Here is a 64,393-nt window from a genome sequence, read left to right on the forward strand (position 1 = left end):
GACGCTCTGTCACCGACATGCTGCAGCTGCTCGTTGGGGGTGGTTTAATTATGCTGATGGGAGTGCTCTCTCCCGTCGGCATACGGAAGACCTTACAGCGGTGCAGCTGCAGTGGTACAGCTGTAAGGTCTCTAGTGTAGACATAGCCAAAGAAATAGTGGATCTAATTTTAACATGAAGATTCTTGATATTCTTTAACTTGTCTGTCTCAAGGTGGATCCTTGAATGGCTTCCTTTAAGTAACTGAATTTAAATATCATCTTTGTTTCAAAAGACTCAGTTAAGATCACTCACCTTTGCTCATTAATTAACTATTTAGGTTATCCGTGAGATACCAAACAAGACTCACCTACCATTAAATGAAATGCCTTTCTGCATCTATGAACTATTTTAGTTATTTGTGATAAAGAAGGACTTATTACTCATTTTGGAAATAATATACTTTGGTCTTAATTTATCTAGGGAGGAGCAGCTCTAACAAAGGTGGGCTCACTGTCAAAAGGTGTAATCTCTGTTAAAAGGTCTCCACAGAGAGATTTACGAAAGAGGTTGTAACCAAAGTAACCATTGTTTGTTGTTTTTATTTTCTTTTTGTTCTTTAACAAGAAAATAGTTAATTATTGAGATCCTTTTGCTTGTTCATAATTGTGGTGTCCCCTAAGACATAGTATGTGACTAAAACAGAGTACTTTACCTCCCTAAATGGACATTGAGAGGTAATTATTAAGATTTGGCCAACCATTTTTTGTCTCTTTAGATTATAATTTTTTTAGGAATAAAATTACTTGGCTCAACAATTTAAACCACCTCTTTCTACCCCACAAACTCTACTGACGTTAGGTGTAGCATGAGACTCTTTCAAAATATGTAAACATTTTCAAATCTTTTTCTGTGGGGATGTGTTAACACTGTAGAAATGAACATTATCCCAAGATAAATTATTGATTTGATATGGTGCCACTGAATATCTCTGGATGTATTCTTAAGAAGATAGAAAAAACATTCTCAGAATTCCTATGTGTAAAGAAGGAAGCTGAATGACATTGAAGAAGTTGAAATTCTTTTTTCATTTGGGGTGTGTGATTCTTCTTCGCTACGTCTTTATCATTGCTGTCAATCTGCGACTTTGGCAACTAAACATAATCGAGGTGTAAACAATGTCTGAGAGAAGGTTCTTGGATTTTAAACTGGTCAAAAGTATTCTGAGTTCTCCAAAAGCAAAAGGGATCCTAACTCTAAGGCCTGGTCTACACTAGACTTTTTTTCGAATTGTTGGCGCTCTGGACAGCAGTCCGAGCTGGATTCTCTGGCCAGCCACACAACAGCAGAGGAGTCCGGCAATCCCAGACTAGAAAGAGGTCCCCAGCATGGACTGACCGGGAAGTCCAGTGATCCTGACAGCCAGGATCTCTTCATCACCCTCAGAGGAAACATTTATTTTTAAGAAACAGGGATTTATATAAAAAAAGAAATACTATATAAACATTTTTTAATATGAAACTAAACAACAAGCAGGTCTACACAACACAAGCAAAGAGCAAGTCCTCTCTGGGATATTCAAAAGCTCTCAGAGGAGCAGCTGAAAAGCCCTCAGCAGAGGTTTGCCTCAGGGTGATGTCGTTGTGGAAGTGCTGCATCTAATTAGTGGAATTAGTGTACTGTTACTATTGTGCATAGAGACTTTTTTTTTAAGAATGACCCCCTCTAACAGAGTTTTACTTTTTTTAAGAATAACCTCCTCTTAACACACTACTTTTTTTTTGCATGATGACCCGCTAAACAACAGAGTTTGTTTTGCATTTGCAATGACCTGACCAACAGCCACTTGTGGCAGGCCTCAGGAAAAAAAGAAGGGCATCTCTCCACTCACTGGAGATGCCGGAGATGCGCCTTTCTTTTCTGCTTTTTTGCATTGCCTCCAGCAGAGCAGCAGGAGAGCACAGCTAAAAGCTAACTCTGTACTGTAAGGTACTAGGACTTTTTGCAAGAGGATGCAGTGCATCTTTCTCTCTTGTCGCTCTCAGCAATGGCGCGCCCCATGAGAGCGCATTTCAATCTCGTCGGACTAGTTCTCCTGAGACTTGACTCTTTCTTCCCTTGGTCTTCTTCTTCACTGAAACTCTAGACTGTGTTGTACTGTTTGTGACATGTGTGTGTTTTAAAATCCACATACTTTTTTTTCACATCACAGAGAAAAAGACAAGGGACGACATGTTTCCAGGAACTGATGGCCAGCCAGGAGCGGAGGCAGAGAGAGCAGGGAGGATAGGTGGCGGCAGGAGACCCAGCAGGCGACTCAAACGCTGCTTGGTCTATGGATGTTCTGCAAGACCGCAGTCAGGAGGAGAGAGCCCCCTGCGCATGCATCTGCAACCGCCAACGCCAAGAAGTCCTGTCCCCTCACCCAAAGTGACAAGGACGAGAGGGGGTAGGGGAGGTGAACTGAACTGCATTTCTTTACAGCATCAACCAGTCCCAACTCCAAGTTCAACCCCCCCTGTGTATTACATTATTAAAGCGGTTTGGTGTTTACTGACTGTTCCGTCCGTTTCTCTGTGTCAGAAGACTTTCTGTTGTTTGTGTGGGGGGGGTAATTGTGTCACTGCATAGCCCCCAGTGCCATGCTACAGACTTGGCTGCAGGGTCAAATGCAGGGCACACACAGACTGCAGTCACTAGGCACCAGGGGAGTGTGTGGTGTATGGTGCCCCTGCTTCTTTCCTTGAGTTGTGGTGTGCAGGCAGGCAGTGTCCTGGTGCCTGACATCCCGTAAAGGCAGGCTTCCATTCATGCATTTGGACCGTAGTCACGATCCTCGTGCCCTTCCTGCAAACCCACCCATCAGTGCACACCTTTAATCAGCACAGAATGCTTCCATGTTTCAAACGAATAAACAGAAATGCAAAAGTCAAATAAAAGATTTATTATAAAAAACAAAAATAGTTTTTTAGTTTACGAAACTTGGTTTATGATCAGGCTCTCTTAAAAATCAGGTGGACAGTCACAGGTTACCTGCTGCTGTGAAAAAAACTCGCTCAAAGCCTCCTCCTGATGCTATCGCCTCGCTGGGGGATATTCTCTCTCAACGTGTGTCTGGCTGATGATAAGAAGCAGCCAGGCGATGCAACCTCATTCTGCACTTGCTCAGCGGTAGTTGAAGAGTTCCTTTTCAGTGTCAAGCGGCGCCTGTATGATGATTCATGGGCATTCACTGTAGGCATCTGCACATCCCCAACCTGTATTTTTGTGGTCCGGGAAGAGTGCCTGCTGGCTGGAGTCTAAAGACACAGAGTTCCTGAACACACGCAGCATGAAACCTTGCCGCCCACCCCCCGTTGATGTCGCTGGCCTGGTGGGCTGGTGCCAGGATAGGATGTGAGTCCATCGCCATCTATGATGGCCTGGACATTTCCGACAGTCACTACCTTTGAGAGCAGTTTCAGCTGTCTGGCGTGGCAAGTTTCAGAGGGCTATGGCCACTCGCTCTGCACAGTCAGGGGCTGCTCGCTTGTGTGTGTCCTGGCGGCAGGGGGGGGGGACACAAGTCACACAGTTCAAGGAAAGTGCCCCACGATCCTGAGTTTCGCAGCCACTCTGTGTCCATCCCCAGACCTGCAGCACATGCGGTCCCACCCAGTCTGTGCTGTTTGTTCCCGGGCCCAGAATCGCGTTCCACATGAACTTCCACCCATTGCCACCATCCACACCGAGAGTTTGACATGGCCAATAAGTGCAGCGATATCGCAGCGCGCCCATGCTCGCAGTGCTGTGGCCACGCTCGCTGTACCGACCAGAGAAGCGCGAACGACTTCCCATTTTTCCCAGCATGCATTGGGGGAAATCCATTCAAATGGGCAGCAGCGGGGGAGGGAACTGTGGGATAGGTTTCCCACAGTGCACCCCAAAAAGTAAGCTGGCCTGTGAATGGATGTGAGACTAAGTTATTTGTTGTGGTATTAGTATGACACAAATTCTAATACTAGAAATTCTCTAGATTTTGGCAACCACAATTCCATGGTCAGACCCATGGTGAGTCTCACAAGTTTCTCTCTACCTGAACCTTCACTACAGAACTGGAAATTTCCCTTTTTATTGGCCCATATGGTCATTTGGTGGCTTAAGTGTCCTGGAAGATATGTTAATATGCAATTAACAAACATTCTGCTACTCTCCAGCTAGTGTTAGTCACTAGCGGGAGAAGCTCTAGTCACTAGCGGGAGAAGCTCTAGTCTCCAAGTACCCACCTCAAGGCTCTGCATCTCTTATGTGGTGATAACCAGGAGGTTGATTCTCAAACTGGGTTTAGACAAGTTCATGGGCTGCTAAAAAGATTGCTGTTTTTCTTTCCTGTTCAGAAACAAAACAAAATGCTGACTTAAATTGTGGAACACTATCAAAATTTAGATACTGTAAACCGTGCTCCCTCTTGCATATGCTGGAGAGATTGTGGCTTGCCTAGCCCATTTCTGGGTGGGTTTTTATATTGGCAAGTATTGGACCAGAGTTTATAAAGCAATTAAGTTAATTGTAGACCGTAGTGTCCTGATGGTTTTGAAACTGATTTTTCCAAAGCACTTGCCAATAGCCTTAATAAAGAAACTAAAATTGGAAATAAACATCTTGTTGTTGATAGGCAGATTAGTGACTGTATAACACTGGAAAGAAGCCCTTCACCACATCAGACTGGGAAAACACAGAAGAAGAATTGCTGAGTTAGAAAAACTCAGGACTTGTCCACACAGGAACTTAGTATGCAGCAACCCAGGGTGTGCACTAAAAGTTCCTCAGTACATTTTGATGTACTGCTGTGTAAAGCACCAGTTGGTCAAAGCACACTATAGAACTGCTAGTGTGAGGTAGCAGGGTTCACATGGCAACTTAGTGCTCTAGCCTGCAACACACTGTAGATTATCGTGCATGGCAAACTGAGGTAACTGGCCATGTAGACAAGCCACAAGAGTTTCCCCGGGAGGGTAGAGCATGTAGGAATGCATTAATTGCCTTGTTTTACTTTCCATCCTGACTCTATCCTTACTGTATTCTGCTCAAGCAAACTTCTTCCACTTGATCATGGCTGAAAAGCAGTCTCTTGCAGATTGAAACCCAGGTTAAGGCGGGGAAGAGATTTCATGGTGCTATGTGTTCATTGCTCTATTAGAAATGGAGCTGGTCAGCCTGCATGAGGAGGATGAAATATCTATATAGCACTACAAAAGCTTGCATGGTGCTTTCTAGAAATAAAGTCACTATTCATGTCCCAAAGATCTTACAATGAACAGAGGAAATGACAACAGACAACGAAGAACAAATGAAGGAACGGGGGAAGTACCAACAAACAAGGTATGGAATGTTTTGAATGAGTGAACACATTTTTACACTGGAGAACAAGGCAAGGCAAAAGAGGAGAAATGGATAGCACTGAAGTGGAGGTCAGAAAATTGAAAGAAATGTGTTTTTTTTAAATGAAAGATTTGAAGGTTGAAGGCCTGATTCTCTGTTCTGCCCTGTCCCCCTTTAGACTTCTCGAGTGGCATTAAGGGAGCAGAAACCAGCATAAGGGGGTTGCCTGGCTTGAGTAGACCTGCTAAAATATCTCTGTGCTGGTACCTCCACAAGCCAAGTGTGTGTTGCGGATGTGGAGTGGGGCATACTGGGGACACGACTGGAGCATGTTGTTCTCAGGCTATTTACAGAGAGCAAACAGACTGTCAGTCAGGCCACTGAAATTGCAGTAAGCGTGTAAGTGAGAGATCAGCGCCTTTGCAATGAAAGGGGGTTATATAGTTGTATTCATTCTGGACAAATCTCTTCCAGTATTATCTCTCTTAGATAAGTTATTACTGTCCTCTGGGTTAGCTACAACGAGTCAGGAAAAAGATCTTGGAGTCATCGTGGATAGTTCTCTGAAGATGTCCATGCAGTGTGCAGAGGCGGTCAAAAAAGCAAACAGGATGTTAGGAATCATTAAAAAGGGGATAGAGAATAAGACTGAGAATATATTATTGCCCTTATATAAATCCATGGTACGCCCACATCTTGAATACTCTGTGTACAGATGTGGTCTCCTCACCTCAAAAAAAATATTCTAGCACTAGAAAAGGTTCAGAAAAGGGCAACTAAAATGATTAGGGATTTGGAGAGGGTCCCATATGAGGAAAAATTAAAGAGGCTAGGTCTCTTCAGCTTGGAAAAGAGGAGACTAAGGGGGGATATGATAGAGGTATATAAAATCATGAGTGATGTTGAGAAAGTGGATAAGGAAAAGTTATTTACTTATTCCCATAATACAAGAACTAGGGGTCACCAAATGAAATTAATAGGTAGCAGGTTTAAAACAAATAAAAGAAAGTTCTTCTTCACGCAGCGCACAGTCAACTTGTGGAACTCCTTACCTGAGGAGGTTGTGAAGGCTAGGACTATAACAGTGTTTAAAAGAGAACTGGATAAATTCATGGTGGTGAAGTCCATAAATGGCTATTAGCCAGGATGGGTAAAGAATGGTGTCCCTAGCCTCTGTTCGTCAGAGGATGGAGATGGATGGCAGGAGAGAGATCACTTGATCATTGCCTGTTAGGTTCACTCCCTCTGGGACACCTGGCATTAGCCACTGTCGGTAGACAGATACTGGGCTAGATGGACCTTTGGTCTGACCCGGTACGGCTGTTCTTATGTTCTTATGGGTTTCCCAATGTACTTTTGTCTTCTTTCTGCCGATCTTTTGGACTGTAACCTACTTAAAGGATTTTTAAATGTTTGTAAACTGTTGAAACTTCACAAATAAAAAGTAATAACAAAAGTGAGGCAAGTTTTGTTTCAAAATAAAGTAGACCCATCTTGAAATTAGTCTAAAAAAATTCAAACAGTTATTCCCATCTTATTTTTTCACTTGTTAAGAGCTGACAACATGTTTGGCACTACACAAGATACATAATATAAAAAATCTCTCCCCTGAAGAATTTACAATCTGTCGTAGGATCAAAATTTAAGACAATACTGTGGGGAGTGGAGAGCCAAAGATAATGGTCTCTGAATAAGAACCTATACACTGTGTTTATGCTAAGCACAAGTATTTGTCCCATAAAAAAATCAGATTTATGTAGGAATGCTGATTGGACCTTATATAGTGTTGCGTAAAAGGCTCTAACAGCAATTAATAAAAGGTAATGTAAAATTGAAGATTTAAAAAAATCCCTAACAAAATGAGGTAGCTCTCAATAATAAGTAAGTGTTTCTGTTATTTAAAAATAGGGAGCTTTATTTAAAAATGAATAACTGATTGTCTATGGGGACAAATGACACTTGGTGGAATTGAAGTACATCACCAGTTGCCAGGCAACTACTGTAAACAGCTTGAGGGTGGGCCTTTGAGATCCAAAGAAACTGAGATTTAGCATGCAAGGAATAGCTGATTGTGCCTGTTCGTACAAGACCAAGACTGTAGGAGCCATTCTGTAAGGTAAATACAAAGTCTTTCCTGCCTTTCTAGGTGATGATTTTTGTTTTTTGCTAGCTTCAGTAGAGTTCATATATGATATCAGTGGAAACGGACAGCATATGAGTCAAACAGCAAGTGCTGACTGATAGGAAAAATAAATCAGGTGGGTTATGGGATCAGGGAATTGTTTATGCACTGAGTGTTTCATCTCAATGTTTCTGGTTCAAATCCCGCTGAGAGTAGTAGTGAACAAAAGTTGTTGTTACCACTGGGTGGATGAAGTCAACTGTATGAAATGAATTTGGAAGCCAGAGATCCTATTGGACAACTGTCTGTTACAAAGCCAACTTTCTAAATGGAAGTATAGGCAGAAAGTCTGACGGAGTGGGGATACTTAGTGGTCCCTTCTGGTTTGGGAGAGGCATCCTGATGAGGTGGGAAAGCTTCCATGACTCCCACCTGTTCTGTGGACAAAGGGAGCCCTTCATTTTCCAAGGCTATCAATCCAGCAACTTTTACAAGCAGGAACAACTCCCTATAAAAGGTCTAAAAAAGTCAAAAGATATGTCTGTGTGACTCTTACAGCATGGAAGAGCAGTGTTGATTGAGGGGTGGGGCAGGAGGAAGGGCAATAAAATATGGTAGGACTGAATGAATAATGTAGATGGAACTAGTCTTTTTTACTCCTAGATGGGCGCTCCTCTCTGTCAGGGCAGGATGATGTGGGAGTAGTATGAATTTCATCTGCCTGTGCTCTGCCTGTGATGTGAAATGGCTGTATCAGAGAGTAAAGAGAACAAGTTAATGGGAAAGAGTGGATCTTTGCGTATTTTCTTTTTCTCTCACTTATTCTTTGTTCCATTCTCCATTCCTTTTCTTCTTTGTCCTTCCTTTATCATTCACAGAAGTGTAGGCTCCATTTCAACAAAGCACTTAAGCACATGCTTAAATCCCTTTTCAGTGGAGTTTAAGCATGTATTTAATTGCTTTGCTGAACCTGGCTAAGGAATTAATTGTACCAGCTCTATCAGCACTGTTGCTGACCTGCTGTCCTGTTCCCATGCCAATTCAGCTTCACACCAACTGGTGCTAGGGAAGTGCATCTTCTAGAAATGCAAACTCAATGCATCTTCAATGTTAAAAGATGATTCAACTGGCAATAGGGGAAGTTGCTATGGTGGAGCTCCCCTATCCTGCATGATGGAATGGGATAAACTGGGGTGGCCTTCTTCTTTGTTACATTAATTATTTTGATGGACTCCAGCAATGCCTTGGAGAACTATGAGATGCTGATGTATTAACATAGCTCTTCAAACTGATCTTTATGTTTTAAAGAGTTTTGTCAGCAGCAGCACTGAGGCATTTCACTGGTGCTGGCAGGATGAAAAGATCAGCCTTTTACAACAGCAATAATCCATTCCCTCTTGATGCTGAACTGAGGGTCACAGTCTCTGAGGACAGCGATGACCCAGCTGGGCGCTTGGTGTTGCGCAGCGGCTCTACTGCGAGCTCTCAGACTACAAAGGCCTCCATGCCCTTGCAAGACTTTTGCCTTTCCAAGCAGCACTATAGGCTCTACCAGAAAAAATACTTCTTGAATATAGCCACAGATCTGAAGTTCTCCAAGGAAGTTGTGAAGCACAGAGGACTGCAAAGCCTGCCCTATAAAGAGTGTGATTTCAAGGATCTCTACAGTACTTCTGACATCATCCAAAAGCCAAAAAGGAAAGAACCCACGGCTAAGAAAGTAAGGCAACAACCTTTCAAGCTTTGCCCTCTGAAGCAACCACCTTGCCATACAAAATTGGATTTTTCCCCATCTAAGGACACCAGGATTAAAGTCCCCATGGAAAAGAGACTGCAGAGCGCCAAACTGGACAGCTCACTCAGAGAGTCATCTCTGCCGCCTATTACTCCTTCTCTTCCTCGTGAGTCTCCTGCCTCACAGACATTCCTGACAGAATCCTATGAAATATTATCATCCTCCATGACCAGAAGACAGGCAAAGAGAGTACCCACAGATAACATCCAAGAATCAAAGAGCGAGGCCCGGGGATGGGAGCAAATGCTATTGGAGAAGCTGAATAGGTCCACAGCTCAGTGGATTGTGAATCAGCAGACTGCCTGGGGTGGTTGGATTCAGAATGTCCATGGCTTCAAGAAACAAAAGTTTGACTGGAACAGAATCAGGGATGAACTCTCTTCTGAAAGCGAGTTGAGATTGTTGGATTCAATTCAAGCAGAAGAAGATGCCATGGAAGTCAGTCCCCAGAGCCATGTGGAGAAGAAACCAGAGACACTGCTTCCAGTTTATTACAGGTGAGAAGGACTCATTCAACAGGTGTAATAGTGCAGTACATGCAATTCCCTCTTTTGGCTTAGAACTGAGTGGCAAACACATTCCCAGTTCTGTAGAAAAATGTCAACATTTTGGAAGATGCTTTGAAAATCCAAAACCAAGAAATTCTTTGAGGAACTGGGAGTGCATTTTGTTTTGTTTCAGAAACACTGAAACAGGAATGTATTCGTGTTTCCAAAACACAATATGTTCTCCAAGGCTCTCAGGGCTTCCCAGCTTCTCAGATGCCTGCCTGGTGGGCTGTCCAGGAGCCAGGAATTCCTGAAAGCCCTGGGATTTCTGTCTGTCTGGCAGCCATCAGCCAGGCTGCTGCAGAGCAGGAATCCTAAAATCCCGGGCTGCCCCACTGTCATCCAGTTAACCTGCCCAGGAACCAGAGAGGCAGGCTAGCTGGGAGGAAACAAGCAGATTTCTGTGAAAGTTTAATCAAAATTGACACATTCCCACAAAATGTTTTGATTTAAATAAATCAGCATTTTTTGACAGAAAAATGTTCCATTGGAAAATTCCCAGCTAGCTCTACTTAGGCTTTTCAAGGTGAGCTAATAACCACATCTTTCATTGTCAGGCTAACATTACCCTTCCCTTTCTCCCATCTCCTTATATTATTATTTATATTTCCATAGCTCCTAGAAGCCCCAGTCATGCACCAGGACCCCGTTGTGCTAGGTACTGCACAAACACAAAACATAAAGACAAGCCCTGTCCCAAAGAGCTTATAATTTAAATATAAAACAAGAGACAACAGATATAGACAGGTGGGGGAGGGAGGAGGGAGACTGTGAGGAATCAATAAGACAATATTGGCCAGCATGATAGGCAGTGATCTCAGCACACCAACAGCCTAACTGTGGGTAAGTTTTTTTGTATGCATCGTGGCAAAGGAAAGTTTTGAGGAGGGTCTTGACAGATGTCAATGAGAGAGTTTTGCAGATATTTATGGGGATCTTCTCCCAGATTTGAGGGGCAGCATGGGAAAAAGCATGAAGGTGTTTGTTTGAAAATTTAATCAGTGGGCAGTGGAGGCTGGCTTCACAGGCCAATCGGAAGCAAGCCTCAACAGCTCAATAGCAAATAAGAGATGATAGAAAGGGTGGGACTGACTGTGAAGGGCTTTGAAAGTGAAGACAAGTAGCTTATGTTTGATTCAGTAGAGAAGGGGGAGCCAGTGTAGGGATGCAAAGAGAGGGGTGACGTGGTCAAAGTGACAGGCTAGGAAAATGATCTTTGCAGCAACATTCTGAATGGATATGAGCAGGGGAAGTTTTTCATTTGTCCAGGCCAGAGAAGAGCATGTTGCAATAACTGAGATGCAAGACTTCTCATTTAATAGTGACTGCCAGCATAGTATTTTTCCTTATGTTGGGAGATGGAAGGGTAAAACATGGCTTCTTATGATGCCATTATAAGTGCTACTCCATAGATCCTCAGTCAAGGAATGGGGTCCCACATGAATCATATAAGCCGGTTATTGCTCTGACACATATAGTTCTAGCAGGTTTGGGTGGCTTACTGAGGACCAGGTCTGTTACAGATGCTCAGCTAGCCTCCCCTGAGAGGTGCTTTCAGCCTGGCTGGCAGTTCCATGCAGAGGTACTCTGCAGAGGGAAATGAGTTCACTGATTCTACTCACTCAGATGATGGTAAAGTGCTGTGATGGCAGATAGCCAGTGGAGTGACGCAGATGATCTTGAAGTTGCTCCAGGGAACAGAAATGTTTAAAGCGATACTTGTAGTCTTTGAGACAGGTTGGCCTTTCATCTGGTGTAGTGATAGTGCACACTCACAAGAAGCCATCCTGACCAGCAGTTTATGGTGGTCATTTTCCACCCCAACATGCACAGATATCCTGATAAGGATTTAATTTAAAATCTGTCTTAAAGAGATCTCTTCGTTCCCCCCAGAGTGGCTAGCATGGCCTTATATCTGTGTATTTGATATGATGCCTATCACCTATCTGAGCATCTCCCAAAATTGTGAAGTGCGCACAGAAGATAAATGTATCCCCATCTCTCCTCCCAAGACATCAGGGATTTTTTTTTCTTTGTGAGACGGCAAGGAAGAGAGTGCTGAATGAAGCAAAGGGGAGTGAGCTGTGGCAAAAATAAAGTGTTTGTGTAATGAAGCAGCATATCAAGATGAGATAGGTAGTGACCAAGGTAATGTAAGCATTCCTGGAATGCCAGGTTGAGAGCTTTTTGAATATTTTTAGAACAGCAGACAATGGATATTAAATGCAATTTTTGATAAATACAGCAAAAGTGCACTCCTGCCCATACTGCCCCCTTTCCCCCTAATTGCTCCCTCTATAAGCCAGTGCTAGGCTAACAGCATGTTTCTTTTCTGTCAGGGTACCTGCTTACTGCCCGAGGGTGCTTTGGACAGATGACCCAGTTGGTACCAACAGTACAGCTCATATAATAGGAAAGAAGTGTCTTAGACCAGCATCTTCTTTGAAGAACCGGGAACGGCTGAACTCCCGTGTTGGGAAATACTCCTACTCCACTAAGAATGCCTTTGAGCAGGAGCTCTACTTTGGTAATGTGAACCAAAACTCCTACCAATTCCTATGCATGTTTTTATGTGGTGGATGGATGATCTGGCCAGGCCCGAGTACACAGGAAGCAACCTGGAACCAGGAGGATTAGTGACTTTGAATCAAGTGTTATGAACTAAAAAATATGGGCAACTGTAGTAAAAGCTGTAGGAGTTTCTTGATTTAACCACATTAACACTTTTAATCCCAAAGGACTAGTGCCTCATAATGAAGTGCACTCTATGTGGGCCACAGTTTGAGCCCATCTGGAAAACTTGTTAGCGTAGAATGCGGCAGCTTGCTTGTTTGCTGCTGCACGCAGAGAGCTCTCTGCACCATGAGGGGTCCTTGACTCTGGAACTCACTCGCTTCATTGGTCCTACAGATGACTTTTTTAGGATACACTGAAAGGTCTGTCTATTTTTCTGGGCTTTTGGGGATGGGAAAAGGTGGAGGACAGAAAGTATTAAGAATCGGGATAATCTTATATTCCTTAATATTCTATCATTTGGCAATTGAGGCAGATTTGAATGGACAAGTTGTTTGTTTGGATGTTTGTTGTTCCTTGTGTGTATTTTAAATAATCGAACAAGTGCCTAGAGCTTGAGGTAGGAAGTTGTTAGAGGGGCACCATCAATATAACCAGACTTCTGTCCAAAATCTCCCTATTATGGTTACAAGTAATACTGAAGATCACTATAATAAAAAGAAGCAGCATATCAATTGAAGAAAATGTTTTCTCTCTTCAATTTGTTCATGGTGTGTATTTGGCAGCATTTTGTGAATAGTCCGATCCAGTGTTTTCTATGGATGTTTAGTCAGTTTCCCCTGCAGCTTGTGTGGGTCTTTCACACAGCAACGGTGGGGAGAAAAGCATTTTAAAGAAACAAGAAAAAATGTGATTGTAAAGCTAAAGAAATTGGTGAGGGCGGGGCACTGGGGCAGTCCCTGAAACTATTTTTAACTTGTTTTTTGGGGGTTGATGGTGAGTCTTCCATTAAATAATTTTGCCATGTTCATGCTGGTATTGCTAACATATGAGCCCTTGCTCTTATCTGTTTAGACCCTGTGAAGTTGTTATCTGCCCCATCATCCACAGGATAAGAGAATTCAGTGGAAAAAGACCTTCAACCATATTTAAAGGAGAGAAAATAGTGGGTAGCTAGCCTACTAGTTGTGTGATGCTGGAGAGTGATCTAGCTTCAGGAGTGTCCCCGGTTAATTGACCTCTGGACTAGCTTTGTTGCAAAGTTGATATGCTGGTCAAAGTTGTAAAATTCATTGCTGAAATGGACCCAACAGCTCCAAAGCCACAGCTACATTGTAACTGATTCCTACAACTCTCCCTAAGCTACATTGTGAGGGCCCTCCCAGCAGCAACAATAGCTGTTCCAGAGCATTCTCAGAAGTACTGGGAGAAAAAATGGATTTATCCCTCTCTTGATATGTGTTTCTGATCTACAAAGCCCGACAGTGTATATAGATAGTGAAGTTCTCCGATTTAGTTATTTGTGCCTGTGTACATTTAGGGACAGTCAAGATTGTCCATCAGGTAGCTGAGAGGAGAAAGGATCACTTCATCCTGGAGAATCACGATGAGTACTACAAACACCTCCAGCAGCACTTTCCGAGACCTCCAGAGCACTGGAATTTCAAGCCACAGAAAGGGGCAGGTAAGAGACCTGAGCCAGCCTGGGGGACACTGAATAGAGAACTGCTTCTTAACAAGTAGACCATGACTCTCAAAGGAGATAGTTTAGGGGAAATCACTCCCGTTTCTTGTCTCTGGCTTCCCATTGAAGTAGACTTGCATGGTTACTTGCAACTGAGTCCTCCTAAGCAGTACCATGTAAAGCAATGTGGTGACTTTTGTGGTATAGCCTTTGAAGTGCCAGATGAGCTAGTGCCAAGGATTCTAGGGTACATTTGAGCAGTATTAGTTGAGAGGAGCTGAATGTGGGATCAAGTGAAAGAGGATGAGTACCAGGGGCGGCTCCGCGGGGGGCGCTCTGCCGGCGCCGCAAGGGCGGCAGGCAGGCTGCCTTTCGCGGCTTGCCTGCGGAGGGTCCACTGGTCCCGCGGCTTCAGTGGACCTCCCGCAGGCAAACCACCGAAGGCAGCCTGCCTGCCGTGCTTGGGGCGGCAAAATCCCTAAAGCCGCCCCTGATGAGTACTCATGCTGTAGGTTAGACTTCTCAACTCCATTTGATTTTTTGAGGTACCTCCACAGGTCAAATATAGATTCCTGAGGTGACAGTCTTTTGCGCAGAGAATTTGGCTTTCTGTAGCCAGAGTCTGTTGAAGTGTAGGGTTCCTTTCAGCAAGAGTTTTTTACTCATCCATTATTTTACAGCAAGACCCCTGTCCCTGTATCAAGTCCTGTAATAATATATTATCGTGTAATTGAAAATTGTATGCATACCCACAAAGGAGCAGTATTAAGGTTACATAGACACTTCCTAACTTTTGAGTGCTTAAGTTTGCAACCTTAATAATGTTCTTTTAATGTAATAATAAAAAGCATGGAGGAGGAACCCACAATAAATTATATTATGTGCAACTGTAATGATCCCCCACAAGAGTCATCAGCAGACTTTGGACCTTAGGACCTTAGGACCTTTAGATTCACAGCTCAGATCTCTACAATTGAAGCTAAAGGAATAACTTCTTAGCTGGAAGCAGCAGTAGACTGTTATCCTCCATGAAATAGCCACTTGAGGAGGATATTTAAGCACCTGAAAGAATGGGTTATATATGCAGGAGTAGCTCCCTGTTACAGCCAGCATACCCAAATACATAGATCTAGCAGATTCTTTCAGAGAGGCAGTGCAACTAAGTGGATGTGACTTGGATCTGGATATTAGAGACCTGGGTTCCGTTCCTTCCCTGCTCTGTGACCTTTTGCAATCTTTCACATTCCCTCCATAAAATGAAAAGGCACTGATACAGACTTCAAGTATCAGAGGGGTAGCCGTGTTAGTCTGGTTCTGTAGAAGCAGCAAAGAATCCTGTGGCACCTTATAGACTAACAGACGTTTTGCAGCATGAGCTTTCGTGGGTGAATACCCACTTCTTCGGATGCAAGCTCATGCTGCGAAACGTCTGTTAGTCTATAAGGTGCCACAGGATTCTTTGCTGCTAATACAGACTTCTCTCTTACAGTAGAGGTATGAGGCCATACTCAATAAAATTTGAAGTTTGAAAAATTAACATCAGTGAGCAGAAGAGGTGGATCTAGAACTTATGGTTTTCTGGACAGTTCAGTGTATCCTCTCCTGTGCCAAAGAATATTTCAAGGGGGACAAGTAGTAAGAAAAGAAGAAGGAGGGTCCAGGTTTTTTTTCTGTCTTATTTGGAGGGAGATAGTGTTTTGAGACCCCTCCAGAATGATGCAGAAGGCTCATTGGAGCCTGGAAGCATGTGTAGTGCAATTGGAATGTTCATAAAATTAAGGACAAGTCTTGAACAAGTTCTACTAAACATATGCAACTGGCAATTTTCAGGGGCTTGTAACTTGGCCAAATATGGACAAGCTTTCATGGGGCAGAGGAAACACCTCTCTAATCACAAGTATCCCTTGCATTGCTTTGACCTGTGCTGTACCTGTTCTATGAGTGTATGGAGGCTTCAGTCTTCCGAGCTATTGAACAAACCCTAAATTCACATTTTTTTCTTAGAAAAATGCCTTATCTACGTTTTTGGAAAACACACTGTTTGAGATATAACTCTTCATTCTACTCAAAGGGGGCAGCTTCCAAGTCTTCATCCATCCTTAAATTCCCCGTGTTAAAGTATCCAGTGTCCTGCCTTTATATCTCTCCATCCACTTAGATTTTTATCTCATCACCCTACAGATTTACTGAAGTAAACACAAGATCTCTTTCTTTCTCCCCCTCCCCCCTATTCTGTAAGGGATTTTTTTTGTTTTTAAAATATTTAATGTCAGTGAGGCTAGTGAGAGAAGGCTAGGTACAAAAAGTGGATCGTACAATTTGTTTCAAAAGCACTGAGGTTTGTGGTCTTTCTTAGCTGATTGTTTTAGGCAAGGGATAAAGTGGACTGGTGCTAATCTGTTTCTAATAATGTTGTCTGAGCAGCTTGGAGGCCTATGAGGGGAGCCTTCCGTTGGATTGCTCTGCCTACCCTTGCTGATGACTTTGCACAAAGGGGCCAGGAGTCATCTCCTGCAAAGGCCAGGAGAGGGAGAAATGAGCACAAGGAACCTAAAGAAGTCCTGTCTCAGCATGTACATATCCTCAGAACTATGCTGGAGCAGTGGAAGAATGCCTGGAAGCTGAGTGAGTAGATGTGCTTATTGAAATTCCAGTCTTTCTAGTGTATAGTGGCTGAAGGTAGCCATTAGTCTGCTTGGTGGGTCACGCAAGAGTAACTGGCAGTGTCTGATCACCTTTCTTAAACTCTTTCCTATTCATAGGTCTTTAACAATAAATAATATCTTTGATTTCAAGAGGTCATGTAGTCCAGTCCCCGCAGTGTAGGATTGTTCTCTCCTGTATATTCTCCAATGCTTTGTCCAGTTCAAAATGAATCCAGAGATAAGGCTTCCACCAATTCCCTTGGGAGACTTTTTCACAGTTGGTAGATCTGTTAAAGATTCCAGTTCTTTGTTTTCAGAACACATTTTCTTCTGTCTCCTTCCTTTCTCTTGCTCAGCTCCCCGGTGGCAGAATGCAACTGTTGAAGGCTTAATGAGGGCCCTTACAGATATACATGAAGTCATTCGGGTCACAGCTCTAATAACCTGTGCCACTGCAGTGTTGGAGCGACCCAGACTAGACAGTGACAGTCAGGAGTCAGGTGAGAGAAGCCTAATTTGACATTATTGACTTACACTATTAATGTGAGGAATCAGATTGTTGTTATGAAATATAGTTTATGAATGAAAACAAGGGGAATGGCCTGACCCTTGAAGTTACTGAATATTATTGGAACCTGTGTTATATGACATCACTGGCAGACAATAAGAATGCTCCATTTGGGCCTAGTCTTTTAAAGCCATTTCATAAATGACATATTTTAAGTACCCTAAATTCAAAGGGCTTGATTACTCTTATTTTCAAATATATGTAAATTCTGAACATGTCCCCTCGGCTCCAGATGTGATATCTTGCATGTATTGAAATATGAGAGGCGCCATGGTCTCGTGGTTAATGCACATGGGTGGGAGTGAGGAGATACGATTGGCCTCCCCAGGTTTGCCACAGACTTCTTGATGTGTCCTTGGGCAAGTTACATGCCCTCTCTTTGCCTGTGTGTCTATCTGTAAAATGGGGATGATCAACTTTGCTACCGTTCCGTGGGTTGTGAAGCTTAATTCATTATTGGTGTGAAATGCTTTCAGATCCTCGGGGGAGAGATGGGGGGGTGTTTGAGAAAGGCAGAGTATTGTTACTGCAGTATATTTGTAAATCGAACATTTAGTCAAACATTCCATATGGCAAATACATAGAAAATATGTTGCTGTTTCTGTATGGGTAATAGAGGGAGAGAAAGAGAAGCTGCTGTCTTATTCAGAGCTCATTATTTCCTGAGTTGTAGGACTACATGGCATTGGAAAGGCCCCAGTTATTCAGGATGTACCTGTGGAACTACAGCCTTTGCTTAGAAAGACTCTGAGGGATGAGAATGCCCATGTGAGAATGGCGGCTGCCGTGTGCCACTACACCATAGGGATGTGTAACGATGAGGCACAAATGATCATGAAGGAAGCTCTGGTACATGGTAAGTGGTTTTACTGCTGCTTCCCTCTATTGTTTACTTTTCTCCTGCACCTTCATCAACTTAAAAATCTCTGCTTTGCAGCTACACACTTCAGTCTGAGAAGGCTAGATGCAGCTCCCTATGGAACCAGCCAGAGCCATTCAGTTTATTAGCAGAGTGAGTTACCAGAAAGTGAGGAAAGGGGGCCTGTCCCAGTTTGGAGTGCACTGCCTCTGAACATTACATGCCCTGCCAGCCCCAGGAGCCTGGTACTGGAATTGATAACCTTTGTAAGATGGTGTAATGTGCTAAACCACCAGTGCTTCCATGCACCCATTTCATGTCATTCTGATTCAAGACAGAAGGGAGGTGATCTGGTTGATCCTTGAAAGACATTCAGTTCCTCCTGGGCTGGGGCTTTGCAGCTGTTCCGCTGCGCACAGCAATACTACATTACATTTTAGGCAGGAAGTGAAGAATACTATGTCCAGCTGATACCCTGCAGAGATACTTTGGAAAGAAGTTTGTGGCCCCAACAAGTAACTGCAGATATTTCGGGTGACTTTCCTCTGAAGAGAAACAGGTGTCTGGTATTTGTTAGTTTTGCTCTAGGAAAAGAGGAAACTCCTTTTAAATTAGTTATCTCAGGAGTCTGGGTGCATCACACACATCACATTTCAAAGGTGACGTGGTTAATGCTCTATTATTTCTAAGAGGCTTAGTTGAAGCAGTGGCACTCGCTTGGTGCCATTTTCTGGACTAATGTTTTATTAATAATTCTGTTGACCCAAGCAGGAGTCACAGTTTGGAGCCTTGAGGGTGTTCCAGTTGGGAGTAGAAATTGATGATGGATTCTGGTGGTGTTATCTTGTTATTTACTAGTAATGTACAAAGTCCTGCTTCTCCAAACACATGAGGAACCACAGGCACCGGCTTCCTCCGGGCCTCAAGGGTGCTCAACCCCCAACTTTGCCTCAGGCCCTGCCCCCAGCCCATCCCACCTCTTCCTGGCCCCACCCTGCCCCAGGTCCCTTTTCCCACCCAGTTCTGCCCCCTCCCCCAAGCATGCCCCATCCCCGCTCCTCCCAGGGTCATACATTGTGCTTGTCCATGAGGTCTCTTTGTCTCTCCCAGTTTGTCTTGCTTCAGTTCATCTTGAGTCTCTATGTGGTGTGCATGTGTGCACACACACAATTTCACCAATCAAAGCCTAGTCCTGGCATTTTAAGACCCTTAGGTTACATGATTGAGCTTCTCCTTAGTGTTTCCATTTGCCTGTGTTTTGGATGCTACTGCTATTGTTTCAGTTACCAGGTTACAATGGCTTCTTTACATTTATTCTGAATGGAAGGCGGCAGCAATGCCTGACCCATAACAAGGTTTAGCCCAATCCATAGCAGCTCTTTGCATTTACCTAGTATCTTTAATCATAAGATCTCCCAGTGCTTTACAAACATTAATGAACTACAGTCTACAATACCCCTCTGAGGTTGGTAAGTATCAGTCCCATTTTATTTAAGAGTAAACAGAGGCACATAACTTAATCATCGAGTACAAGGGCCCAGAACAAGTTACTGGCAGAGTCAGCAATAGAAATGGGAAATCCTGGCTACCAATTTCCTAGTGCAGTCATTAAACACTCCTTCCTGGTGCTGAGCAGAGCAGTTAGGCATCTCCCCCGCTAAACATTAATGTTGCTTACCCCCTGACATTGATGGAAAACTTATTGTATGGGCCTAACATGTAGACCTACTACTGGATTTATCATATGCAACAGAATTTAGCAACAAGGATTCATTCAAGGTTGGTCCTAGTTAACTTTAGGTATCATGACATCACTGCTAGAAGGCTAGACTCACACTGTGTGGCATAACTCCCTCCTTCCCTCCCTTCTACTGTGAGTTTTCACATCAGAAACAGGGTCACAAAGGATCCCATACAATTCCCCCACACCACAACTTCTTGTAACCCCAATAACACTTCCTGCCACCTAATAAAAGGCCTCATTTTACTGTACCCCATGGGCATATCTCCCTTGGGAGGACATCAGAGTTGCTTAGTCAGCCTCATGGGGTCACTGTTGAGTGGCATAAGATATTTCCACCCTCATCACGACTTGCTTACCAACTATGCAGGACCTGGGCGGTGAGAGCCTGGGGCTTTGCCCAAACTTGGGGTATTGTACAACGCAGTATGGGACATTAGTGCTGAAGGGAGCGGGGGGTTTGAACTCTCAGTGCTTTGAGATGTACTAAAGAAAGTGCTATGGGAAGAGCATTGACGTCAAATATCCTGCACAGTACAGTAACTTCCTTTCTCTTTCCCCTTGTTGGTAGGTAATTCTGCAGACAGCTGGGCAGCAGCACAGTGCCTGGCATTGGAGGGCATTGCCACTTTCTCTGTAGTAAAAAAGATCCTTTCCCAGATGTTTGATAAGAACGACGGCACCACAGAGGAGCAAGCGTGTCTTCTATTAACTCAGCTTAGCGAACGCTCGGTAGGTACCATTGCTGGGGAGGAGAGAAGGACCACAGAAAGAGAGGAAGGATCTGTGTGGCTGGGATCAGCCTTGCCTTCTGGCTCTGTCTCTCTGGGTGAAATTCACCCCATGCAGAGGTCTAGCACAACTTAACTCCTTATCCTGAACCTCTGCACAGGGGTGACTTTCACACTCTACAAGAAATGATTGGGCAGAGTCTGTTTTGTTATGGTTTATTTCTTACTTTATTCAAAGCTCTATCTCAGGTCTTCTCAGGGTATGTCTACGCTGCATGCTCCTTTCAGTGGTGTGTAGAATACATACAATGCATGCCCTCCCCAAGCGTGGGTATAAATAGCAGTGTAGATGGTGAGGCACTGTTTAGGCGAGTAAAGACGTGCCTGAACCCTGTAACTAAGTTCCTAGGTATGTACCCTACAGGGCTCTCTACTTGCCCAAGCAGTGCCTCCACTGGCGACATTGCTATTTTTAGCAGTGTAGTGTCCTGCTGCCTCCCCACTTCTGGAGTCTTTCTCCACCCAGGGAGCTGTCAGAGTGACAGCTTTCCCTGCCACAGTGAAAGACTTTGGCAGCAGGGAAAGGCTCTGGCCAAGGGGAGGCAGTGGGGAGAGGCTCTGGCAGCTCCTCGGTGCTGAGCCTTTCCTTGCTACCTGCCCACTGCTGGAGCCTTTCACTGACACGTGTAGCTACATACCGCAGTTTGGATGCAGCCTGCTTTTCACTGCGGCGTGCAGTTACACATACCTTTACACACCGCTGCAAGAGGTGTGCAGTGTAGAACATAGCCTCAGTCATTTGAGAGCAGGTGCAACTTGTCTCTTGGTTCTGCATTTAATGTAATTTATTATTGGATAGGAAAATATAGTAAAAAAATAAAATAAAAGTAAATTAAATTGAAAAACCAATTTTGCTATTTATCCATCTGTCACTCCCCACAGCAAGAGTTTCTACTGCTTTCATTTCCCAGGCCCTAAAAGATACAAAGGTTCATCATTTCCTTCCCCCAACTGTCTGTGAGCCATGGCCACGATGCTTCCTTTACAATAAAAGAGATTCTAGCAGAGTTCTAACCGTCTTTCATCACCCTCACTTTGGTCTTTCTGAAGAAGCCAAAATCCTTTTCTCATTTGTCATGATGGTTTTATTGGGGTTTTTTATAAGGTGATTTTTCTATACAGTGTATCATAAAACCCTTCCCTCTCTAGCCAACCAAGAGTCAGTCAGTAGTCTTAGGCCTGGTCTACACTACGGGGTTAGGTTGAATTTAGTCACGTTAGGTCGATTTAAAAATGAATGCGTCCACACAACCAACCCCATTCCGTCGACCTAAAGGGCTCTTAAAATTGACTTCTGTACTCCTCCCCGGCGAGGGGAGTAACGCTAAAATTGACTTTGCTGGGTCGAATTTGGGATAGTGCGGATGCAAATCGATGGTATTGGCCTCTGGGAGCTATCCCAGAGTGCTCCATTGTGACTGCTCTGGACAGCACTTTGAACTCTGATGCACTAGCCAGGTACACAGGAAAAGCCCCGGGAACTTTTGAATTTCATTTCCTGTTTGTTCAGCATGGCGAACTCAGCAGCACAGGTGACCATGCAGTCCCCCCAGAATCGTAGAGCGTGGAATGTTTCTACACTCCCACGATCATCTCCGTCCCTGAGGTTATCGCTGATTAGAAGTAAAAAAAATGCACTCGCGATTACATGTTTTCCAAGCTCATGCAGCCCTCCCGCACTGATAGAGCACAGCTTAGTTACTTTATTTCAAAGGGGGGGAGGGTGGTTGGCTTACAGGGAATTAAAATCAACAAAGAGGGCGGGTTTGCATCAAGGAGAAACACACACAACTGTCACACCGAAGCCTGGCCAGTCATGAAACTGGTTTTCAAAGCCTCTCTGATGTGCAGCATGCCTTGCTGTGCTCTTCTAATCACCCTGGTGTCTGGTGCGAAACGATTGTCTGCCATTGCTTTCACAGAGGGAGGAGTGACTGACGACATGTACCCAAAACCACCCGCGACAATGTTTTTGCCTCATCGGGCATTGAGAGCTTAACCCAGAATTCCAATGGGTGGCAGAGACTGTGGGAACTGTGGGATAGCTACCCACAGTGCACTGCTCTGTAAGTCGATGCTAGCTACAGGAGTAAGGATGCACTCCGCCGACTTAATGTGCTTAGTGTGGACATACGCAATCGACTGTATAAAATCGATTTCTAAAAATCGACTTCTATAAAATTGACCTAATTTCATAGTGTAGACATACCCTTAGGCAAAATAGCATAGAGCAACATTTCTATAAAATACTGTGGACAGCCCTTGATCTTTCTGGGTGAGCCTGAGCCCTCTCCACGAGCTCCTCCTTTGTGATTTAGATGCTATGCCAGTTCATACTGTGCTTGTTTTACCCTGCACTGTTTGTAAACAACTTACCCCTCTTCCAGAGCTTGGTTTACTCCCTACTGGCAGCCAAACTGAACAGCTGTCAGTGGAAAGATCGGATTTTGGCTTGCAGAGCACTCTCTCGTATCCGTGGGTATGTAAGCCAGGTAAGTCTTGCCTCAAGCTTTCTAGACATAAGTGACTTTCAAAGTCTGTTAGCATATTGCAGCTGTTCAAAGTAGTTCCTCTCTTTCCCACCAATAAAATGTGCCTCCTACTAGCAACCTGGCTAAGCCTTTCCCAAGTTGTCCCTTCAAAAGCTGGAGAGGCTGCCTCCTATATCTGTGTAACACTGTCAATTTCTGTAGCAAATGCCTGTCTCCAAAGAGGCCCCAGACACTGGTGTTGCACATCTTGTGCTGTGGAGATCAAGAACTCAGCCCTGGTCTACACTATGAGTTTAGGTCGAATTTAGCAGCGTTAGGTTGATTTAACCCTGCACCCGTCCACACGACCAAGCCTCTTTTGTCGACTTAAAGGGCTCTTAAAATTGATTTCTGTACTTGTCCCCAGCAAGAGGGTTAGCACTAAAATCGATCTCGCTGGGTTGAATTTGGGGTAGTGTGGACACAATTTGATGGTATTGGCTTCCGGGAGCTATCCCAGAGTGCTCCATTATGACCACTCTGGACAGCACTCTCAACTCAGATGCACTGGCAAGGTAGACAGGAAAAGCCCCGGGAACTTTTGAATTTCATTTCCTGTTTGGCCAGCATGGCGAGCTGATTAACACAGGTGACCATGCAGAGCTCATCAGCACAGGTGACCATGGAGTCCCAGAACTGCAAAAGAGCTCCAACATGGACCGAACGGGAGGTACTGGATCTGATCACTGTATGAAGAGAAGAATCTGTGGAGGCAGAACTCCATTCCAAAAGATGAAATGCCAATATATTTGCCAAAATCTCCAAGGGCATGATGGACAGACGCTACAGGGACACACAGCAGTGCCGCGTGAAAGTTAAGGAGCTGAGGCAAGCCTACCAAAAAACAAAGGATGCAAACGGTCGCTCCGGGTCAGAGCCCCATACATGCCAGTTCTATGATGAGCTGCATGCAATTCTACCGGGGGCCCCTACCACTACCCCACCACTGGAGTCTCATGCAATAGGGATGAGGATATTGTGGAAGAGGAGGAGGAGGAGGAGGAGGTTGAGGATAGCGCACAGCAGGAAAGCGGAGAATCCCTTCTCCCCAGCAGCCAGGAACTGTTTATCACCCTGGAGCCAATATTCTCCCAACTCTCCCAAGACGGGCTCCTGGACGGTGAAGCCGGAGAAGGCACCTCTGGTGAGTGTACCTTTGTAAATATAATACAGGGTTTAAAAACAAGCGTGTTTAATGATTAATTTACCATGCCAAGCCAGTAGCAACTAGTCTGGAATCACTGCAGAACAAAACATTGCAGCGAATGGTGCATTCAAGCAACATCCCCGCTGTTAGCCATGCGGTGGGCGGGGAGGGTGAAGCGATCATCTCAGAGAATTGGGTTGGGGGGGGTGGGGTTGGATTGTGCTGCACATTCACCCTAAAACCGCAGTCCCTCCTTTTAAATGGCCAACCCAAAGGTCTTTGCTTGGTATGGGAAAGGAGGGCGCTGCTGTTTGAAACCGTTCCCACATGTTATGAAAGTTGAAGAAGCCGAAACCCTTTGCCTTACCATGGCTGCCTGCAAGCTGAATTCTGTTGCCCAGCTGAGCATATGTGATGTCTCACACCAAACCGGCAGGCACTCAATATAAGAGGCAAAATGTGACCTTGTACCAAAAGCACATGTGCTATGTAAAGTGAATCGCTTGATTCAGTGTGAAATAGTCTTCCCTTTGTTTTCTAAAATGTATCTTTTTGAATATTACTCTCCCTTTTTTTCCTCCCGCAGCTGCAAATGTTTCTGCGCTTCCCCTGTCATCTCCGTCCCAGAGGCTAGAGCAGATTAGAAGGCGAAAAAAATGCACTCTCGACGACGTGTTCTGAGAGCTCATGCAGGCCTCCCACATTGAAAGAGCTCTGCAGAATGCATGGAGGCAAACAATGGCAGAGTCCAGGAAAGCGTTAAATGAACATGATGAGAAGAGGGAGGAGAACACTGGGAGGCAGGATGCAATGCTGAGGCTAATGGGGGAGCAAACTGACATGCTCAGGCGTCTGGTGGAGCTGCAGGAAAGGCAGCAGGAGCACAGACCACCGCTGCAGCCCCTCTATAACCGCCTGCCCTCCTCCCCAAGTTCCACATCCTCCTCACCCAGACACCCAAGAATGCAGGGGGAGGCTACGGGCACCCAGCCACTCCATCACAGAGGATTGCCCAAGCAACAGAAGGCTGGCCTTCAATAAGTTTTGAACTGTAGTGTGGCCTTGGCGCTCCCTTCTCCCCTCATCCCCCACCCCACCCGGTACTTCCCTCCTCACCCACCCCTCCCAGGCTACCTTGCGAGTTTTCCCCCTATTTGTGTGATGAATTAATAAAGAATGCATGATTTGGAAACAGTAATGACTTCATTGCCTCTGAAACTGGTGATCGAAGGAGGGAGGTCAGTTGGCTTACAGGGAAGTAGAGTCAATCAAGGAGGCGGGTTTTCATCAAGGAGAAACAAAGAGAACTGTCACATCGTAGCCTGGCCAGTCATGAAACTGGTTTTCAAAGCTTCTCTGATGTGCAGGGCGCCCAGCTGTGCCTTCTAATCGCCCTGGTGTCTGCCTGCGCATAATCGGCCGCCAGACGATTTGCCTCAACCTTCCACCCCACCATAAACGTCTCCCCCTTGCTCTCACAGATATGGTGGAGCACACAGCAAGCAGTAATAATGATGGGAATATTGGTTTAGCTGAGGTCTAACCAAGTCAGTAAACTGCGCCAGCGCGCTTTTAAAGGTCCAAATGCACATTCTACCACCGTTCTGCACTTGCTCAGCCTATAGTTGAACTGCTCCTTACTACTGTCCAGGGTACCTGTGTATGGTTTCATAAGCCATGGCATTACGGGGTAGGCTGGGTCCCCAAGGATAACTATAGGCATTTCAACATCCCCAATGGTAATTTTCTGGTCTGGGAAGTAAGTTCCTTCCTGCATCTGTTCAAACAGACCAGAGTTCCTGAAGATGCGAGCATCATGCACCTTTCCTGGCCATCCCACCTTGATGTTAGTGAAACGTCCCTTGTGATCCACCAGTGCTTGCAGCACCATTGAAAAGTACCCCTTGAGGTTTATGTACTGACTGCCAAGATGATCCAGTCCCAAGATAGGGATATGCATTCCGTCTGTCGCCCCACCACCCATTGCAGCAAAGTCATCCACTATGACCTGCACATTTCCCAGAGTCACTGCCCTTGACAGCAGCAGCTCAGTGATTGTGTTGGCTACTTGGATCACAAAAGCTTCCACAGTAGATTTACCAACTCCAAATTGATTCCCAGCTGACCGGTAGCTGTCTGGCATTGCAAGCTTCCAGAGAGCTATCACCACTCGCTTCTCAACTGTGGGGGCTGCTCTCATCTTGGTATTCTTGCACTTCAGGACAGGGGAAAGCAAGTCACAAAGTTCCATGAAAGTGCCCTTATGCACGCAAAAGTTTTGCAGCCACTGGGAATCATCCCAGACCTGCAACACTATGTGGTTCCACCTGTCTGTGCTCGTTTCCCAGGCCCAGAATTGGCGTTCCATGGCATGAACCTGCCCCATTATCACCATGATGTCCAAACTGACAGGGCCCGTGTTTTGAGAGAAGTCTGTGTCCATGTCCTCACTATCATGATTGTGCGCTCGTTGCCTCGTCACCTGCTGATGCAGGTTCTGCACATACTACAGGATAATGCACAAGGTGTTTACAATGCTCACAGTAGCAACGGTGAGCTGAGTGGGCTCCATGCTTGCCATGGTATGGCGTCTGCAGGAGAGCAGAGTTTCAGCGGAAGCGGTGGAGGATGACAGTTAGCACCATGCACATTTCCCGAGGAAGAACATGTGTATCTGGGAGCCCATAACAGACAACATGGAGAAATTTGCTATTGAGGCAAGAGCAGGAGAGCAGAGTTGCAGCGGAAGCGGTGGAGGACAACTGTTAGCACTGCACACATTTCTCAAGGAAGAACACACATACCTGGGAGCACATGACAGACAACATGGAGAAATTCGCTATTGAGACAATAGCAGCAGAGTGTATGATGGTGTATGATGACGGTTAGCAGTCCTACTGCACCGTCTGCTGCCAAAAGCACCCAGGACACAACAGCGGTGGTGTCGGTGAACTGAGCTGAGCGGGCTGCACACTTGCTGTAGTATGGTGTCTGAGGAGAAAAAAGGCGCAAAACGATTGTCTGCCATTGCTTTCACAGAGGGAGGGGCGACTGATGACATATACCCAAAACCACCCGCAACAATGTTTTTGCCCCATCAGACATTGGAAGCTTAACCCAGAATTCCAATGGGCGGCAGAGACTGCGGGAACTGTGGGATAGCTACCCACAGTGCACCACTCCGTAAGTCAGTGCTAGCCACGGTAGTGAGAATGCACTCCGCCGACTTAATGTGCTTAGGGTGGACATATGCAATCGACTATATAAAATCAATTTCTAAAAATCAACGTCTATAATAGCGACCTAATTTCATAGTGTAGACATACCCTCAGAGCAGCAAGGTAAGGGCTCAGCTCTGCCTTTAGAACTAAGCCTAGAGAACTAACTTGTTATGTATTTCAACCAATCAGATCAGCTTCTGTCTCTGAGGATCTATAACTTAAATTATATGCAAAAACTAGTATTAGGGTCAAGAAATCAAGGATTTGCAAGACAAAAAATTCTAAATTCTCAGAGTTAACATTAGTGCTTAAATCCGCCTTCTCATGCACGTGGACAGTCTCCAGATTTGGGCCATTCCTATTTCTGGGGCTTCTCACACACAGGTGGCTGCTGTGAGATGTGGGGTTGGGGAAAGGGATCCCCTTCCCCAGTCTGCAGAACAACTCTACAGACATTCTGTGCAGTAGATTCTGACCCTCTCATGCAGATCTGCCAAGGTGGAATGGAAGGACCCATGTAGCAGTGGGTCTTCCAACTCTACCCCTTCACTGGGCTTCCCATGCCCCATCCCCTCCTACACATGGCTACACAGTGTGCTGGAATGCAGGGGGCTGCCCGCAGAGTAGTTGCGCCTCCAACCTCTTTCTCCCCCCTTCCTTCCCACGCATCCAGTCCTCTCTTGCACAGCAGTGCTACACTACAGCCTGGGAGCCCTCCACACTCATGGAGGAAAGGCTGGATTTGCCTCTAATCAGGAGGGTCCAGTGGATGACCTATCCTGATTAAGCCCCTTCCTGATTATCCAAATACACATTGATACCTTCTTTTAGAACTCCTGCCAACACCACACACACAAAGGACAGTGTCTATGAAGCTCCAGTTAGTCCTCACTAACCTGGAAGAGGGGATCTCCATATTGGCCTAGAAAGCCTGAGAAAGGCATGTTAATGGAAATAGCTGAACCCAACTAACTTAATATTTTTTCCTTATCAATATTTTCCCCAGGCCCATCTTCCTCATTGTGTTTCACTAAAAACACATTGTTGGGTACAGTTGATTCCATAGAAGATTTAGAATGGGTGATATACAAATATGAACATCAAATAAGATTAGATTAAAATAATTCCTTTGTCCAAATATATTTGGAAGAAAAAGGAAAGTTTAATTCTTCCTGGTGGTTTGAAGGGGCTGGTTCTGGAAGGGGCTGAGCACCCTCCACTCCTACTGAAGTCAGTCAAGCAGAGGTGCTCAGCTGCTCTCAAGAGGTGCCCAATATCTTGCATGATTGGGTCCTAATGGAACTGGCTTGCTGTGACCAGAGTGTATTTCTGATATAGAAGAAATGGATCCTTTCTTTTGACCTTCCACAACCAAGGAGTTGTCCTGTAATGACACCTTCTGGGCAAGTTAAAGATACACATTTCTCAGAGGGGTAGCCATGTTAGTCTGGATCTGTAAAAGCGGCAAAGAATCCTGTGGCACCTTATAGACTAACAGACGTTTTGGAGCATGAGCTTTCGTGGGTGAATACCCACTTCGTCGGATGCATCCGACAAAGTGGGTATTCACCCATGAAAGCTCATGCTCCAAAACGTCTGTTAGTCTATAAGGTACCACAGGACTCTTTGCTGCTTATACACATTTCTGACTCTTCTGTACTGACTACTCACAGATTTGTATGGCCTTGATCCTGCTCCCTTTTAAAGTCAGTGGCAAGACTTCCACTGACTTCAGTAGGAGCAGGACTGGGCCTTCTTACTGCCCATGCTCCTAGTACTTTCTTCTCAGCTGCAGGTTACACAGTTCAGTCAGGACACTGCTCTTCATGACAGCTGCTGCTAAAGGAAGCAGCTCTCTATTTATGTTCCTCTAAATGGAAGGTTTTACATAGCAGAGTAGAAAATATCAACTAATTGTGTTTTAATCTAAGCAAAATGGTGGTGATGTGATCTCTTGTTAAAGGATCACCTCACTAGTGTATTCAGGCAACAAGCCAGCATGTCTGATGCCAAACCAACAATACCCAATATGCCACTGTTATCAAATATGGAGGGAAAACACCTACTTTGGTGCCAAGATATGGATGCTGTTTTCCACTTAGAAACTGTTGTTGGCATTTTAAAACAAAAACAAAAAAACCTTCAACAGAAGCACTGAAGTAAAAAAAACAAAACAAAACAGCAATTGTTTTCCTTGTTTGTTATGAAATAGGCATCATTTCTTGTTATGACTTTCCTCAACACAACTTCACAAAATGTGTTGATGTTTTTCCTCCAGCTTGGGGACTAATGGCATAAGAAAGACTTTGCAGTTCTGCACTGAATGATTGCATTAGCACAAAGAAATAGAGATCTGTGTCTGTACAGCACCTAGCACAATGGGGCCCTAGTCCATGACTAAGGCTTCTAGGCACTAGGGTAATACAAATAAATAATTATTCCATTCTGAGCTGCTATAGCTATGTGTACATCTAACCCTTTTTATTTTTTATGCAATCCATTGACTAGAAGAACTCAGATTTAACTTTATAAATGCATGTTCATTATAACAAGAATGGTGATTAATTCTTCAGTGTTTGGTACATGGTGAATTGTATTGCTAAAGCAAGTTATAATGGCTTTTTCAATAATAGTCTATTTACTTATAGATTTAAACAATGTTCTGCTGGAAAATTTCTGACCAGCTATAGCGAATGTTATAAGTGTGCACAGTCTGTTTTCAGGAGCTTAGTTAACGTGCGGTTATGTCTTTTACTCAATGACTAGGGACTTATGTGATAGGCACAGGTTTCAAAATTGGTAAACAAATAAAATGTGGCCACAGCCCCATTTCTGCCTGTATAATTGAGAACAAGGCAATCAACTGCAGAGGATTGTTTTGGTTTTTTTTGAGGGGCGGGGTGGTAGAACTTAACCAGAAGTTTCTAGTCATCAATCAAGTGCTAGAAAATATACGAATGGCCACACTGCATCAGAACAATGGTCCATGTAGCCCAGTATCTTGTCTTCTGACAGTGGCCAATGCCAGATGATTCAGAGGGGAGGAACAGAACAGATAATTATCAAATAATCCATCCCCTGTCACCCTTCCCAGCTTCTGGAAAACAGAGGCTAGGGACCCTTCAGAGCATGGTTTTGTATCCCTGTCCATCCTGGCTAATTGCCATTGATGGACTCTATCCTCCATAAACTTATCTTATTCTTTTTTTAACCCTGTTAGTCTTGGCCTTCACAACATCCTCTGGCAAAGAGTTCCACAGGCTGACTGTGCATTGTGTAAAGAAATATTTCCTTTGTGTTTGTTTTAAACCTGCTGCCTATTCATTTCATTTAGTGACCCCTAGTTCTTGTGTTCTGAGAAGGAGAAAATAACACTTCCTTATTTACTTTCTCCACACCAGTCATGGTTTTATAGACCTCTGTCATATCCCTCCTTAGTCGTCTCTTTTCCAAGCTGAAAAGTCTCAGTCTTATTAATCTCTTCTCATATGGAAGCTGTTCTATACCCTTAATAATTTTTGTTACCCTTTTCTGTACCTTTTCCAATTCCAATATCTTTTTTGAGATGGGGCGACCAGATCTGCACACAGTATTCAAGATGTGGGCGTACCGTGGATTTATATAAAGGCAATATATTTTCTATCTTATTATCTATTCCTTTCCTAATATTTCCCAACATATTGGGCTTTTATTTTGGACACAATCATTTTAATGCAAACTTGAGACCTGATCCTGCAAGGTGATGATTGCCCACTGATGTCAGTAGGAACTGGACATTCACCACCCTGCAAGACTGAGTTCCAAGTGTGGCCCTTGGGTTCTTGGCTTGAGTGAGCCTGGATGGACTCAGACTTCACCACATACTGTTGGAAGGTAGTGCATTAAGGGTGGGATTTGTAAAGCACTCAGTGTTGGCCTAATTTTGCTTCCACTGAAGTCAATGGTAAAATTTCTACTGACTTCACAGGGAACAAAGTTAGTCCAATATGAGTTCTGTCATTCACTTCAATGGCAGCAGAATTAGGTCTGTGCCAAGCCCTTTTGAAAATCCCATCCTAAAGTAGTGTCTTTGGAATTAAAGCCAATGGTTGATTAATGCTGAAGTGAGTCAACCTCAGCCCTTGTAATGATCTTGTGTATAGGACCTGAAGAACAAGCTTGCACAGCTGATGTGGAATGACTGGAACTTGGAGGTGCGCCAGGCAGCTGCCCTGGCACTGGGGCAGATGAAGCTTGGGAAAGAAGTCCATGACCAGCTCAGGTGAGAGTTAACCATATTGGCAGATTTGCTATGGGGAAGTGGAGATCTGAACTATTATCACCCACATTTCTTGGTCACTTTTGCCATCAGTGTAGCACTACCTAGCAACAATTGCATTAGTATTTCCTTTGCTAAATGGTGGAACCTAGTTAGACACTAGATTGTCAATGGACTACCCACAGGGCTGATACAGCACTATATAATTTGGAATTATGGCATATTCTGTAATCGTAATCTATGACTGTAACCAGGCTTTCAAATACATACTCTATTTAGGGGCTTCTTTATTTACAATTACAGCCATAATAATTGCAAGCGCATCCCTTTGCATGTGTACGTCTGTTCTTGACTTGACCTAGAAACTCTCATGGGAAAGCAGTTACTGTATATATTTGTGCGTAAGATATTTACATTAAAATTTCAGCCCACTAACATGGGCTCAGCCTAGAATGGGGCCCAGTACTGTAGATCAATTATATTGATCCACTTACCACCCCAATCGGTAAGCATGAGAGAGCGAGGTGATGGCAGAGTTGGGGAATAACTAATCCAGTGGCTGAAAAGAAAACTGTGGGGCCCAAGGCAACATTGAAAGCCAGACAAGTCATGGGTCAGCAGCTGAAAAGAGAGAGGAGTTTGGGGCAAGTTTTGTGGAGCCCACTTATACGAATCACTCACTTTTGTGAGATTCTGTCTTACAAAATGATGGGCTCTGTCCAGTTTATATGTGGGTTAGCTTATATGTGAATATATTGGTAAGTATTCACAGGCAGCCCTTCTATACTCAGAGGAGACGCTTGCCAGCAGTAAGGAGTCTCTGAATGCTCACATTGGGCATAACCAGTGCTATAACAGGCCTGATCCTATATGACGTGTTAAATATAGGTCTGTTACACAGAATGGCCCCTGGAGTGCTGGGACTTATTACAGTGGGACTATAGGGCTGAGTCTTTTTTTTTTTTTAATGGGTGGTGAACAGGAGAGGAACCTTCTAATAGGGATGTAATGAATAATAATGCCCAGTCAGGATAATCCTCCCATTTTTGAGTGCATCTGTCTGGACCAGGCAGACTAGGCCCAGCAGTTGTTTATTCAAAACTCCTTTGTGCTCTCAGGGTGAAGCTGCACAGAGGCGATTGCCGGATGAAGGTGGAAGCTCTCTCGTTGATTGGCTGGCTACGGCTTATGACAGCGAAGTTGCTCCCAGGTTTCCTTCAGTGCTTCTCCAATGACTTTGTTGCAGTCCGAAGAGAAGCTTGCCTTACAGCTGGAGCACTCAGGATCAAAGATGAAATGGTAAGTAGTAGTTAAAAAAAAAAAAGCCTGATAAAGATCCTGAACACAAAGGAAAATTAAGATGTTTTTCCTTTATTATTGCTAATTCTAATTTTTGTGTCCCTTGTTCAGAATGGGATGCACTTATGTACATCACTCACTTTTGATAGTTTCTATCTTACAAAATGATGGGGACTGATGGTACTAAAGAGTTAAATTATTGTGGGTTGTAGAGTATTTCTTCCCATATACAATAAGAAAACTATGTATCTCCAAAATGTTGGGCAGGAACATGCATGCTATGAATCTACCCACAGGTACATAAAATGGATCTAGTGGACAATGAACCTCTTTGTGCAAAAAAGAACTGCCTCCTCTCACCCCACTTAAACAAACCTTCACCCAGAACACTAATCAAACGGGAACTTCTATAAGGCTTGGAAAAGTTTGATTAACTTTTAGAATCATCATTTTTTCAGGTTTGCATTCAACTCTGCAGTCCCTGGTTAGAACCCAGAGCAGAAACCTGGAAGTGAGGCTCTTGGTACAGTATGTGTGTGTCCCGCTGTAAAATCAAATGCAGGTGGTGGCCTTCAGTTGCAAATTAAAACAGGGAAAAGAAACCAGACTGGTAATTCTAGCACTATCCAGGCAGGTACTGGATTCTGCAGGATTCTGGAGGGCTGTGGGGGCTTTTGCTAGAATAAGTGAGTTCCTGTAGAAATTAACACTCATGAGGCCACACTGCTCATGAACACAAACCTGGTATGCCCCTGCAATACAACCCATTTGGAGGGGTCTTCTGGTTCTTCTCCCCAAATCACCATCTCTACCCTGTATGACTGTGTGTGTGTTGTGTACAGTTATTTTTTTCACTTGTGCCTTTAGGCTGTTAGCTCTTTAGGACAGTGATTTGTTCATTATTTGGTGTGTGTCACATCCTGTAGAGTATCACACATTTATATGATGCTATATAAATAATAAAGCATGATGATAATATCTACTAACAGGTGTATCCTTCCACCTCAGGTGCTAACGTGCCTCTTTAAGATGATGCAGACTGACCCTCATTGGAAAATCAAGGCTTTTGCCATCAGAGGTATTGTAATTAGTTGCTGAAGACCCATTGCTTTAATAAGATTTTTTTGCTTATTGTAAAAAGTGACAAAGAGTCCTGTGGCACCTTATAGACTAACAGACATATTGGAGCATAAGCTTTCGTGGGTGAATATGCTCCAATACATCTGTTAGTCTATAAGGTGCCACAGGACTCTGTCACTTTTTACAGATATAGACTAAAATGGCTACCCCGCTGATACTTTGTTTATTGTGAGGATTTTAATATTTTACTTTTTTAAATTATATTTAAGATTTCAAAATCTGCAAGTTTAATGTCAGACATGGCACATGTGAACAGACAACAATTCTAACGGTAATAGAAATACTAAAGCAGCATCTTTGAAATAGAATACTAGTCTAACAAAGTACACAAATTCTGAACCTCTGCTACATGACCAGCTTTTAGCATTTTAAATGTAACTACTTCCATGGATCCCATACCAGGAGAAAAAGCTCCTTCACTGGTGGATTTGCAAATGAGGCACCGTTGTAACCCCAAACTTCTCAATCCACTAAGAGGAACAATCCTTCCAATTCTCCAAATTCCTTAATAACCAATATTTAAGTATCAGGGTCCAATGTAGTAAATGAACTCAATCGTTTTTGCATCCTCCCTCTCTCTCTTCTGCAGAAGTTTTTAAGTGGTTTAGAACATCACGAGAAGACTTGGATAGATTTATTTTAGTTTTTAAAAATACATTGACTCACAACAATATTATTGCTGACTGAGAATTTTAAACTGTGCATGTGCCAGGGCCATAAAGCATTAGTCTAAAAAAATCATATGAATGATAATATCCTTCATAATTCTATCTCAGCTTTCCTCTGAGGAGCGTTGGCCCAGATCCTCAAAGGTATTTAGGCTCCTGACTTCTATTGAAGTCAATGGAAGTTACGAAGTTAAATACTTTTAAGGCCCAAATCCTTAATGTACACAACAAACATTCATTAAGTCTTGCAACCCTACGGCAAGTACTATTTCCATATTGTAGATGGGGAAACAGACAAAGAGAACTTATGTGGCTTCCCTTTGTTCCAGACACCTCCCAGAAAATGGTGATGGGTGATTGTGCCTCAATTTCTAAAATGCTCACCTGTCAGGTTCCTCAAAATTCTATTCCCCACCCCTCTCTTTTTTCATCATTACAAGCCAAGAGGGGAAGTCTGAGGATCTATGTCTCAGGTCTCAAATGCAACAATACAAAGAAAGAACCCTGCTCTACATCTCCTTCCCCTGGATGCAAATAACACTATATTTCAACTATCCCAGCGCCTGGCTAAAAGGAAGCTGGCTGAAGCTGAACCCAGGCAAGATGGAGGTGATATTGCATGGAAGGAGGAAACATTTTGAAGAGTTAGTATCCCATCCCCCTCTATTGAAGCTGTCTGCCTCCAGACTGTCAAATCAGTTTGAAGCCTCGGGCTCCTTATTAATACCGGAGGCTCAAAGTGCTACAGCTGCAAAAAATGCATTCTTCTACCTCAGGCTAGTTAGAAGATTGCACCCAATCCTTTGGCCATGATGATCCATACATTTGTGTGATGTACAGTGCAGGTTGGATTTACTGCAGGTCACTACAGTTAGATACAAGATGAGCCCACACATTTTTTTATTTTTTTAAAAAGCTTCAGTTAATCTTCAGTGCAGCAGATTATCTAACTCCAGCCATCAAAAGCACATCACCCTGGGGAAATGACAGCTGTCAGGGACAGGGAGCCAGAGAGCAGCAGCAGTCCCTGTAGGCAAACTCCTATTTTCACACTGAAGCAGGGTCCCTTCCTTATCTGGCCCCCATAGATCTATAGAGTTGCAAGGGAACAAAAATGTACAGTCCTTCAAACCAGAGAGGACAGTTCCAGGGTAACTTTGGGTTTTTCCATGGGCTGGCAGTGATTTGGGGCACATACATCTATCTCTCATAAGCAGTGATCCTCCATTACCATAGTGTCTGAGTGCCTCACAATCTTGAATGTATTTATTCTCACAACTCAGACAGAGAGCCTAAGTGACTTGCCCAAAGTTAGATACACAGTCTGTGGCAGAGCAAGCAATTGAACCCAGATCTCCTGAATCCCAGCTAGTGGCCTAACCACTGGAAAATCCTTCCTCTCTGGGGAATACATAACACAGTTATGATGTTATGGTTGCAATAGGTGCAATTTTTAGACATGGAGGATGCTGAGCCTTTTGACTACTATTCTCAATGTCAAAATGGTGTATTTACATATCCCTGAACACCTCATTTTTCTGTATCTTGGCAGCCTATTACTTACATGCTGTATTACTTTCTTAGAGCTTCCTTCCCAATACACTGTCACTCAATAAAATTAGAAAGCAATATATTTATAACAAATGTTTTTAAATGTTACTTTCAGCACCTTAGAGTCTTGTAGATTTTGATGCTATAGGATGTGCACAAATCAAACTGTCACTGGATTTCTAAAAAGAATGGGATAACATTATGATGGTGATATTTGTAGATGGGTGTAAGGCTAAAATAGGTGTAATTAAATTCCATGCTTCAGGATATAAGTGGATTGCTACAGAGGTAAGCAAAGAATCCTCACCGCTTCCTGTTTCCCAAGCAACACTGCACAATTGACAAAACACATTGGGGGTTTTTGTTTGTTTTTTAACCTTTGTCTGTAGCATGAGATATTAGGTACTTGTTGGAGGTTTCTTCTGCCCTGTTTGGCAAATGCTGTGTTCCTAAGATTCCACAGCAGGAAGCCCTTAGCAATCCCAATAAATAGAAAGAAGCACATCCATTAACACGACCAAACCCCAGCATGAAAAAATTCAAACAAAGCGCTTGTTTTCCCCTTCTATGGCAGCACTGGGCCAAATAGGCCACGTGACCCCCCAGCTGAAACATCATCTTCTTTGGGCTGTTCATCATGAGGAGGAACCTGGAGTACGAAGAGAGGCCTGTCGTAGCATAGTCACCCTCCAGCTGCAGGATGAAAGTGTTCAGGCCATCTTATTGGAGAGGTTGATTCTGGAGCCAAATGAGATGGTCAGAGAGTAAGTAGCTAGGCTCCAAAAGGAAAACATGCTCAGGGCAAAATAAAGCCTCTCTCTCATTATGATTTTGTCAGTGGATACTCCCCAGGGCTCTGAGCATGTGCAGTGTGCACTCCTTCCTTCTGAGGGATGCTTCTTTCTTTCCTAATAAACCCTGCATGCTCACAACATAGCAGGGATGGTGGAACATTGAATTTCCTCCCAGGATGCTCCTTGAGTCAATTACTAAGGGGTTTCTAAAGACTAATTTGGTTACCCTCCACATTAACCCCTCTCTTACTGTCTCCAAAACCTACCTTTCAAAGTAGCTGACATTTGCCAGCTGGGGTTGGGGGAAGATGGAAGGAGGCACAAGTGTTCTGTCACATCGCTATTCATGAAGCTCTTAGAATCAATATCCGCCAAAACTTCTGGAGATAGTTCCATGGGTACCATAATTAAACCCCTCCTGTCACTCAGCTTGTCCAGCCCATTCCACACTTGATGTTGGATGTCATACTAAAGTAGGGAGGATTGGGCAGACTTTTCTATTTGAACATAACTTCTCAAGGGAGACAGAATATAAATACCCCAATTCCATGATTCTTGAACTGTGGTCCATGGACCACTTGCTAGTGGTTTGAGGAGAGTTGGAAAGTCACATGGTGTCAGCTATTGTCTTTGTCCAACATTAAATGAAGCAAAAAAGATTTTCCCAATATTGATTTTTTTCCCATATAAATGATTGTCACAGTAGTCACTGGTATGTTTTGAGGGCCCAAACAGGAAGGTAAGTATCATAGGAAAAGCTCTCTATAAAGTTATGCTCTGTGCTATGGAAAACATTTGAGAATTCTTGCCCTAACTGGAATTTGACCATCACATCTCTCTCCTGATGAAAGATGCTATCAGATCATTAAAGACCAGGGTCCTATTCTGTTCTCATTGATGCCAGTTTTACATTAGTGTAACTCTATTGGCTTCAATAGTTACACCATAGCTATACCTATGTAACTGAGATCTGGCCACAAGTGGTCAAGATCATCAGTTTTACTTCTCATCTGAAAGTGTGCCCCAGCATCATGTCCCCTAACATGCTATGGCATTGCTTCAGTACCAACATAAGGGGTGGGGGGATCCTTAAATATGTTTGTTAAATCACATTTTTAAATACCTATGTATTGAGTTACTAACTCTGCTTTCAGCAGTACTTAGCAAATCATTAAAGCTGGTTATCTTGCCTCCTTGCTCCCCTCTCTCATCTGCTACCTCTGTGCAATTCTGTTCTCACTCCCCTGCCAGTCATCTGAAGCCCAGAGCAACTGGTGGGCCATGCCAATGTGGGAACACTATCCCTTCCTTCAGCAGCTCATAGTGATAGCTGCTGCTTGTGCCGCTTCACACGTGTATGTGAGGTAAATGAGAGAAGGCAGCACGGATTGGAGGACTTGGCTGGTTCCTAGGTAGCACATTAACTTCATTGCTCTTTGTGGCTCTTGCTTTTCTTTCAAGCTTCTGCTATGCATAAGTAACAAGTCCTCTATCACTTCTGTTTAGGGAAATGAATAAAGCTGTGAAAGTTCTCAATTTTCAACATACAGAGGAACAGGAAATGATTCAGAAGATCAAGAATGAGGTGAAGAGACACTGAGAGCCCAGCTCATAGAGGAAATGTGGTCAGGGCTTTTGGTTGGAAGATAGGGGAATACAACTTCATGTTTGGAGGTGGTCAGAAGGCAACTGATCTTTCTCCCCCGCACACAGAGCTAATAAATTTGAGGGGAAGGAGGTGTTACCATCTCAGCTAGAGGATGGATGTTCCATTAGAGCAGGGGTGGTCAACCTGTGGCTCCAGAGCCACATGCGGCTCCTTGTATAGGCACCGACTCTGGGGCTGGAGCTACAGGCGCCAACTTTCCAATGTGTCAGGGGATGCTCACTGCTCAACCCCTGGCTCTGCCACAGGCCCTGCCTGCACGCCACCCCTTCCCGCCCCCTCCCCTGAGCCTGCCGTGCCCTCACTCCTCCCCCTCTCCCCCAGAACCTCCTGCATGCCACAAAACAATTGATCAGGAGGTGTGGGGAGGGAGAAGGAGGTGCTGATCAGTGGGGCTGCCAGTGGGTGGGGGAGTTGATGAGGGACTGCTGATGTATTACTGTGGCTCTTTAGCAATGTACATTGGTAAATTCTGGCTCCTTCTCAAGCTCAGGTTGGCCACCCCTGCATTAGAGCTTGGTCAAGAGATAGTAAATGACATCACTTAGGTGGGGGAATAAGATCCAATGTGGATAAAGTCTCACTGTGACATAATGCCCCTGCATCTGCAGTTCAAAACTGCACTGGCCTTTTTTGTTATCATATCACACTGCAGCCTTGGATTAATTTATTGACAGCTTCTCAGAATTGGAATATTAAATATTGCTTCAGGGAGAAGTCAGCACAGAGAGGAATTTCAAGTCTCTGTCCCAGGTGCATGTGATCACTCATACTATGTGCACTATACAGCATTTTATCTAATGTTAGGCACAACCACATTCAGAAAGAACTGAATATAAAATATTTCTCATTTTCCTCCTTAAAAATAGGGATTTTTTTAAATTGTCAAATAATGCTTTCTCCTAGATATATGTAGTTCAGCATATATTCAGGGCCCTGTGTAATATGTGGCTGTACTGCCTCATTCCATCTTTTCCCCCTGCATTCCAGGGGCATAGCCAGGGGTGGGCTGTGGCCCACCCACTCAGCATCCAGGCCCACCCAAATCTAAGCAGGGGTGTAGTGCTGCCACAGTGGCCCGGAGCATCACTCAGGCACCTTAAATCCAGGACAGAGCTATGCACCCGCCCTTCAGAAAGCTACACTCTGGCAGCTCTGCCTTTCCGTTTTCTGAGCCGCCCCATGCGCATGCCCAGCTCAGCAGGTGAAGCCCTGTGTCTGGGGGCACCACAGCTACAAAGAGGGCATGGAGTCAGGGGAGAAGCTGAACTAGCAAAGTCTGTCATTGCCCGTCCACCCAAAAGTTGGAGCCCACCCAAATTTCCACTACTAGCTATACCACTGCTGTATTCTGCAGATGTGTTCCAGAATCTGAACTTGCAATTAAAATCTTTCAGACATCTACTGAAAGTACCCAATGCAGTGTTGTCTTCCTAAGTCTGCAGCCAGCCTGCACAAATAGCTCTAAGAAAAGTCTGAGCTGCCCCATTCATCTCATTAGGGTATTTAAACAACAATTTTGTTGGCTATTCCACTGCTTATCAGTTTGGGCCAGATTGTCATAAATTTACCATGCTGAACAGTCCCTTACACTTAAGTCTATAGAAGTCAACAAGACTAAGTGGGGAGTAATGCCCAGATCCACAAAGGGACTTGGCACCTAAGTCTCAGTTTTTGGTGCTACTGTGATCCACCAAACCCCTGCTCAGCCGCTGCCTAACCCTGTAAGCATCTAAACTCACTGTAAAAGTTCCCCAGCTGACTTTGGGCATGCACACTGCTACCTCACTATAGGCATCCAGACACCTATCTCCTAGCTAACCAGATAGGCAGAGGAATGCCTCTCTCTACTAGGCTCTGATCCAGTAGGCAGCAATGGTGATGTCCATCTTATAACTTTCAGCCCAGTACTAGTTAGAACACTCCTCACGGATGTAGGAGACCCAGGTTCATTTCGCACCACGGCCAGAAGAGAGAGGATTTGATTAGGGGTCTACCGCATCTCTCAGGAGGGTGCGCTAGCCACTGAGATGTTGTTGTTACAGGGCTTCCCTCATTGTATAAATCATTATAGAATCATAGGAGCAGGGGAACTAGAGTCTGAGTCTCCCAGGTGGCTGCCTTGACCACCAGGCTAGAGTCATTCTCTCTCTCTTTCTCACTAAGATTATGTCTACACTGCAGACTTTACAGTGGCACAGCTGTATTGCTACAGATGCACTACTACTAAAGTCTCCCATGTAGCCACTCTATGCCAGTGGGAGAGAGCTCTCTCCCCAGCATAATTAAACCACCCCAATGAGTGGCGGTAGCGATGTCAGCAGGAGAGTGTCTCCCGCCGACAGAGCGCTGTCCACACCAGCACTTTTATTGGTGAAACTTTTGTCGGTCAGGAGTGTTTTTTTCCACACCCCTGACCAACAAAAGTTTTACTGACAAAAGTGCCAGTGTAGACATAGCTTTAGTGTATCACAGTCTAGCAGAAGTGCCAGTGTGCTTATTCCATAATCCCCAACCACCTCCTAAAATATCCTAAGTGTCAAAGCCCCCAGTTGTCCCTTATGCAACTCCTCCTGACAACTTCCACAAAGCAGCTGTGCTTTGGCAATACAAACACTTTTTGCATATTGAAAAATTAAAGACCAAGCAAAAAATTGAAATTCATATCTAAACAATAGAAAGTTAACAGCAGTGTGGTTTAGTTTTCATTTTCATATTAAGTTTTAAATGGACATTTTTGTTAATTTAATCTGGAGCTGCTGCAGAAATTCCAGTCTGCAGCCCAGTATGCCACAGAAACCAAGGGCACTGCAGCAAAACTTGCATCTTTAGCTTTTCCATTCAAACGAGCAAAAACTATCATTTCTGGATTTTCCGTGTAGGCCATGGCAATTATAGCAGTCCCCCACCCCATATTTAATACAGTTATTTTTCTGATTGAGCAACTGAGTTTCTTATGGGCAAGAAAATGTGGCACTCACACTTTCTCAAAAGATACTCATAACTAGAACTATCCACTGTGCTTACTCACAAGTTGCTGGCTCCAGGATTTAATGAAAATAACCTTGCAAGATTTATCAGTCCAGCCAAAAAATATACTTGTCTACCCCTTTACCATGATTAATAATGGAAAAAACCTAACTGCTATTTGGCTGCCCCCCAAAAATTGCTCATGCCACTCAAGGCAAATTTTGCAATTACGAATTTTAAGATTTATCATCAGACTAACTGGTCTCCTGTTCCACACTTTTTATCCAGATTTCCAGGCTAAGCCAAAAGGACTTGGTGACCCAGAAACTGCTGAAACTAGAAGAGATCATAGGCCATCTGTGGCAGGAAGCCAACCGAATCTATCGTGCAAAGGAGCATAGGTCTGCCCACAAGGATATACTGGAGAACCTCATAGCCGTCCTTGAATCCACCTTCTCTGGTAATGTGTGTCATGGATTAGAAGGGATGTGTTACATGGACCACTTTCTTTCGGAAGAGATCATACCAGTCTTTTGAGTTACTTATTCAGTGGGAGGAGGTTATATCATTCAATAGCTCTCCCAGCAGATACTGCATATCATTCAAAGGATAGGAGAGTTGTAGATGCAAAGGATATAAAACTTGATTTCAGTCATTAAAAAATTCTCTGGACTGCTAAGGCTGCCTTGCACTGCTTGGCTTTAAAATGGCTGGAACTAAATCAGTAGAGTATTCCTCTTGCATAGGGGAAACTCATATTCATCTCCTAGTTACACTATGCTAGCTGCTCTCCACAATCCTACCCATGCTGTGACAGGGGATGCCAGGGCATGTTCTGGCATGGACAGGGATTGATACTCCACATTGTCATAAAGTCTGTCCTGGAGCTTGTCCCAGTGATGCAAGTAGGAGTAGGTTGCCTGCTAGTCTAACTTCCTTATGGCCAAGGATTAAGTATCTGCAACGGCTGTCATTTAGAAGTGGTGTTCAGAGTTTCCATATGGAGACTTGGAGCTACAGACGGGGGCTGGAGACCCACAGCTGTTTCCCTACCCACAGGTGCAAGAACACTGACTTCCTACTACAACTCACTAGTGCAGTGTTGGGTAGAACACATACAGAAGCACTTCTCAGTTAGGAGAGTAGAGTGTGCTGGGTAAAAAGGTTCTGGTATCTGGAGGGGAAACTGCCAGCGTCATTAGGAAGGGAGACAAGGAGCCATCCATATAAATCTCTTCCTCATAGAAAAAAGTTGCTGATAGTGAGGCTTCTTCCCTATCCCCCCGCTTTACAGAAGCTGGAACAGAACCCAGATCTGTCAAGAGTTTCCTCGCTCATATCGGAGTATTGCTGAGTAGGTGGGTTTGAGGACTGGGCCAAGATTGTCAGTATGGACAGGAAATGGTCGGAGGAATCAGGGCATCTGACAAGACCCAATGATGTCCTACCATGAAGGAGACAAACTCAAAGTCCCACAATTTTCATGGTGCTAACAAGGCAATAAAACGTGGGTGCCTTCCTCTAACCCAATGACCCTTTTCCATGCAATGATCGTATTAGGCTTGCCATTAGAGTGCTGACCACAAGATCAACAGAATCAAGAAACTTGTCAGAGAAATCCATCACTCCCAATTTACAACATCTTTATGTGGGCGCGAGAGGGCAAACAAAAATGAGATTTAGGTAAATGGGGGTGTCCCTGTGCTTTGAATTACACTGGTACAATACCAGCATTACAGTACCTGAGAGAAGAATTTGGCCTGGTCTTTGTCATTTCAGTACTAAAATTATCATGTTCTAGGAGTTTACATTACTTTAATTCTTATGTTAAGCTGTTTCAATTCTACCTCTTATGTGAAATAGATTTGACTGCACTCACATTTGATAGACCCAAACATTGCTTAACCAATTTACCCAACAATAGGAAATTTATAAACTGTGTAGTAGTTTGGGCTCCACATTTGAACTAGTGGGGAGGTTTATCTGGATTCAAAATGTTTAATCATTTTTAAAAAAAGGCACAAAATATTTCATCATCACAAAGAATTAATTGATGGATTTTTGAAATGACAGAATTCTATTAGCACCAGCAAAAAGTTTGAGCACCTCCCACTGGTGTTGCAACAGCTATTGACATTGTTTCCAGTACTATACAAACATCAGTGAAGATGCTACCCTATAAACAAATTCTCCACTCTTAGCAATGGTGAAGGGAGAAGGGGAGTGTTTCTTTACAAAATAGAAAAAGGAGAGATATCAGGAACAAGGGTGTTACCTTAGAAATTTGAAGAGTAATACAGATAACTCAGAATAAGACTAAAACAAAAAATTGATAGTATCCTCTTTCTGGCTAACATCTAAGGTTACAAGCTTGTGGCACATTTAATATAGTCTGCTACACACCATAGGAGAAATTCAGAGGTTCTTTGTAACGTCACAATGAATGCATAAGTCAATCAGTAGATTGAAATTAGACTAAATCAGTGCAATTAAGGTATAAAAATGTGTACATAATCCAATACCCCAACCTTCGTACACCTCCGAGAGACCCTCCCCACACTGGACAAAAGCCAGAGGCAATGCTTCGGGGGGAACGTGACCCTAGATTTTTACCAGGGTTTGCTGGACCCACTTGGTCACATGCTGCTGCCAGACCCCATCCCTGCATGGCAGCTTCTGGAGCTGGCAAGCTAGGATGGTTGGGAGAGGAAGGGGCAAACAGCTGGGAGCTGCAGGGAGAGCTGCTTTTGCTGCAGCTGCCTCTCCCCATGCAACTTAAGCAGCATCCCCTCCCTGCAGCTCCCAGCTGTTTGCCACTGCCTCTCCATGCGGACCTGGGAGCTGCACTGAGGGGCGTGACTCAAGCTGTTGGGGGGAGCAAACCTTTAAATTATGCCCCCCACTCAGCAAGCACCAGTTGTCTCTGACAGAAGCCCCTAGCCCCACTACCCCACTGCAGAAGCCCTGAGCTCTCCCCCGGCCCTCTTATCCCAGTCTGGTAGGCGGAGAATGGGAGGGGGGCTCCACAAGCAGTACTTTAGCTGTGAAAGAGCTGCATGTGGTTCGCAAGCCACGGTTTGGCCATCCCTGCTATAAAGTGCCAGGAGTCATAGGCTGCTACACCTTATTTTAATCACATAAAAGGTAAAGAACATATAAAACTAACTTCCAGAGGGTATTGCAGATGCACTAATATGGCTGGGAAAACAAAGTTTAATTTTATGCTATTGCGTTCAGGTTACGTACCTACTTCTTGTGTACATATCTTTAGAAAGCGTTTAATTTGTCTACCCAGGTCAAAGCTGTTCCACCAGGATGGATTCTCAGAGCTGGACCCCCGATTCAAATTTACCAGTAAGTGTAAGGTAGCAAATAACATAATTTTTCTAAACAATCAGTATATTTATTTTGATCATAATTTAAACAAATTACATAGGCACCAGAGGTTTCTTGGTAATCAGCAGGCCCTTTTCAAACAAGAAGGTAGCTAAGGAGATCTTATCATCCAAGGTATCACATGGAAGGGTCTCCACACAGACATATTTTGGATAGGAAGAAAGCAGAAATTCAATACCATCTGTAAACTCAGGATCTATCTCCAAGTACTTGGGCTCCTCCTTGTGGTACACTCTTGAGTTTTCTGTTGTGTAATAGAGCAGCACACCATTTCCTTCATTACACAACCTAATGATGCCCTGACGGAGCAGCCGTACCTGAGTCCCTTTCTTTATCGGTATATCAGCATCACGAACATCTCCATCTTCCCACCTGGCTGGAAGACCATGTATACTCAGTGCCCTTTCATGTTCAGTTAGCATGGGAGGGAGGCAGTCGTGAAGAAACAACTTAGCTTTCTGATCCACTGCAGCATCAATTGGTGCATAATCCACCAGATTCTTCATCAACTTCTGTACTCTCTCTATAAAGGCACCTCGGCGAGAATCAACCACATCTGAGTTCAGGACCCCCATATATTCTAAGTAATCTATAGGGAGACCTTGCCTGTACTCCACGTCCTCTTCTATGGCCATCTGCAAGGCTGCTGGTAGGAGTTTCTCCAGCAGATCTCCCCAGGAGTTCCTCTGGTATGAAGAAACAGTTATGTGGAGTGAGTGTGCATCAGGAAGACAGTCCCCCTGATGGATAAATCCACGGGGGAAATAAAGCAGGTCCCCAGCTTCAAGTATTGTCTCCAGAATGGGCTCCCCAATCTCCTCCTGAGCAAAGTTACAGCTTGAGAACTGGGGCAACACCTCTGTAGCATCCCTAGGACCATAAACCCGCCAGTGCTTCTTCCCTTCAAGCTGGATCACAAAAGCTTCAATGTCATCGTAGTGTGGAGCAAAGCCCTGTGTGCCCGCGGGTGTCAGATATGTGTTTGCTCCAGCCATGCTCCCAAACTGCTCCTGTAGGATGGAGAGGAAGTGCCAAACGGTGGCAGAGAAGGCCTGCGGGTTCAGCAACCGCAGGGAACAGCCATTCCTGTAGAAATCCCATACAACAGCGGGCAGCGCCCTGCCAACAGGATTGTGGGTTTCCCTCGTCCCATCCACATAGCTTGTCACATCCAAGTTTACCCCAAATTGGACATCATTGTCCCGCAGGATTGCATCAAAGGTGGCCGTGGAGAAGAGCCCCTGGTAGTATGCTGGGTTGTGTCTCCGAATGAGGAGGGGTTTATTTTCCCAGCTCTGCTCAAAGAACTGCTGTGGGGAGATGGGCGCAATCAGCCACTCAAACAGCTTGGCTGCCCGCTGCCTGCTGTGCTGGACTCGACCCAGCTCCTGGAGAAGGTCATGCAGAGAGGGGCCGGTGATGGGCTCCTGGGGCCCCGGGCTGCTGGCCCCCCTTCCCGCTCCCACCGGTGCCACCCCTGCCAGCTGCGGACTGAGGATTTCCTGCAGCCCTGAAGTTTGGCTTTGCATGGGGTCCACGTACCCATCTCTCTGCTTCCCCTTCCGGCTCCTTCCCAGCTTTCCTCCTGCTGCGCCCCGGCCGGGCTGGGGGGCTCCGGACTGCTCCCCCTTCCCGGGCCCCGCTGCTGCGCCCCGGCCGGGCTGGGGGGCTCCGGGCTGCTCCTCCCCCTTCCCGGGCCCCGCTGCTGCGCCCCGGCCGGGCTGGGGGGCTCCGGGCTGCTCCGCCTTCCCGGGCCCCGCTGGAGCGGGACAATCCCCGGAGACCCCCCTCTTGCTCTGCTTGGGCCGCTTCTTTATGCGCCTGCTCCGCAGGGAGACCGAGAGCCCGGGGCCCGCCGCGGAGCGATAGACCCAGAGCGCGGAGACACGTGCGCCGGCCTCCATGCTGCTGCCGCCGCTCCCTTCGCCCTGCGCGCGCTCGTGCCAGAAACGTCACCTCCCCCGCTCCAGCCCGCGCCCGGGAGCCCGCTCTCTGGCCCCGCCCCCGGGGTCCGATTGCCAGCTCCCCTGGCGACAAGTGGAATCCCGGGCTTGGTTTAAACGTTGCTTCAAAGTGCGCGGCGCTGGGGCTTGTTTTTCGCAGCTCCGCGTTCTGTGGGGCTTTGCCGTGTGTCGCGGCTGGGAGTGAGGCGGGGCTTCCCCCGGAAGTTTTGCTTCTTATGCGCCATGCAGGTTCCGGGGCGGCCGAGGAGGCGGGATGTGTTTACTCAGGTTCTTCAGTGATCGCCCCTGGACTGGCGGGGACATCAGTGCTGCACATCCCGCCTCCTCAGCCGCCCCGGAACCTGCATGGCGCATAGAAAAAGCCCCGCAGTCTCGGGGTGGTTGTGTGTGTGTGGCGCTGAAATCTGAACTTCAAGCCGTCACACAAACAGGTGGTGTGGCTGGTCCTTGGACAGTCTGTGACTGTAGGACACTGAGGGGTGCAGTCCCAGCCCCTGTAAGGGAGGGGGAGGTCGGGAAACATGGCTGGCCCCCGATAGTGTGATGCTACATCAGGGAAATAGTGTGCAGAACTAGTATGCCAATATTATTTTGCGTCATTCTGCAATATGATTTTGTCATTTTTGCACACCATTACTTGTGAATTGTGAACACTTTGCAAGTCCTTTTGTAATATTCCTGGCTGGAATTATGTCTTTATGCAGAGCCATGGTGTTTAAGGCTAGAAGGGATCACTAGCTCTGTGATGGGTTGGGTCACAGAAACCCCTTTGGGACTGCCAGCTGATGTGCTGGGATTACCTCGGAGCCCATTTTCCCTGCCAGTTTGGAACTTCAGTACCTCTCCTTGTTTGGGCGAGACACACGCTTGCCTGCTGCAAACACAGATCCAAATCTGAACCACGTCCCCCACAAGCTGCAGACTTAACTGAAAACAGCTTAAGACATGCTCCTGTCTCCAGCACTCAGATACCCAGCTCTCAATGGGGTCCAAACCCCAAATAAATCCATTTTATCTTGTATAAAGCGTATACAGGGTAAACACATAAATTGTTCACCCTCTATAACACTGATAGATATGCACAGCTGTTCCCCCCTCCCCCCATTAATACTTACTCTGGGTTAATTAAGTAAAAAGTGGTTTTATTAAATATAAAAAGTAGGATTTAAGTGGTTCCAAGTAATAACAGACAGAACAAAGTAAATTACCAAGCAAAATAAAACAAAAACACATAAGTCTAAGCCTAATACAGTAGGAAGCTAAATGCAGGTAAATCTCACCCTCAGAGATGTTCCAATAAGATTCTTTGACAGGCTAGCCTCCTAGTCTGGGTCCAGCAAACACTCACAGCCCTGTAGTTACTGTCCTTTGTTCCAGTTTCTTTCAGGCATTTCTTTGGGGTGGAGAGGCTATCTCTTGAACCATCTGAAGCCAAAATGGAGGGGTTTTCCCAGGGCATATATAGTCTCTCTCTTGTGGGTGGAAACCACTCTCTCTCCCTGTGTAGAATCCAGCTACAAAATGGAGTTTTGGAGTCACATGGGCAAGTCACATGTCCATGCATGACTCAGATGTGGATTGGCATCTATCAAGGTTCATTGTTAGCCAAGTACTCCCAATTACTTGAATAACCCCTTCACACTATGTTGACCAAATTTGCCTTAGGTGCTTTCGACAGCAAACACTTTAAATACAAACATAGAGCCAATGCTCATAACTTCAGATATAAAAATGATACATGCATACAAATAGGATGAATACATGCAGAAGAACATACCCTTTGCAAAGATATGTTACATGGCATATCTAGCATACAACATATTGCAGTTATGTCATATTTACACTCAGAAGCATATTTCTATAAAGCATTATGGGGTGCAACATCACAAGCTCATCTAGTCTTACCTGTATATCACAGGCCAGCCACCAAGCCAGTAACCAGAACCAGACCAAAGTATTAAAGTCCTCAGGAAACTAAATTATTGTCTGCCACAGGCAGAGAATAGGAGGGACTAAGATGCATCAATGCCTGAGGCCCCTGCAATGGCAGGGAATTAATATATGAGATAATCCTACCAAGTGACTTGTGCCTAATGCTGCAGAGGAAAGTGATTCGTTGAAAATGATCAGCCTATGAGGCATGATTAATCCCACTTACACTCATGGGCTGGGACAATAATCCTCAAATGCCGTGTTTAGAGTCTTTCCACGATTTGTACCGCTTTCCCTAAAATCTAAGTTTTCATTGAAGAAAATTAAATTTCTAGTTATACTAACTGTGAAGAAAACTTGCAGCCTTTAACTTGAGGCACTATTCTTCTATGATTAGAGGAAACAGACCAAAACAATATCACTAAGGGCCAAATCTTTTCCTGTGCAGAACTAATTTAAACAGGGGTTCTGCACATAGGCTAGTGGAACAGAATCCTTCCCCTGGGATGTTGAAGATGAGCAGAACCAATCCATGACTACTGCAAGTGCTACATATGGGGCTAGAAGTGACTGGTAAATTTGCATAGTCATGTCTCCATTGGTTGTACCTCCTTGTTCTGTACCCAATAAACCTTCCACACTACCACATAGGGCATTTCCACCAAGCCTGGATTTTCCACTGCGCAAGGAATGGAAACAATACCATGTGACTTAGGTGATCAAACATGTAGTGTGAATTAATTAATACTTATAGTGACCAGTTCATGAACAAACCATAGATTAAAATTTGTTTGCACCAACTAATCATAAAAAAAAATGCAGTAGTGAACAAATTTGTAGAAATCATGTCTTGTTCAAGGATAATTTGCAAAAAGAAAATAAAAGGGGTGGGGAATGTATTGAATCAGTTGTTTTCAACTAATAATTCAACCAGGTGTAGTTGTAAATCTGTATTGTTTGTTTACAGTAGTATCTAAAGACTGTAATTGACTATGAAGTATAAAGTGATTTGTTTGTATGAAAGATACTAAACAATAAATTAGATTGTGTTATTGTAATGAATGGAGGTAGGAATAGCTAACAGGCAGGCCGGCTTTATGACCCGTGGGGCCTGATTGGAATACTTGGCGGCGGTCTGGGGCTTTGGCGGCACTTCGGCAGCGGAGGGTCCGCTCCGGGTCTTCCGCGGCACTGAAGGACCCCCTGCCGCCGAAATGCTGCTGAAGACCCCTGGAGTGGACCCCCCGCCACCGAAGTGCCACCAAAGACCCCCAGAGCGGGGCCCCCTTAGGCGCGGGGCCCTCTTCAGTGCGGGGCCTGATTCCAGGGAATCGGTGGAATCGGCTGGGTCAAATCCTACTTGCCTTACTCACATGAGAAAACCCACTGAGTTCAGTTCAATCTCTCGTGTGAATTAGTGGGACCAATACTGGAATGCTGTGTCCAATTCTGGTGTCCACACTTCAAAAAGGATGTTAAAAAATAGGAAGCATTCAGAAAAGAGATACAAGAATGATTGGAAGTCTGGAAAACATATCATATAATGGGAGGCTTAAGAAGCTTAGTCTACTTAGTTTATCCAGGAGAAGGTTAAGAGGTGACTTGATCACAGTCTACAAGTACCCCCTGGGGAAGAGATTTAATCTAGTAGAAAAAGGTGTAATGAGATCCAATGGTTGGAAGCTGAAGCTAGACAAATTCAGAGTAGAAATAAGGCATAAATGTTGAAAAGTGAGGGGAACTAACCATTGCAGCAACTTACCTAAGGGTATGGTGGATTCTTGAAGTCTCTAAATCAAGACTGGATGTTTTTCTAAAATATATGGTGTAGCTCATAAAGAAGATACGAGCTCCCAAACTGCTCCTGTAGATGATCATAATGATCCCTTCTGACCTTAACATCTAATGTATGGAAAGTGTTTTCAGATTCTCGGATAAAAAGTGCTGCAGAAGGGCAAAGTGTTATTACTTGTATTATTGTATTCTTATTACTTTCCAGTAAAAAGAGTGACTCAAATTAGATCAACTCAGACTTTAATTCATACCAAATATCTATCTGGGCATTTGATCCCAAATATTTCTGCAGTGATAGTGTAAAGAAGCAGCCACTCGGTTCTTATCCAAGGTTTCATCTTTGCCTTAAGTTCAAATTTTACTTCAATTCTTTTATTTCAGTCATTTGTGAAAATCTCTTCAAGGCCCTGGACACAAGAAGCCATCTTATCAACACTGGGATCTCACCACAGTGATGTGTCATCATGTATGCATAAATGGTCAAACCCTATGGAAAGGGGGCACTCATCAGGATCACTTTGTAGGGAGAAGAATCCATCCGACCTCTTTGGCCCATGACAAGAGACCAGATTGTTACTTAGCTTAACCTCACATATTCCTTGTGGGGAAGAAGGTATGGGAATTCTGGCTGGTCCCCAAAGTCATAAAGACATCCTATTAGACTTTGGGAGCTGTGTTTGACCTTTGGCTGGAAGCATGAAATCTGTCTTGGTAACAGGAATTTTTTTCTATAACCAGATTATCTGTAAAATAACCCTGCTCTGCAGCTAAAGTATATACACACTTGCTTTTAGTACTGCTATCAGTGTCTATCTCATTGGAGATGGTAGACAATGGGATATTTCTTATTGGACCAAAAATTATTTTTACATATATAAGACACAAACTTTGGAGCTAAAAAGGTTTGCTCAAACCTTTTTCGTCTGAAAATATGGTGGTCCAGTGTAAAGGAATTATTACCTACCAAGTACCCTTCTGCATATCTCCTAATTAAAATGGATAGGTGGAATTAGGCTCAGCAGGAAACATCATCAGCCTAATATAACACCAGACACAAGATTTCCAGGAAGACTAACATCTTGGCATGTAGCTGGAATGACTGCATTTCTACTTATGGGTCTCTTTAATTGAATGGGCTTCACACAGAGATTCTAATTGTTATGCTTATAGTGCCTTGTAAGGCTTCATGTCTGATCTTGGGTAATGTCTTACCATAACCTCCACCAATAATGTAAAACAGAGGAAGGTATTTAAGAGACAGAGGCTAAGGCAGGTGAGTCATAAACTTGACTCAATCTCAGGTATTCAGGGAGTATATATTCCCTGGCTGGGAACCACCTTCCTATTAATGTGCTATAAGGAGCTCTATGAAAGGTTTTTCAAAGTATCATCAGGTGTTATTTTGGGCTGTGCTCAGTTACTTTGTACCCAAACAGCCTGATGTGGGCAGACTTACTTTACAAGGTTATATTACACCAGGAATGGAATTTGAGTTGGATAGGATCCAAGTTCCCGTATATTTCTATTCAGACCCAAACTTCTGCTTATAATGGAGATGGGAGACACCAGGTGACAAACTATATCCTCTTAAGGACTTTCAAGAGCCAAAGACTGTGGGGCTACATAGCATTTTATGCCAAATGTATTAAAGTACCCCCATCCCACTCATCCTTGTCTCTTCTCTCCTAGGACTTCATGCTTCCCAGAATGATTATATATAAATGACTTTAAACTTATACAAGTTTAGGGAATACTGCCTGTTCTGAAATGTCAATTACACAAGGTTAATTCTATGCTAACTTTACTCCCCTATCCTCCAATTCAATTGTTATTTCAGCCATCAAGACTCACTTCAGATGGACAAGGCTAACAAGTTTAATAAATTTCAGTGTGTTACTCTGGTGAATCATTAAAGCCCTTCTGGTCAATAACAAATTTCAATATGAGAATACCCCTCTGGCATAGTTTTATTGTGAGAACAGTTTCTTGAGCAGCTCACTTAGACAGAGGAAAAGTGCCCTAGGTTGGTATTTTTGAAGAGCTCAGTGCAAATCCTTTTTTGGATCTAAATACAATTAACAGGCCTAATATAGGCTAAATTGTTCCACACCACAGAAGTCCTACTCGATTTGGCATGCTGAAACATTCTGTGGCAGAGAGATCCGTAACTCCAATAGCACTAGGTTGTTGTAATTCAGGATTTAGGCAATTTAGTAGATCATTGGTGGGGGAAACTTGCTCAGCACCCACCTACACTATACTGGCTTAAAAGAATTTTATTAGCCTCTTGCAGTCATGAATACCAAAGTTACTCACATACACAATAAACAGCTAAAGTTCATAAAAGTATACAGGACTCTTGTGTAGGATACTTATCAGGAGAGATAGACCCAATATACAAAAAATCAGGGGTGAAATCCTGGCCCCACTGGAGTCAGTGGGACTTTTGCCATTGACTTCAGTTGGGCCAGGATTGCACCCCAGATCTGTATCCAGAACCACACTTCCCCAAATTTCAGGGATGTTCAGAGCAGAAATAATTATTTAGTCCAATACAAGATGAGATCTAGGTGCAACATTTAAATCCAGATCTGGATCCAAAATTCTTCCTAATTCAGAGTTGTTAGGACTGAATCAAAACCCTCGATCCACTCTCTAATCATAACAGACTGCAATATGTTGTACTAGTAATATACATATAAAAATCAAATTGTGCTTTATTTTGGTGTGTAAAGTCAAATGATGGGAACTTTCAGCTTAAGTTCATCTCATGCTGCAAAGGGCCTGATTTGTTTCTGTCATTGTACAATGAAGCCAGTTAGTATCCACAAGGAGCTTCCGTCGCAGTGAACAGTAAAGGCATAATTTCTAATACATATTTGTTATTTGAAAAACAAATGTCAACCAACAAATTTATGTCAGGTGTGATTGTAGGATAGCACCATGAATGCTAAGGTCACTTATCAATGGCTAGTCCCAAACCGTGCTACTTCAGCTGGGATGTTTCTGACTACCCAGTCCCACCAGTTCAAGAAACTGCCCTTGTTTATCATTTATAGCAGACATTGGTGATTTCAGATGTGCCCTGGAAGGCCTTCTGCTGGCTGCTCCTGTGACCAGCTGTAGCGGGGTGGTCACCCCACTCCTGCCCTGACAGGCTTAAAACAGCCCTGGGAGAGGGCTGTGTGTGTGTGTGGGGGGGGTAAAGCTGGGCTGATTGGGGGAAGCAGCCTCAGGTGGGGCCCTGCCCCAATCAGGCCACAGCTGACCCTATAAGAGGGCTGAGGGCCAGACACTGAGAGACATTCTCTCTCTAGCTTTCTGAGAGAGAAGGACCTGGCTGCCTGGGAGCTGAGAAGGGTACCTAGAGTAAAGCAGTGCTGGGGAAGGGCAGAGGGAGCTGGGGAGCTCCAGCCTAGCAAAACCCCAGGCTGCAGGCCTAGTTAAAAGCCTACAAAAGGGTAGTGGGGCTGCAGAGAGGCAGCCCAGAGATAGGCAAAGGCAACGGGTCCTAACCCCATTGCCGATGATGAGTGGTTTGCAGTCTGCCCCAGGGAGTGGGGGCTAGATGATGACTGGTAGTAGCCACTGAGGCAAGATGGGGCTAGAGGGTTGGGGGGTTCCCCTGTGAGGGGACACCCAGAGACAGCGGGTTGCTGTTGGGGGCAGAACCCTGAAGTGGAGGGGCACTGGGGTCTGGGAGGGACATGGGGCGGGGGGCAGCGATGGGCGAGCCACTGGCCTGTAGAGGCGCTCTGGGCTGGAAAGAGCTAATTCCAAGATGACCAGCAGGAGGTGCTGTACCAGTGAGTTGTCACCCCACCACACCAGCCCAACGGAATCTGGAGTGTATTTGAGAATTAAGACACCAGCTGCAGTGAACTGAGCAGAAACAAGAATCCCATTCTAGAAATAGAAATGACAAATAAGAGACCAAGTGGGTTATAAAGCTGCTTTAGAGAAGTGAGGAGATCAGAGGTAGGCAATTGTGTTCTTTGCTTAGAGCACTAGAAAAGATCTCATCTGTCTATTCTGCCAGATCTAGACACAGGTTTTGTACAAGTATAATTATTTTGGTTAGGGGTGAATTTTTTACAAAGTGGTTATACCAATACAATACCTAGTGTTATACTGGCATAGAGGTGCCTTAGGCCTGGTCTACACTATGACTTTAGGTTGAATTTAGCAGCGTTGCCTCAATTTAAGCCTGGACCCGTCCACACGACGAAGCCCTTTTTTTCAACTTAAAGGGCTCTTTAAGTCCATTTCTTTATTCCACCACCGATGAGGGGATTAGCGCTGAAATTGGCCTTGCCGGGTCGAATTTGGGATAGCATGGACGCAATTTGACGGTATTGGCCTCCAGGAGCTATCCCGGAGTGCTCCATTGTGACCGCTCTGGACAGCGCTCTCAACTCAGATGCACTGGCCAGGTAGACAGGAAAAGGCCTGCGAACTTTTGAATTTCATTTCCTGTTTGGCCAGCATGTTTGCAGAGCTCATCAGCATGATGTGCACATTGCCAGAGCACGTTGCCCAGCCCGTACTTTGTGAGACGTCTATGACCATGTCCCTCTCGTCACCGCACTGCCATTGCCTCCTCACCTGGTTTTGCGCAAATGGTTTGTCTGCCATTGCTCTGATGGAGGGAAGGGTGACTGACGACATGGCTTACAGGGAATTAAAATCAACAAAAGGGGTGGCTGTGCATCAAGGTGAAACACAAACAACTGTCACACAGAATGGCCCCTCAAGGATTGAATTCAAAACCCTGGGTTTAGTAGGCCGTTGATGTCACAAAACAAATCGGGTCAATTTCTTGTTTTGATCCATCTATCTTTTACATCTTAGGCTGGCAGCAGATGGTGCAGTGCGACTGCAAGCCATCGTCATCTCCTGGGTGCCCGGCAGAAGATGGGAATGACCTGGCTGAGTCACTCCCATGTCTGCCCAGGCACCCCGACCAATCTCACCGAGGTTGGCTAAAAGAGCACCCAGGAATATGACGACGATGGCTACCAATCATAATGCACCGTCTGCTGCCAAAAGGCAATGAGCTGCTGCTGTGTAGCAATGCAGTCCCACATCTGCCAGCACCCAGGAGACGTACGGTGATGGTGAGCTGAGCGGGCTCCATGCTTGCCATGGTATGGCGTCTGCTCAGGTAACCCAGGAAAAAAAAAGCCCGAAACTATTGTCTGCCGTTGCTTTCATGGAGGGGGAGAGGGAGAGAGGGGCCTGATGACATGTACCCAGAACCACCCAGGACACTGTTTTTGCCCCATCAGGCATTGGGATCTCAACCCAGAATCCCAATGGACAGTGGAGACTGCGGGAACTGTGGGATAGCTACTCACAGCTACTCACGGTGCAATTCTCCAGAAGTCAACGCTAGCCTCGGTACTGTGGACGCAGTCCACTGACTTAATGCACTTAGAGCATTTTGTGTGGGGACACACACAATTGACTGTATAAAAATGATTTCTAAAAAACCGACTTCTATAAATTAGACCTAATTTCGTAGTGTAGACATACCCTTATTCTCCTCCCCAAACAGGAATAGTTGTACTAGTATAAAGATCCTTTATACTGACATAATTGTATCTATTCCAGGGGAGTTGTACTGCTTTAACTATATTGGTATAGCTAAAGCAGTACAATTGTTATGTGTAGACAAAGCCTTAGTTATTGTCTGTAGGCTTGTTAATTTTCTGGATGTTTGAGGCCTTGCCTCTAGGTGGCAGATCAAGAATAATATTTCACACACTTCTTTTGATAGTCTATTCCCAGAATGTTTGAACACAATTCTTAGACTATATATATACATTTAAACTTTCTTGGCAGGACTGATAGTTTGCCTTGGAATCTGAGTGTCATGAAGGTGAAAGCAGTGTGTGTGTGTAACATTATATTGTTTTATAGCAGGGTGAATACTGAATGTAGATGACAGCTAAATATAGATCAATGGGGGGACATTTAAAAATCTCACCACCTAGATTATTATGTGGGAATTATTGCTGGAATTAGTCTAGTGCAACTGATTCTTCTGCAGAATAACTACATTGAAGTTACTCTGGATACCACTATAACTGAGATGAGAACCTAGCTTCTCTGCTCTAACATTAATGTATGTCATTTTCTACCACCATAGCTCTCAACTCTCCAACACCCAAACTGATTGACTTGGGCCTTTTTTATATATGACTAAGACCCAAAATGAGGGCTATAATGGAGGTGGAAGCGTGAATTGATAGGGAGCTCTTGTCTTTAGTGGTGTAATGTTTTCTATGACCTGGTTTCAAGATTTTTGCCTTTCTGATGTCAATAACTGACAGAAATAAAAAGTGAGTCAACTAGTTATCTAGGGGACAGAGGAAAATGTGAACCTCAGTTGAGGCTCAGTTTAACCTACTGCATCTTCAGGATGACTAAATGCCATATAGTTTTAATGCTGGATATAGTGTGTAGATATAGTGGTCCAAACTCATCTGGAATGAATTTAGTCCAGTATTTCTGGCAACCTTTTCAGGCAACTATACCAGTTCACCTAAAAAAGCTCAGTTGTATCACTCAGTAGCATCCTATGCATCATTTGTGCACACTCATATCTTCAAATGAGCTTGTGCTGCTCCAGAACTAGTCTTACATGAGGGCTTGGAGTAGCCCTGGCTTCATAATAGGTGGACAGCAGGAACACAAGGTCCATCACAGAGGCTCCTCATTAAGGACTAAAGTCTGCCTGCCTTCTCCTCTGTGGCATGGAAAGCTTCAGATGCTGCAGAACCAGTGGCTATCCAGGAGGACAGAGTTTATGGAGGTCACTAAGGGATTTGCACCCACTCCATGGTGTGGAGCTCATTTCTGTGGGGATATCCCCTTTCTTCTTGTGCAGTAGGGTTTGGGTGGGAACAGGAATGAGCCAGATAAGAATTAGGAGTGGGACTAAATAATCCACTGCTACGGAGTTTCACCAGGTGGCTTGACTCTCTGCAGCTGGAGAGTGGTTACAACCAGAGTGGTTGCAACTTGCAACTAGACAGCCTTTGAATGACTCAATGAAGGAGAGATCTTTTTGGTTTCAGGCAGGAAAAGGGAGCCTAGAGAACCAGTCACAAAAGCTGCAAATTAGTAATGGTGTAGGTATCAGGGGCTAAGAACCATAAACTCAGAGTTGTGTTGCTGTTTTCATTCATATGCTGATATTTCAAGAAAAGTGATTAAAGGGAAAGAATAATGTAACTTAAAGCTTTTTAAATAAATAGAGGCAAAGGAGCATAGAATTCCTGTGAATGAATAGGTAGTCCTCAACTACTGCTTGCACATACATACTGGCAACAGGAGTTTCAATTAAACATTCTAATTAGAGCTTAGCACAACGTTACTCCAATTTTATGAGCATATCAGCCACATTGCCAAGAGCCACACACATTTTAGTTAAGAGGACATAAAAGCATGTGGAGTAACTACTTATTAAAGAGCCACAAGTGGCTTCTGAACAGGGAAATAAAGGACACTTCAAAGAGATTTAGGTCTTTTAAAAACTCTATTCAATGCGCTGTCCTGAGAATTGAAATCTTGAGTTTTAAAATGTAACACTTAGCTCCCAGGAAGCCTGATCACACCAGGGTATGAGTGCCCTTCTCTAATGGGAGTGAAAATGCTTGGTACCTTGCAGCATTAGGGTCATGATTAGTCTAATTTTTTTCACTTCTCTATACGCTGGAAGAGCATCCTCTTTAGGGTCGAAATGCATTTGACAGGCCCAAAGTAGGCTTTATTTTTCCACTCCATAAAAGCCCTACTCAGCTCACTATAGAGCAAATGGCCTGGCACTTTCTCTTTGTTTCTGGCAAAGCATTTAATACCAACCAGTCACTTTTAGGAAGTCAAATTAAGTTATATTCTTTTTCTCATTCTTACTTTGTTAGCAACCTGCACGCCACACTATCATTTATGCTCTAGCATCAAAAGAAACACCCACTATGGAAGAAGAGCATTTCAAGTCTGCTGCAGTAGGTTTCCATAAACCAGAGCCCTGACAATCCTTTCCATTCAACCCAATGACACCCGCTGTGTCAGCACTGTAAGGACACTGGGCAGGATTGTGAAATCTGTTCCTTATTGTTGTTGCTGTAAAGTCCACAGCCAGATAACAAGACTAAGAGCTAATTCACAAGCCAGTTTCTCAAGAGCTATTCAGTAATTTCCCCTCCCCCCCGCCCCATCATATGAATGCACTCACTCAGTGAAGCATCTCTTACCAGTAATCTTGGCCTATCTCCAGCTGCATTTCTCTCTTAGTGATTTTTCTTATCCTCTGTTTGTGGTCTGTAATCCTGGTTATCTTGTACACAGAGCCCTAGCAAGAAAATAAGTTTTCCCAAAATTTGAACAGTCCAATTAAAATAAATTAATTACAAATAATTAAAAGGCCCAGGGTCACTGTGAAATAATCAGACTGAAGAGGAGAGAAGTCTAAACAACTTCTCCTTCCCCGTATCAAAAGTAAATACATAAAAACTTGCAAGATAAAGCTGAAATTGTGCAAAAGATGTGATCCCCAGTTGAGTTGTCACATCTCATTCCCAGTGGGATCCTGCAGTCTATTTTATTGGGATTTATTAAGGTTATTTTTATGCTCATAATACAGACCATCCAAGGCTTGGTAATATTGAACAGATACCATCCGCAGTGTCTCTATAGCCAGTGTGTAAAAACAAAGCTGCAGACTCCCAGACTCCAGCCTTCTTGCTTTTCAAGGGAGGGAGGAGGAGAAGTGTGCCTGAGTGGGAAAATCCACATAATAAAATGAAAGAGAAGAGAAGCTGGAAGAAGTAATTGCACTATAGGATTACCTTTTGTATGCACAATTGAGACACAAGGTACAATCTAGCTGACCCCACCCCCATCCCACATCTAGTATCAGCACAATAGACTTTTAATGTGCACAAAGCATGTTCTTGACAAGCTATTTGGGCAAGGCTTTTTCTCCCAATAACTATGCTAAAGGTATCAGTTTCAGACCATATAACGGAGGTCCCAGGGAGCCATGCTGAGGTTACTCAATTAGGGTGAACTGCAAAGAATGGGGTAGACAACCCCCAAAGCTGGTGAATATTCCAATACTTAGATTTAGCAAGCCAGCATAAAACGGCTTCTATAATACCTCATGGGTTACCCAGAAGCTAAGAACACAGTTCCCTTAAAGCAACCCAGCCTTAGGCCCCCACCCAGACAGCCAAGTCAAATGTGATGAGGATTACTGAAAATCTTATTCATCATATAAGAAAATTCTACCAATTCCAAAAGATCAGACACATTACCCCCCAGATTAATGAATATTTCAGATCTTACCCAAATACATGCTTACAGACAATCCTTATTATCTAAACTAAAGTTTTATTAAAAAGAAAAGAGAAAGAGTACTGGTTAAAAGATCAGTATACATACTGACATGCATACAGTTCTGAGATCAGATTCATAGTAGTTGCAAAGAGTTCTTTCAGAATTAATCCATAGGTTATAATCCAATGTTCATATTCAGGTGATCCAGATAGAACTGGAGATCTCAGCCTTACAACTTAAGCTTCCCTTGCATGAAGCATCAAGCAGATCTGAGGTAAAAAGGATCAGGACCCAAGGGTTTTTATACAGTTTCAGGCCTTCTTTTGACACTTTAAGTCCTTAGGCAAACAATAGGCAATCATGGAGACTTCATAGTAGACCTATTTTCTAAGCATCACCGGTAATTAGCTACAGGAGTTAACATAAGGCAATTGCCTGTTTTCCACCATTCGTAGGTGATTTGCTATACATTTCAAAGAGGGATGAATACAGTGATTTCACTATTTTTACAGTTCATTTAGATGTTAGGATCTCCTTTTGATATGTGAATTAACAGAATACAGCATAGATAGGGACTGCTCAATTACATTGTTAACCTCTAATAATATATATGTAAACACACAAAACCACAAACATTATCTACTAATATGTCCCTAAAGATTGAATCTGGGTCAATTAGCCTGAAAGCTGCTTAACCCTTTCTGGCCATGTGTCACAGACCATTTTTTATCCTATCCCATGGAGGACATGCAAAGAGCAGCCCAGGATAAACAGGGATATAAAAGTGTTGTTCATGCCTTAAGCAATGTTTTATGGCACAGGAATTATTCAAATTCCTTTTGTATTAACAGTGACCAATTGCTGTATAGAAATTTGTCATTCACTCTCTAAGCAAGTTTCTGAAGAAGAAAACATCCTATGATTTTAGTGATCCCTGTTTGACATGACTGCTGGACTATAAGATCTTGCACACATCAAGGATTTTCTGAAATCCTCCCACCGGCCCTCTGCCATCAGTGCAGCTCCACCAGTGGTAGCGGTATAAATGGGATGCCAGTGTTTTAACCATCATATCATCTAGATTTGCTCACAGCACAGTTTGATGTCATGGTGGCAAAAATGCCTGCTTACACAATGCTTACACCCTTGCTAACACCGGTGGAGCTGCTCTAGGACTAGAGGAACAGTCAGAAATTTTGAAAAATTCTCACTGCTCATCCACACAGATAAGTTGTACCCCTTGAACTATACCAGTATAGTCAAAGTGGTACAACATTCCCCCCTGCTCACCTCCTAGCATGGATACAGTTATACTGGTATAAAGGTGTTTTCCTTGGTTACATTATTCCTTACTGGAATACACTTAAGTCTTTGCCCCATTACACCATTCATAATGTGATTAAATAATTGAGATTTATGTAATAACAATTTAGAATCAGAGTCAAAGAAGTGTAGGGCTGGAAGGGACTTCAAGAGATCATTTAGTCCAGCCCTCTGCACTGAGGCAGGACCAAGTATACTACTATATACTATACTGAGGTGAGCCATTTGGACATCTGGCATACTGCAGTGAGAATATGAAGCTTGTACAGTATATTCATGCAGTTATAATAAGTTTGTGCAAATGTTCTAAAGACCTTGGAGACGGTACAAATCTTACCTCTTCCTCTGTAACCAAGGAGGGCCTTGCCTGGAATGGATTTTAATCAAAGCACTTCCACTGGGTAGAAAAGGGCAGGACTTGAGGAGTGCCAAGACCACATCACCTGCATATCACATGGAGCCCTGTTCTGTAGGGATTACTCCTCGAGTGAGGTTTGGGGGACAGGACAGGGGACACTAGGGTTTGGACTTTTAGATCTTCTGCTATGCAGACTCTACCAGTCATTAATGATCCCTAGAAAGCATAAGCAATTGCAGCTTCAGAACTTTGTTCCCAACCTGAGGCCTTGAGTGTTGATTCATTTCTCCTTCATCTGTGGAAGTCCTCTGTATAAAGCTTGGCTACATGCTGCAGGAATTTGCTCTTGGACCACTGCAGTGAGCGAAAGTGAAATTCAGTTAAAGACTTCCTTTACAGCCATCTTTCTTCCTCCATCATATCCTCTCTTCCCCTTCTCTGTCATAAAACACTACCTAGGGGAGCACAGTTCAGCACCTGGTGGCACCAGCAGAGCCAAGAAGAGAAGCATCAGTGAGTTAATTTAAAATCTAAAGACTGGCTTCAAGATAAATAGCTATATAAATTGAATATAACCATAATGTATATTTGGGCTTTTTTTTTTTTTTTTTTTTACATCTGATAGCAATACCCTTGGTTTATACTTACCAACTAAGTATGACATCATCTATGGAAGTGAAAATCACCCCATGACATAGAGATAATATATTCCTTTGGAGTCCGAAGTTTTAAAGCTCAATGCTTAATCTCAAATTCTATGTTAGTGATAGTGAGTCCAGAGTCTAGCTTCAGTAAATAGGATGTAGAACTCAACCAAAGCCACCTGGAACATACCATATTTGAGGGACATGTCAGGTCAGAATTGGCTTTAGATTTTGTAAAAAGGTTTTAAAAAAATTAAGATCAATAGATTTGTTTCCATGATTTATTAACATTTCAGCCGAAACATCTAAAATATATGTCAACATATGCCCTTGGAATCCAAACCATTGGTTTATTGTGTTAGTGTATCAGAATTGCAATGTGAAAGTGACCAGAAGTTGACAGTAAAAAGAAGTGAACTAACTAGCTTGTTTTCACTCTCCAAGCTGAATGATATGCAAAGGGATAGTGAAAAAATAAGACCTTTTTCAGTGTTAATACTAAAAAATGTTAATAATTAATGTTAATAAAATAATAATGTTGTGGTTAATGCACTGCACTCAGGGCAGGAAGTCCGAGTTCACTTCTCACTTCTTCCACAGACTTCCTATTTGACTGTGGGCACCTAATTTAGCACAAAATTTTCATAAATCATCACTAATTTTAATTATTTTTGGATGCCCATTTTGAGACCATGAGGGCCTGATTCTCTGTTGCTCTAGTCCTATACTTTGCTCAGAAAAATGGTGAGAGAGGTGCTTTAAGTAACTTTTGCACTTCTTCTATTCTTGGGGCAACTGGAGGCTCTGGGCTGCTGTAATTTATATTTTGGCTGGAATAGAAGCCTTTAGTAGATGAGAATACCGCACAATGTATTCTGGCCATACCCCTCCCAAGTGTGTGGGTCACTTGGACACTGCATGCAAAACATGACCATGTCATTTCTGCTTGATTTTTTTGTCTCCTTGCTGAGTTTAGCAACTGAAGATTGCAGGGAGGGACACTGGTTTTTGCTCCCTCAATTTAGGTGAGAAACTAGAGAGAACAGTCTTGAAAATGCAGAATCAAAAGGGTTAATCTACCACTGGGGCAGAGGTGAAAATAAGCCGGTACAATCAGGTACGGCATACTGGCAAGAGCCAGTACACCACTGACCGTACCTGCAGGGGGCAGCTTCCTCAGGCTGGCGATTTAAAGGGCCTGGGGCTCCCAGCAGCGGCCGGAGCCCCCGGCCCTTTAAATGGCCGCCAGAACCCCACTGCCGGAGCCCTGGGGTAGCGGCGGCAGCCTGAGTCTCCGGTGGTGATTTAAAGGGCCTGGGGATTTAAAGGCCCTGCCTCTTCTGGTTGAGGCCTCACCCCCCTGCCCAGGACTCCGGCTTACTGGTACATTCTTTAAGTTACTTTCACCCCAGTGACTGGGGTGAATATGTAGTATTCCCTCTTGATCATACAGTTCTGGTCACACTGTATGTCAAGCTCTGTCCTCTGGATTAATGGCTTCTTTATTTAAAAGTATTCTATATAACTTGTTATTGTGTTATCAAAACAGTTCATAATGTCCCTTTAAGGTAGAGAAGTCTTCTTATCTCCATTTTATAGATGGGAAAATGGAGACACCACTTATGTAACCTGTCATTCAGGAAGCCTGTGGTAGAGATAGGAACAGAACTCAGATACCCTGCCTCCTTGTATTGTGCCTAAAGCACAATACAAACCTCCCTTTTGCCTTTCTCAGGAGGCTGAAGGTAGCTGCTGTCTAGTGCATGCTGAGTCAGGCATGGTGAC

At 44.1% G+C, this 64,393-nt stretch overlaps 2 protein-coding genes across 5 annotated transcripts; one reads left to right on the forward strand and one right to left on the reverse strand.

The window, feature by feature from the left end:
- The first annotated feature begins 4,929 nt into the window (after positions 1 to 4,929).
- HEATR4 (HEAT repeat containing 4) lies at positions 4,930 to 52,884 on the forward strand. 4 transcript variants are annotated; one of them, XR_005597943.1, is made up of 18 exons: positions 4,930 to 5,340; positions 8,771 to 9,754; positions 12,145 to 12,332; positions 13,860 to 14,003; positions 16,428 to 16,628; positions 17,005 to 17,148; positions 17,890 to 18,072; positions 20,388 to 20,548; positions 22,995 to 23,099; positions 31,649 to 31,767; positions 32,883 to 33,063; positions 34,072 to 34,141; positions 36,997 to 37,186; positions 38,723 to 38,801; positions 42,141 to 42,312; positions 45,148 to 45,206; positions 51,320 to 51,551; positions 52,628 to 52,884. XR_005597943.1 is itself a non-coding variant. In XM_039536633.1 (17 exons), the coding sequence occupies exons 1-17, from the start codon at positions 5,285 to 5,287 to the stop codon at positions 51,494 to 51,496; spliced, it is 3,213 nt and encodes a 1,070-aa protein (XP_039392567.1). In that variant the 5' UTR covers positions 4,930 to 5,284; the 3' UTR covers positions 51,497 to 52,884. The 4 variants fall into 4 exon arrangements, 2 of the variants coding, with proteins under 2 accessions (XP_039392567.1, XP_039392568.1); XR_005597944.1 differs by having other exon boundaries at positions 52,776 to 52,855; XM_039536633.1 differs by having other exon boundaries at positions 51,320 to 52,884.
- On the reverse strand, positions 45,234 to 47,416 carry RIOX1 (ribosomal oxygenase 1). The gene has a single exon (XM_039536652.1). The coding sequence runs from the start codon at positions 47,150 to 47,152 to the stop codon at positions 45,281 to 45,283; it is 1,872 nt and encodes a 623-aa protein (XP_039392586.1). The 5' UTR covers positions 47,153 to 47,416; the 3' UTR covers positions 45,234 to 45,280.
- Positions 52,885 to 64,393: the final 11,509 nt, after the last annotated feature.

Source organism: Mauremys reevesii, linkage group 4 (assembly GCF_016161935.1).
Source record: "Mauremys reevesii isolate NIE-2019 linkage group 4, ASM1616193v1, whole genome shotgun sequence".
NCBI lineage: Eukaryota > Metazoa > Chordata > Testudines > Geoemydidae > Mauremys > Mauremys reevesii.

What these genes read in the sequence shown, in the direction of transcription:
- RIOX1 (XM_039536652.1), bottom strand. Translation starts at nt 47,152, where the DNA reads ATGGAGGCCGGCGCACGTGTCTCCGCGCTCTGGGTCTATCGCTCCGCG.
- HEATR4 (XM_039536633.1), top strand. Translation starts at nt 5,285, where the DNA reads ATGACAACAGACAACGAAGAACAAATGAAGGAACGGGGGAAGTACCAA. An exon ending in TCAGGATCAAAGATGAAATG is followed by an intron (nt 33,064 to 34,071) that starts GTAAGTAGTAGT and finishes CTTCCACCTCAG; the next exon opens with GTGCTAACGTGCCTCTTTAA. An exon ending in CCCCCGATTCAAATTTACCA is followed by an intron (nt 45,207 to 51,319) that starts GTAAGTGTAAGG and finishes CTTTTATTTCAG; the next exon opens with TCATTTGTGAAAATCTCTTC.